A 72,089-nucleotide genomic window follows, 5' to 3' on the forward strand; every position below is an offset into this window, starting at 1 on the left:
AAATTTTTTCTATGGTATTTAAAACATTGCGTTAATTAAATAGCTCTACCATTTTATTTATTTCCCTTTTGTTGAACATTTGTGTTGTTTCACATCTTTATTATGAATAGTGCTATACTGAACATCATTTCAATAAATCTGTATCTAAAATCTTATCGTTTCCTTGAAATAGATTCTTAAGGTCAATGGATATAAACATGTCCACATGTCCACATCCATCTGATTTTAAAATCAGCTTTACTTCCATAGATTTATGTTTTATTGGTTCTGGGATTTCAGCATGAACCAAACCTGTTAATGAGAAGAAGTTACTTTACTGCTAATGAGAAGGAAAGAGAACTACCCATTCAATACTGTACTCCCTGGCCTCAGAAGTGACTTGGTTTAACCTCATTTGACTTGTTTTAATTGCCAGAATAACAACTCAAGACAGGATTCCATGAAGACCCTTGTATAAAATTGTATTTACTTTTTTTTTTAATGACATTTTAAAAACCATACACTTTTTCTTGAAAACATCGAGAGAAAATAAGACCAGTTAAATATCGAGAGAAAATTACGACCTGGAAACATAAAGGCCTATTCTGTCTTGTTACATAATGTACATACTCTTTGAAGGAAAAAAAAAAAAAACAAACATATACGAGAAATACTTGCCAAATTACTTGTGGTGATGAGTACAAATGTACACTACACACTAATTTTGGCTGCAGGGAACCCTGGAACATCAGTCCTATAGACAATATGGCCTATTGGTTTGGCTAAAAAGTCTGTTTGGAATTGTTCTGTTGCTGAAAACATCTTTTCTTAATAGAGTAACACTTCACTTACTGAGCGCTGTTAGGAAAAACAGCTTCCAAAGGAATCAAGGTTTTGCCTTTGAGTGCCAGCACATTTTGAAGGCTTCCTCAAATACAGCAATGTTAATGTCACTGCCTCCTTAACCAAATGATACAGATTGTAAAGTACTTTTATTGATGATCCGAGGTCATTTTTTTAAGCCACAATTACTATTCAGTTATTCCTCAGAGTCCGTGTGTCCCTACTTTAAATGTTACCAGATTAGGGTTTTTAAATTCTTTTTTTCCATTGATACCACGTTTTCTATTATTTCTTGTTACTATAAACATGCTTGCTTTTTACCAGTGTTCTCTATCTCTCGTCTGTTATTTTTCATCTGTTGGTGAAAGTTCATTAGAAATCTATTCAAAATAAAGCAGCCCCTAATGGGAACTCAAAGAACTACGCCATGGGTAGAGCTTTGGTGCATGAAATCTATGAAAATTGGTTTGAATTTCTCAAGGCTTTGCTGGCCTTGGCCATTTCAGATAGTGATGCCAGTAATGTACCACAAACCTAAAAGAAATCATAAGAATCGTGGCTTGTATCTACTGATTATTTGCTGTAGCCTTTGAACTGGTTTTCTTGCTCTCATAACTCTTCACACATTATCACTGTGATCCTTTAAAAGAATGTAAGTTTGATGTCATTTCTCTGTTTAAAACCTTCCGGTGGTTTCCTCATCCTTAGAATAAATTCGGGTATCTTTTCACCCTGGCCTGCAAGGGCCGGCCCCGGATCCCCTTATCTCACTGCCTCATTTCCCACCTCTCTTGCTCGCTCTGATTTCTTGCTGTTCTTTGAACAGGTGATGGTCGCTCACCTGAGACCTTGGGCACTTGCCATTTTCTTATCCTGGCACCCCTTCTCTGCTTGGCTCTCTCCCTCTTTTCATTCAGATCTCTTCAAATTTCAGCTCCTCAGAGAGGATTTCCAGGAGCATGTAATTCAATACAGCGTCCCTTGTCACTCTCCATTCCCTTAGCCTGTTTTATTTCCTTCAGCGTACTTCTCACATCTGAAATGATCTTACAACATGTGTTTATTGTCTATCACCCCTCCAAGAATGTAAACTCCATGAAAGCCAGGGGTTTTGTTTTATTCATGAACACATCTCTGAGTACAGAAGAAGAATGCCTGTAGGGGCTCAAGAGATAATTTTTGAAAGAATGATGTTATTTAATTCCCATTACAGTCCTAACAGGTTGACATTACTGAATGCCCATTTCATAGGTTGAGCAAACTGAAACTCAGAGAAGTTAAATAAACCTGTCCGTACCCCACAGCCGCTAAGTACTGAAGGTGGGGGAGCTGGGAACAGGGGAGTGGGTCATGCCTTGTGTTCGCTTGGAGGGATGTATTTTAGATACGATCACTGAAGCCACTTGGATACACTAAATACACAAGTAGCAAACCTGACTTGAGAACAAGTTGCACGGGAGAGAAAAGAAAAATGTTAGTGTGGAAGTTCTTGTTTTCTCAAAGGGGGACACTCAGGGATGAACGTTAATGTAGCTAAATGCGACCCAGTTGTCGTGAACTTTGGGCCCTGAGGCTGCTGGGGGGTGGGAACAGAAGCACCAGGGTTCAGGTAAGTCTCCTGGCAGCCACAGGGCAGCAGGGACTAGATAGAGTCTGAGGCTGCCACAGCAGCTTGGCCAGCAGGCCTGCGTCTCTGAGGGGAGGTGAAGCTCCCTGAGGCAGCACTAAGTGTACACCCACTGATGAGAAGGTGAATGCCAGCTGCCCTTAATGTGCTCTGTGCCAAATATCCTTAAAAGCAGGGAAAACAAAAGAAGGGAAACTATAAAGAAAAAAGACAGAGAGATGGGAGCGGTTGTGATACCCACTGGGGTAGCCACCGGCTCCTCCTTTGAGGATGGCCCTGTGGCCTCACTGTGGTGAGTCAGGTCCGCAGGCTGCCTCAGCTCTCAGTTCCTTCAGGGTCCGCCCTGGGTGCAGAGCTGCCAGGCCTGAGGTCGTGCCCTCCCCTGAGGCCACATCCACTGTCTGAGAGGTGGAGGTCAAAGGCCTGACTACTCTGGCCCTGCCTAGGACATCCTGAAAGACAAAATGCTCCAGAGATCTCCTCAGGGTTGGCCGAGGCTGGCAGGCCTGGCTTACAGTTGTTTCCTCTGCTATTCCTGCTTCTTCACCATTTCCTTTCACAGGCGTGGATCCCTAATCACTATCTTGTATTGATACTTCTAACCCTTTTCGACATCTGTTTCTGCAGAACCCAACCTGTGATGTTAGGTTTGATCGCTGGCTAACAAGATGTCTCTTGGTACACTGGAACCCAGAGGCAGCCTCTGGCTATCCAATGATGAGCAGAACAGCCACAGTCTCTGACCTCATGGGGGGTTATCACTTAGTGGCGGTGGCAGATGTTAAATGAAAAAAGAAAAAAAAAATTGTACTAAGTGCCATTAGGGTCTGTAGAGAAGAAGAAAACCCTATAATATTGACAACCGTTAGTTAGCGTAGGTGTGTTGTGTTTTCATGTTAAAATTATGACAATGTGGGCACCTACTCAGAATTCGCTATCAAAATAACACCATAACAAAATTGCTGGTAGAACAAAATCTTGTTAACTTTATTTCATCCTTTCAAATCTGCAGTCTCAGACGACCATTTACTTATAATGTCCTTATCAAAGTAGATCACTGGTAAAATAAAGACTCCGGGATATAGAAGGCAAAGGGAGATTCTAGTTGGGATCTACTGCTTTCCCCTTTCTGGTGGCCACCATTCTCCTAAGAACACCTGTGGTGAACTGCTTCCTGTCCTGCTTTAGGTGCATGGGGTGTTCGTGAGGGTATGTCACCCACATTTGAATGATCGGGAGCAGTACTTCTCCATCCTGGTTTAGGAATGTGCACATAATCTCAGGCTGACCAATAGCTGTGAGCTCCTGGACTTTGCCAGAACTATTAGGCAAGAAGCTCTCAGGCCAGTGGGATCAGAAAGCTGGTAAAACGGAAGTCTTGAGCTTCTGGTGGCCGTCGTTTGGCCTGAGAACGAAGCTGACTGAATCCTTTAAAAGCTGGCTTCAGAGAAAAACTTAAAATTACAATTGACACATCAGATCTGAAAGTTTAAAACAACAGGTCTTACTATTGTCATTTTATGATGTTATGGTGTCATTTCTGAAAATAAATGCCCACTCATCTCAGAGTCACCACAATCTTTTATTTTTAGAGTCTAACCTCTTTCCAGGAAGTAGCAGAATGAAGGAGCATTCTTAGTGGTCATTTGATAAAAACTATCCATTATTCTTTTTTTTTTTTTTTTTTTTTTTTGCGGTATGCGGGCCTCTCACTGTTGTGGCCTCTTCCGTTGTGGACCACAGGCTCCGGACACGCAGGCTCAGCGGCCACAGCTCACGGGCCCAGCCGCTCCACGGCACGTGGGATCCTCCCGGACCAGGGCACGAACCCGCGTCCCCTGCATCAGCAGGCAGACTCCCAACCACTGTGCCACCAGGGAAGCCCTATCCATTATTCTTGACATTAAAAATTAAATGCAATGATTAAAAAAAATAATATGTTACCATTTATATCATATGTTTAGAATCATGCGGTTTCCAGTGTGAGCAGAATTTAGTCGTGCCTGGAAAGGAACAGAGTGACAGTGGCTGAGAAGCACATGTCCTCATAAGACATACCTAAATAGTATGCTTAGGATGATTCATGCTAAGGATTTAGACAAAATACAGTTCTCCTCAGAGGAAACAATTTTAGCTTCTAAAGGGCATTCACTTCTGTCATCTCGATTCCTGATTTCAGTGGTTGCAGGCTGTGGACCTCTGTGCCGCACTTAGGACAAGCAAAGGACGCATCAAATAAGAAGCTACTCTTCACACAGTAGTAACAGAAAACATGCTCGCAGCCTATGGTGTGAGGCATGGTGGGCCACTCCCCACACAGAGAACACTGTCTGCCGCTGGTGGCCAGCGTGCTGTCACCGCTTGGAGCTCTGCTCAGAGGGATACACCATGAAGAGAGCTTGGCTTTCAACTTCTGGATACTGACAAGTGGTAAGAGGAAAATCAGAAACTCGGCAAAGCTGTGCCAGAGGAGTTCTCTATTCATGTACTCAAAGCCTACTTCTCGGACATTTTGGGGCCTGCAAAACACAGAACGGATGCCCAGCAGACGCTCGGTCAAAGTTGCGAACTTGCCCCTTTGGAGGAAAATCAAGAAATTAATCAACCTGCCCAGCTTCAAAAGTCCAACCACGAGATTCATGCACTGCTTGGCTTTCCTGAAGGATGCTACGTGACGGTTTCGAAACAAATCGTAGCATCGTTCTTCTAACCACTTCCCACCGATTGTACAGACGGCATACCACAGCTTTTGATTTTCGCTCAGTGGCTGGTATCTCAGGTTTGGGGAAAAATCGTTCTTGTACTGAATATTCAAAACTGACTGTCCCACGGTGGCATTTTTAGAGTAGATGGTGAATCTCCATAAGAAAAGCCACAAGAATGCTTTCACCTCTGGTTCAAAGCGGGCTAACAGCCCTGGCTTAAATCCATGAAAGCACTGAGTAAACTGGGACCAAACGAGTTGCTCCAGGGCCTTGTTTAGTTCAAGTGCATCCAACTGGCTTATTCTTAGCACTCTGTCTGTCCGCTTCATATTCTCATCTCTGGAAGCCATCCCTTCTCTAAAGGTCTCTAGGAAAAAGTACAATTAGAAACCATCATCAAACAGTTGCAATCTTGTACTATCTTCTCGACTTACACTTGGAAAACTGTGACACACAAATGACACAGGACACAGAGGAGATGGGCTTTCAGTAGCATCAAAGCAGCACAGTAAACTTAGTCACTTCTTACTTAGAACTTCTTCCTCTTTCTTCTCTCTCTCTCCTCCCTCTCTTCTTTCCTTTCTTCTCCTATCTTTTCTTTCCATTCTTTTTTTCTGGCCCTCCTAATCAAAGGAATAACAAGTTTTAGCACGTTGCATCTTTTTTCCACAAACTTTCCCCTAGGTAGTCCTCCTGGGTCAGATATTTTAAAGGGAGATGATAAAATCCTGAGGCTAACAGCCATGAGGCTGAATAATAACATGACCTATTAAATACACGAACTTAATAAATACAATGAACTATGTGGAACGTTGCAATGGATGGTAACTCAAGACCTCAGTTTAATTTCCAGCACTTCTACTGACTCCGAAGGAATATTTTCAACAAGTCATTTAATGTGTCTCAAGAACATTTTACATTTGTAAAGGAAGTTAGGAGAAAACAAAGTTAACCAGTAAGTATTTATTATTCTAGCACACACTCATAGAAAATAAATAGTAGCACAAAGCAACATGAATGCAGCAATGTCATTATTAAGGTGCACATACAGTTTTCTACGAAAAAGAAACTATGATGTAAAAATAGACACTGAGATCATTTCATAAAAACACTAAGGAAACAAATAGGTGCTATAGGGATAAAAATCTTTTAAAATGCAATAGAAACAAGCTGATTAATGGTTAGCTGGGTATGACTGACTCATTCAAAATGCATTTATTAAATGCCTATTTTGTGCAAATCAATGAGATTAAACCACCCAGCAGCTACTGTTGTTAAGGAGTTTAGAGATTCTACATTTTACTTTAGGTATTTTACATTTTATTAATGAACTGGAAAATCCAATATATGACAAGAAATCTCTTTAAATTTAGTTTCTAAAACAGGCCCTCAACACACAGAGCTGGATCATGATCTCTGGGCCGTCAAAAGGCCTTTGCAAGGCCCGAGGCACTAAGGGAACACTGAGCTACAGATGGAGGCAGGGATCCCCGTGAAGTTCACTCTCACCAACTGTGCAGCAATTGTGACCTTGGTCAAGTCATTTCACCATGCCTCTGCTTTGGTTTCTTCACTTACAAAACTAAGGACCGGAGACAAAATGACCTCTAAAGTTCTTTCAAATTCTATTATAATTTTTTACAAAATTATACAAAAACAAACAAAAATAACTACTAAATAATAGGTGGTTTAGTGCTGTTTTCTTCTCAAACCAGATCCATGACAGGAATGCTTCTCACTGATAAATAGGGTGGGTGATCTCAACTTTTTCCCCCTTCCTGCAGCTCCCTCAAGACTTGACTTGGCAGCCTATAAGCTACAACAGTGCGGATTTTGGCTGCAAGTTCTGTGCAATCCTTGCCTCACACTAGCCAGGAGCTACAGGAAAGAAAGAAGGGGATTAGGACAGAGTGCCCTTTCTTCTCTGTTTTTCTAATCCATTCAAGACTCTATCCCCTCCCAGCCTTTTCCTCATTCTGGCTGCTCTCAGCTCCCCGCTGGATGACATCTAATTGGTCTATCTTACCTTTTGCGTCCTTCAGTGCATTTCCCACACGGCAATCCTTCTAAAACACAAGCCTCCCTAAACCTACCCCCAGGCTGCTTTCCTTCCTAATGCTTCAACCTCTAGTCACAAAGTGGCCCCCTCTCTTGTTCGCTAGTGGACATTTGCTGTCTGTTCCCGTCACCTGGAACAGTCTGTTCCCATTCTTTAACTGAAAAACTCACATGAGACTAAGTTTTTAAGTACTAGCTTAGGGACCACTTCTTTCTGACCCTCCAAATATGAGTTACCTGCCTCTCTAGCTGTTCCTTTAGCACCCTGTCCTTCCTCTTTCTTGGCCTTTATGTATTTACTGTTCGTAAACTACTTTTTTTTTTTTTTTTCCTGTACGTGGGTCTCTCACTGTTGTGGCCTCTCCCGTTGTGGAGCACAGGCTCCGGATGCACAGGCTCAGTGGCCATTGGCTCACGGCCCAGCCGCTCCGTGGCATGTGGGATCTTCCCGGACCGGGGCATGAACCTGTGTCCCCTGCATCGGCAGGCGGACTCTCAACCACTGCACCACCAGGGAAGCCCCGTAAACTACTTTTGAACTATTTCCTCCACTAGAGGATAAGCCCTGTTGCGAAGATTCAGTCTTGTCACAGCTGAATCTTAGCAACTAGCGCAGTGCCTGATACACAGACCGCCTCCTGCAAATACTAGATGAGTGGAGTAGTGAACACAAAAGTCTAGGGTGGGTGAAGGGTAGAAAATACAAATTCCCATCCAAAAACCTTTAAAACTATTTCAAGTTACCATATCCAGACTGTTGATTACTACTTCTTTCAACATGTTTCTTGTGCATCTGCTGTTTCCCAATGAATGTGTCAGAGCCAGTGATAAAATGGGAGAACAGACAGTCTCAACCCTTGCAGAGATTATAATCTAGTGAGTGGGAGGAGGGGGAAAGGAAGAGTGTGCTGCACAAAATAACACTCAGGCAATTACAATAAGGTGTGATAGGTGATGTGCAAGGGGAACTTCAGAACATTTTGCTTGCACCTAGACCTCAGAAGGCCCAAGAAGGCTTTGGGGGGAGGCAAGATCTCTGCAGCTACCTGAAGGATCAGCAGTGTCAGGCAGATACAAGAAGATAAGAAAACCACTCCAACAGAGGGAACGCTAGATGCCAAGGACAGGAGGGGTCAGGACAAAAGATCAGGCTGGAAAGGAAAGCAAAAGACGGACGCTAAAGGCTCTAAAAGCCGGGTTGAGAAGGCTGCATTTTATCAAGAAGGTAATGGGGGAGCCACTGAATGGCTGTAAGCAAAGAACTAATCATTGCATTTTAGACAGCTTGTTCTGGCCACATGGAGAATGGATCAGAGGCTGAAAGACTGGAGGCAGAGAGACCAATTAAGATGACTGTTAACATGATTTAGTGAGAAACTAATGATGGTCTAAATTAGAAAGGTATCAATGGGGATGGAGAAAAGCAGGTACCTTTGAAAGCTTGGAGGTGGAAGAATGGACATGACTTAGTGAGAAGTAAGCCAAGAATAACTGACTTGAGTAATGAAGTGGATGGTAGTCCAATTCTCTGAAATGGGAAACACATGCAGAGATATAGATTTGAAGGGAAAGATAATAAATCTGTGGAGTTTTAGAGATCTGAGGCTCCTGTGAGACAGCTAAGTGGAAAAGCTCAGTAGGCAGTTATGGGGATATGACAGAGAAAATCTGGGTGGAGATTTTGAGTGTGAGCCCCCTCTCCTGGGACCGATCTATTTTAAATTTACTTGATCTATTTAAATGCTACGATCAGGAAGGCAGTGGTCTAAAGATAGGTAGATCTTGTCCATTTACAGCACATTCGACTTTCTTTGTAACAACATCATCTTATTCTCATGATTTCCTACTCCAGCTACTGTGGCATTTCATGGGTTATGTTCACTGCTAACACAAACCTTTGGCCTTTCAATCTTTCTCTGCTGGGGTCTTCGCATCACACTCCTGTAGTCTCTCTCTGTGCTTCTAGTCTAGCGCTCTTCAAACCTCGGCACTCATGTGGAGGCCTTGTTAGATTGCGTCCCTCAGTTCCAGATTTTCTGATTCAGTAGGCCTGGAGTGGGAGCCAAGAATTTGCATTTCTAGCAAGTTCCCAGGTGATGTTGCAAATTACTGGGCTAGTCCATTTCCAAGCTGAATTCATAATTTTGTGGTCATATCTATCACCCATACAGCTCAATGCTGCATGCTGGTCTTCCCACTCATTTCTGCTTGGTTTTCATTCCTAGATCTACAGAGGTTCTTACAAATCTTCACTGATTCAGGCTTTCTCTTTCTGCTATTAAGTAGTCCTTGTGAGACTGAGACCATTCACAGATTCCACAATTTCTATGAACATCAATACATCCTAGCCCTGCCAGATGCCTGGGATGCAAAGATAAAGTCTTGTCCTGGCTCTCACTTTAAAGACTCCTACCAAGGTCTGCACAAGGGAAGCAGGCAAGGTGATGGACAAGTCAGGCATTAGCGAAGGTAGATGGTATTGCAAGGTTCTCAAAGACACTCCATAAATCTTAAAACTATCTCAATAGAAAAGAATCCCAAAATTTATGTAAAAAATCATCAGTGATTATTTTTCTCACTTTCTTCTGCAGTTTACAAATCTTCTCTAATTAACATAACATTTATGTAATTAAGAAAAGAAAAAACTAAAACATTATTTGAAAAACCTCATAAGCAAACCAAACTCTATAAAGTTATTTATTCTTATTTACCAAATCATGTCTTTTTTACCTCATTATAGCCCCTGGGATAAAGTACAAACTTCTTAGACCTAACCTAGCTCAATTCTGTCTCCATCTCTGTAACCATATAACCCATTATTCACCAAAGAACCTTTAATTGCAGACTATCCTTCGGTCCTGCCTTTGTACCTTTTCTCATGTACCTAAAACACTTACCTTCCCCAGCAACTCCTCCTACCGCCCTCAACCATCTGCCCTTCACATTCCAACCCAGTTACAACATTTTCCACGAAACCTTCATAATTACCTCCAACTCCCATTGTCAGCATTTTTAACTCTGACAACAATTGTCCGTGTCACATGCTTGAGCCCTCAACTCTTTGTACTGTGATTTCAGTAGTGTGAATACATCTTCTTTCCTTAACTTGACCATAAACTAGTTAAGGGAAAGTGCCTCATACTTGCTTCTCAAAGTGCTTGCCACCCACAAAGTGACTTTGATACCTAACTCAGTTTTCCTCATGCAAAATTCTATAAATCCTTCAGGATAGGCGGGAATACGGTATATGCAACTCTTCTACTGTAACAGTATCAACAACTCGGCGTCTTCCCCAGGTTTCGTATTCTGTGGTCAGCAAGATAGGGGAAACTCTCTTATTTGTAAAAGTACTCCTGAAAAAGCTCGGATCATACTGGACATCGACATCAAGTCCAACACTACCAGTCCCCTCCCCTCACCCCTTCCCTGCCCCCAACTTAAACTGGATGGATTGCTATTCTTCTCAGTTGAGGGTCAGATGAGAAGGATGGCTTGTGTTAGAGCACCAGTTGTGCCAATTTATGTATCTTCAGATATTAGAGTCACAATCAGTTCTTAGTAATCTTATAGAATTTACCACAAAGACAGGCACACAGTAGTTGCTTAGTAAAGATTTGCTGATCCCATATGCAGTGGAATGAGTAGTTTGGTAGTGAATCTGTACTGACTGAACATTGCTGAGAGCATCTAGATGAACTGGAGGTTGAGGGGACCTATCTCTTCTCAGGTCCCTTACTTGTATGTAGGGAGAAACTGCTCAGAGAGAGTGGCTTCTCAGAGGAATCATCTATTTCAACTCCCTCATTTCTGGAGGAATCATACTGACGGACATTTAGTAAAGACAGGAATTTTTAATGGCTGCCAGAAAAGAAGACTTAACACACTCTCTAACCAATCCAGTATTTAACAATCCTTATTATCAAAAAATTCTTTCTTATCCCTTCTGTTACAGTTTAACATTTTTTTTTCTTTCCTTTTCTTCGCCCCAGGCCTGGCCTCAGGGTAGATTAAGAACATCTGGGCTCTATCTCCTCCCTACAGAAGACTCTTTACTGGAGCAGAAGACTATTATTAACTACTCTTTGGCCTTTGCTCTTCCAGATAAATAATTTGTTTCTGTTTTTTTTTTGTTTTAGATTTTGGTTTCCAACATTTTAGTCATTTTTGTGACTTCTTTTAGTTGTAAACATAGAACAGACACTGTCCATTATGCACCATAGTTTGTTAAAGTAGAATAGCCTTCCTATTGCTCTATATTCTTATCTGGCAACTGTGACAGAGTAGAAAGACCAGATTTAAAATCAGATGGACTTGGACTCAAGTTCCAGCTTGGTCATTTAGTTGCTATGTAATCTTAAAAAAGTCATTAGCATCAGATTCTTCTAGAAGTTGGAAATGAACCACCACCTGACAATGTTGGTGAGATTAAAGCAGATAATGTTATGAAAGTGGTTTGGAAACAGGAAAGCAGTATTGTTACTGTACTATTGCTACTCTGGTTAGGGATGAGCATAAGAAGAAAAAGACTCGGTGGATTTTACCAAATCTTATTTGAAAAGACTGAAATCTTCATTATTACTCATCTAATACCTCAGTCGACCTGTGGTAAAAGAATGTTTTTTTCCCCAGGAAATACTGACTACACCATTAAAACATAATTGGGGCAGCTACACAGTGAACCTGATGGCACCTTGATGTGGGCATGTGTGGGGGCCGGACGGGAAGGGGAGAGACATGGTCCAGTGGAACTCATCACACCCTTCACTTGCATCTTATCTGAGAGGAGATGTTGGGGTGGGAATCCCGAGAGAACGGGGGTGGGTGCCAGCATGACCTGCTCTCTGGGCTGTTTCACCCACATCCACGTGGCTGTGCCTTTTGATCCGGAAGCAGAGAAACCTCCAGAATGCACACCGATAGCACCTGACTCTACGGTGCTTCGCTGAACAGGGCCTGATACAGGCAGTCCAAGACGGGCATCCAACCTTGGTTCCTCACCAACACACCCCATTCAGTTCCTCCCCCCCCGCCCCCCGCTGCCTTCTGGCAGGTCAGTTATTCTAGAATACTGGCTTTAGAGAAGGGCAGTGCTCAAGAGCAGAAGAAACTGATGAAATCGAAATAACTAGAAGTTCCATTCATCTGATTATAGAAATTCTTCCTTCCACTGTCCATACAATAATATTTGCCCATAATGGGTATAGAGCACAGAAAAATGCCATAAGTGCCGTAAAATCACATAAAGTTATTCTCAGTCTAATGTAAGAAGTTGGTGTTTCAGTGAATTCGAATTCTCTGACAAATGGCTACTCAATTTAACCAATATTTATGGAGTGCCGACAAAATGCTGGGCATTCTCCTAGGTACCAGAGATTCGGTCCAAATAGTTAAGTCTCAGTTAACTTCTTTTTAGTCAAGCATTTCTAAAGAAATAGGATGCTATGGTAATCAAGACTAGCCATTGATCTCTGAAGCAAAGAATGGATCTCAAAATAGGAAAACACTATAAAGGGTCACAAAACTCCCCGGGGCAGAAAAGAGAAAAATTGCATATGGTGTTGTGCAAACTCCAGAAATATGCAAGCACTGACACTGGCCATGGTCTATCTGGGAAACACAGGGATGGGTTCCAACAGGAGCTGCGTCCTTCGTTATTTAATTCCCATCAATGTCTTTGCACTTGTTAGGAAATAAAGAAAAAAGTCGCCTGCTGTGACCAGAGCTTAAGGGCTTGGCAGGAGAGACTGGCTGAAGAGTCAACACCCTGCAAAAAGACCCTGTTTTAAGGAAATTGCATTGATTTTGTAGCCATGAGTAATCACTGAAGAGAAGAGACATAACAGGATATAAATTTTAAAAGATTAATCTGATGGTGGAGTTCAAGAAGTTGAAGAAAAGGAAAACTGCAATTCTGGAAGACCAGTTACAGGACTTTTTTTTTTTTTTTTTTTTCTTTTTGTGCGGTACACGGGCCTCTCACTGTTGTGGCCCCTCCCGTTGCGGAGCGCAGGCTCAGCGGCCATGGCTCATGGGCTCAGCCACTCCGCGGCATGTGGGATCTTCCCGGACCGGGGCACGAACCCGTGTTCCCTGCATCGGCAGGCGGACTCTCAACCACTGCGCCACCAGGGAAGCCCCAGTTACAGGACTTCTGCAACCTTTCAAGGGCCTTAACTAAGGTGCTTATTAATAACTTTCTGAACAAGTCACAGTAATTTAACTTGCTTCACTGACAACTATGAAAATAAAAAAGATTACAGTGTCCTCACATTTTTGAATGAAAAATCCCCAACTCTTCTGGTAAACCAATGCTTTCCTGACTCTGTTACATTGATTGCTAACCCCACCCAACTATTGGTCAGTCTACTTCTACCTTCAAGAGTTTAAGTATTAAAAATCCCATATTATTGGTTCTTGTAGGTTAGCATCTAATTTCACAAAAGTAGGCTCAAACTTGAATAGTTAAAAAAAATACAAGCTAATCTTTTTTCAAAAAAGTTGGGATTGTTTTGAATTGAAACAAACACCATCAGATTTAATTCAAATTGATTTTTCCAGAAGGCCAAAATCAGGTGATGCTTTTTCCTACTCTGCCGTGAAATCTCATTCTTTTAATACACAATCCTATCAACCTCTTCCTCCCCACTCCCCATTTCCCAAACTATACTAAGTTAAGATTCTAAAAAGTTAACCCAGGGGGAAACATGTACGGCCATGCAAAGAGACTTATACAATAATTAATTAGCATAATTGGCACTAAATAAATTAGTGTTTAGTGAAGGATGCTATGTTAAGGGTATGTGAAAAAGAGGCTTAAGGCAAAAATCAAGACCAGATAAAAAGTATAGCACCTACGAGGGTTAGTGTCATTAACTTGTCACACAAATATGTTTAAGACAAAATGATCTAGCGCTAAAAACTATTAAAAAGGTCTCCTGCTGGTATTTTATCACTAGACAGGTCACACTGCTTTTCTTTCACAGAGAAAAAAACAACTGAAAATTCGTTTACTAAGAGCAGCGATATATAACCTTATCCCTTAAATAACTCAGGCTTTCTTTTTAAGCTTTTCATTCCCCAAATAAAACTCTGTCATCTATATTGCATTCCAAAACCAAAACAAATGACTGTATCTCACTAAAGAGGGAAGCAGCATTTTTCAGGATGTATTCCAGAGCTTTTATTGAGTATAGTACAAATTATGAATGAATATATTTTATTTAAAAATATGCTATTGACAGAAATCTATCAATAATAATGTGGGTATTGTCAAGGGCCTGTCAATATTAATGTAATTATGATTAAGGGGATAACATGGATTTTTACCTATAATACCAAGTAACATCTCCTACATTACTGCTATCAATATACACATTATTATTGACCTGTTCCGAGATGCTCAGTACTAGATGTATTACCATTAGGCATGTTTGTCAATGCATACTGCCGACAAAAATTTTACACTTAAATTTACAGTCCTGTAAACTTTGTCAGCAGAAACATGTGATTCCCACGTAATCGCTAAGGTTTCAAACCCATCCATATGCACCCCCGCTCCCTGCCAGACTATCCTTTTCTAGATCCACAATAATCAACTAATTTTTAGTATAACAATGTTGCTACCACACTATCCTAAAGGTTCTAGTAATCAAAATGGAAGAGACCGTTTTTGCCTTTTAGGTTTTAAAAAAAAATTTTAATCAGCATTTCATATTAGGAGGTTATATGAAAAAAGTTCTATAACCCGAGATCTTAAGCTTTGAACCTATACCCTACTATTTTATTTCCTTTGTGTAGTCAGATAGATTTACTGTCCATTGTATTGAAATCAATACTAATAAATGGGACATGCATCAAAGAGAGATTTAACAGGACACTGATTCCCAGAACACATTTCAAACATGAGCAAAAGAGAAAAAGCTATGGCTGGGACCCATTAGAACACAGTGACCTCTGGCACTGTGAACAGGCCTAGAAATCAACAACTGTAAGTTCAAATCCCACTTCTGCCACAGGCTTGCTAAGTGACTTGTCACTGCTCTTTTGTTCCTCTCTTTCATCAAATATGAACTAAGTCTCAATAGTTTACAGATATCTGATGATACAAATCCCAATTGTTCTCATTTGGATACAGACAAGACATGCAGAATTTCAAAATTCCCTTATGGACACTAGATCTCTGAATTACTCTTAACTTAAATGCAACCCTCATCAATTTCCAAATATAATTTTTCTTTTTGGGGGTGCTAGTGAGTACGCAACAAAATGTCTTTAAAATATATCTGGAAGGATAAAGTTCCAAATAGTATACATTTCTCAAAAAGACGAACAATGGTAAGTAACTTGCCCTAGCAGAGGGGAAATACTCTTTTTATTTGGAGACAGTTGGGAATTCAACTCAAAGACTACAGTCTTCAAGACTATAATTAGTCTTACACAATTGAGCACCTTACCTATTTCACTTATGGTTATTTACTCAAGTATCTACAAGTAACACAAAATACTTTTTTTAAAACCTGAGAACAGAATTGCCCATTACTTCGGCCTCACTTCACAAATACATTTTTAAGAAGACAGCACGGCACTCATCATCTTTTCTTTCAGAAAGTTGATACTTCTGAGTCTTTGAGAAAGAAAGCACATTGTGGAAATAAAGAGCAGATGTCTGAGTGAACGTGGGGGAGGGGAGTTAAACTGCTTCTGATTAGTTCTGTATTCTAGCCCAGGTTTACCAACAGGCTGTGTGACTCTGGGCAAGTCATTTTACCACACTGTGCTCGTCAGCAGTTAAAAAAAAAAAAAAAAAAAGCACTGTAAAAAGTCTACCTATCTAGAATCCTTATAGGATTTTAGGAAACCTTGGAAGAGGAAGAGAAAAAAATAAAAGAACAGTCATATCCAACTGCAGAAATGGTTCATGTCGAACATGAGTTTGGAAAAGGCTAGAGAAAGCGGAGAAATCAGAACGGTGGTACCCATGAGACAGACTCAATACTCGTGGAAAAAAGTAGCGAAGCCTGATGGAAGAGAAACCCAACCAATCTGTGAGTTTACAACTGCAGTAAACCTGTACCACTTACTTTCTGGTTATGAAGTGCTAATAAGCAACGACCACAGCTAAGTGTCCTTTGCAAAATTAAATATTAAATCATTTAATCCTTACAATATTATGAAAGAGGTTCTTTCAGTATTTGTGTTTTAAATCAAGGAAACTGAGGCACAGAGAGATGAGCTGGCTTGTATGAAAATCACACAGGCAGAAGTGGTGGGGCCATGCTCTGTACCAGCATCCTCTATGGACAAGGTGATGATGGACCTAAAAGATGAACATAAACACTTCAGTATGGCACTGCAGGACATGCAGATGGGGCTATTTTAAGTGGCTAAGTACTAAGAGATGAAGATTGCAGGCATGAACTACAGCAAAAATTGCAATCAAAGGATGAACAAAGAGCAACTACATGAAACTTACAGACCAAATAGATCTTTAAGTACTCTATAAATCTGAAAAAAAACCTGAGGATATAATTGCCTAAGAAGAGAATTCTGACTTTAAGATTATTGGAACACAGGTTTAATTGCACATTTTATGGCACTTGAGAGAATGTGAGAAGAGCCATGAAGGAACAGAGGTATTAGCAATGGAAAAGGAGGAAGTACCATGGGATACATACTGTGTATGAGGCACCAGACATTTTCTTTACAGTTCTTTACCTCATTTAATCCTCATAACACGGTAAATATTAAGCCCATTTTAAGAAGTAAAAAATTAAGAGAAGACTGACAACCTGTTTAAGGTCAAGCTGGTGCTTAGTAAATCTCTGGTAAACACTAGAGAAATGGTGGAACACACAAAAGGAAGTTAGTAGTATGAGTATTTGGTAAGCCTGGATCAAATTCAATCCCACAGAGCTCAAAACAGAATTTTTCCCTCATGACCTTTCTGAACACCAGCCTGCCAGTCAAGCTCTCAGGACCGTAGACAGGAAGAAATTCAAGGAATCTGGTAAAGCTGCCCGAGTTGCCTGGGATGCACCTCATCTCCTTTCCCTGTCTTTCTGTGTGGTCAGAGAACCATTCAAAGAGACTCAATATCAAATCTGAACCAAAGGAATACGGGGGTGAAAAAAGGAGGTGCAAACATTCATTTAACTATTATGAACATACACCATACACAAGGTAGAGGCAATGCCAACTCACCTGCCTGACACGGGAAAGGAATGGATATACATAATCAAAACAGAATTACTCCAGAGCTCTTGGTTTTCATGTTTTTATAATAAGAAGAAAGAAAAGAAAACTGGGATGAAATTTTATCTCACCTTATTGACAGGCAGGTAAGAAGGAAGAGCTCTGGAAAATAAAATGAAACAAGATAAAAAGCAATGTAGAAAAGGGCATTTTGATTCCAAGGTGGGAAAAGGTTGGGAAGTTAACAGCCCACAATGGGAAGTACAGAGGGTGCTAGACATCCTCTTCCCTGCTTCCATGTCCACATCCAGAAATCACAGCGATGGCACTTGCAGTGCCAGGATTACAGATGTGGGGCAAGTGCGGGCAGTTTGGGGCTTTCCTCCTGAGGTTTCTTCCACCTTCCAAAGGAACTGAGGAGGAACATGGAATGTTTAGAAACTGTTGTCATTTCACAGTGAAGAGAAAAAAGGGAAAGTCCAATTTGCTTCTACGTTGTCCAACCCAGATAATCAAGGGAGGGGAAAAAAAAAAAAAAGAGGCAGTGATTCAGAGCAGAACTTTTGTCCAGAAATAAAGATTGTGCATACTGCATACCTTTTCCTGTGCTAGAGGAACCGGAGCATGGTGGAGTGCAAGAGGCAAAGAAACTTAAAATATACTTGATGCTGTGAGGAAAACATGGGGCCAGGCCTTGGAAATTGACTAGTAACGTGACGTTAGGTAACACTGCTAACATCTTTATGGTTCAGCTACCAAAAATGGAAAATGGAAAACATCTGCCTTCCCTATTGCAAAGACTACTATGAGCTTCAAATATAAGCAAAAATTTTATGGCTAAAATTTTAAAAAGTAGGGGGAAAAGAGAAAAGGAAGTACGACTCTGATCAAAAAGAAAGAAACTTAAAATTTGTATCTATTAAATAAGGTTGAATATAGACAGGTTTGTGGCTTTTGGTAATGAATTAACTGTGAACATATACACTTTATTGTTTAAAAAACTGTAATAATCAAAGGAATGCACCTTGAACACAAATGAAAAATTAACCAAAGAAACAAAATTTTAATGCTAGAAGGAAACAGATCATCTAGTCTAAAATATGAATTTAATCTTCCTAACGGGATCCTGTTTTTCAAGCAGAACAGAAAAAATAGCTGTTCTTATAAAATACTGCTGAGGGTCTGCTTGTTTCATCTCTCCTCTGCATGGCTCCAGTAAATTTCTACAGAAGTCCTCCTATGGAACAGTTTTAAAACCACAGATTGAGGTGCTACTCCTAATTTCTAAAAATGAGGAGAATAAGGCTAAGAGGTAGACCTGGTCAGGAGTTGAACTCAATTCTCCTGATTTAGTCTAGCATGTTCTCTACTATGTCCTGTTACTTCTATTTTCTTTGCTTTTTTTTTTTCTAAGGAAAAAAATAAGGGGTTCTCCTTTTAACTTGTAAATAATTCCTAATTCCACTCTTTCTTTTCTTCCAAATCTCTTTATGGCCCAAAACCATTCAACTCTAATCTTTCTGGATACAAGTAATGGATAATATGGGCAAGATCAGGGAGAAGATAAAGTGAAAAAGAAAAAGGAAGCGTCAGCCATCCCAAGATTATTCTGTTCAGGCTTAACTAAAGGTAACTCATCATGGGAAGGTATTTAGACGACAAACTGTGGTGTGGATGGAACCTCAGCCTCCCTGTAATTGCTTGAAACTGTCCAGGTATATAGTGTTCCAGGGACATCATAGAATACAGACGTGTTGTGAACGGTCAACAACTTGGTCTGATTCTGTGAACAGCCCTTTCACTAAATGTAGTATTTTTGGAAAATGGGACCTAAAGAAATAAGTAAACAAACAATGAGTTTTAATTAAAGGCCTCAGAAGAACAATGATTTTTACATTCTATCTCTTACCAGAAATCAATGTTAAACATAACACGCTCATCGCAAGCAATTTTCTAAGAAAATTCTCAATAACTTTTTCTCCCCAAGAAAATTAAAACTGCTTTTGAGTTCATAGTCTTTCAGAAATGTTGGAAACTTAAGCATACTCAACTTTTTTGGTACCAAACATAACATTTTACATGAACCATCAGATATTAAAGTTTTGACCCTGAATAATTCTTAAGCCGTTCGTAACAGTTAAATCTCACCACCGCCAAGTGCGGGGAAAAGATTTCCAAGTGCGTGTCTAGAAAGTCACTTCGCAGAATGCAAAGGAGCTCAAGTCTAGCTGTGTTTCTTTTTTTCTTTTTAATGGTGCGATCCTAAGACTATTTTTAGGAGTTTACGTTTGTCTCACTGCCTTTCCCCAAATCAGATTGTGACTGCCTCTTCCAGGAAGACAATACAACAGGGAAACAAGTAAAAGGCGACAATTACAAGGTCGTGAAACTCCACGCCCTCCCAGCTGTAAGCAAGACCTCAGGTCCGCACTCCGGCTCTCTCGGGCGACACTGACCTTAGGAGTCTGCGAAACGCCCCGCTCCAAGTAACTGTTCCTGAAACATTCTTTGGGAAGCTTGGCTTTTCCTAGCAGAACCTGGGCTCTCCAAGCTTCCGGAACTCGCGGGTTTACGTAGTGACGCAGCACCCGGAAGTGCCTGAAAAAAAGGGGAAACTAAACCAACGAGAACCACGCTTTAGCGCGCCGCGGAACAGCGAATGTCCATGTGCCGAAGGCCGAAGGGCCGAAGAGCCGAAGAGCCGAAGAGCCGAAGGGCCGAAGAGGACACCCGCGCGCGGTGATTGGTCGGCTGGCAGTGGAGGAAATCCGTATCTGATTGGCAGGAGAGTGGCGAACGCGGGGGGGCCGCGCGTGGAGAGGCCTCGGTGTCAGGGGTCGCTGGGAAGCAGGGGCTCTCGATAGCAAGGCTTTCCCTGCCCTCGGGCGCCGGCAGCTGACCTCCGGACAAGCGCCGCCGAGTGGCGGCGGGGCGCCTCCGCGTCTCGGGGGTCTTCGCTTGCCCCGGGTGGAGGGCCTACCGCGGGATAGCTCCATTGGGAAGGGAGACTCCGGCTAGCGCGGCAGCGTCCGAGCTGGGGCAGTTTTGCGGCGCGGCGCTGCCTTAGGGGTAGGGGTGGGGGTGGGGGGCGGGGCTTGTTGGCCTCTGCAGGCTCAGGGAGGCAGGTGGCCCCGTCTAGTCGGCCATCCACCCTGCAAAACCGCGGCTCGGGAGGCCCAACCGGGCGAGCTGGACGCGCTCGCAGCACTGGGGGCCGTGAGCTCCCGGCCGCAGGGTCGGTGTGAATCACCCCAGAGCTCTTAGAAACACCGACAGCCAGGTTGCCCAGTTCTGGGGAAGTGAGGGGGGATTTCTAGGACTGGGGCCCGACGGAAGGTATTTTTTGAGCGTTCACCAGGCAATTATGTGTAGTCGGCGTTGAGAATCGCCACTGCCTGCTCATGGATGGCACTGTCGGGCTGGTTTGAAGTCAGGTGCGTAAAGTTTCCTGCACACAGTAGGTCTTAAAAACGTTTGAGCTCGTCTCCCCTGGCCCCGCCTTCTCGCCAGGAGCAATCAGTCCTACAATAGCTGTATTGATAGACATTGGAGAGCTCATCCTGTAGAAGCAGTGATGCAAGAAAGCTTCGGGTTTTTTTTTTTTTTAATTATCCCGTGGAACACTTGTTATTCAGAATTTAAAACATTATAGATAAGATAAAAGAACATTTCTCAGTGAAGTCTAATACTGTTCAAATTCATTTTTACCTGAAAGATACACAGTTAACACCACAGATAGCTGGAATTTTCTTGTCTTCCATACATTAAGGAGTTCTCAGGTCAGGCCTAGGAGGATGATGGTGATGGTTTCTCCAAATAATGAAATTCCCACTATGGGAACCAAGAGTACAAGTGATATAGAGTAGGAGCTCCAAGCTGAAAGGGTGTGTTGTTCCCTTAGGTACAGAAGGAGAGGTTTCTGCAGAGCTCGAGTCGGCCAGCTAGTAGCCACTAGCCACCTGAAGTGTGGGTAGGCCAGATTGAGATCTGCTCTAAGTGTAAAATGCACACTGGATTACTAAAATAAGGTATGAAAAGCAAAGAATGGGAACTGTTCATTTGTTATATTGGTTACATATCAACATGAGAATGTTTTGGAAATTTTAAAATTACATATGTGACTCCCGTTACACCTATATTGGATAGGGCTGTTCTAGCTCTTTGAAGAAGACCAAGTCTTTCATGTAGCAGTTGTGAAGGAAGGCAACCATATTGTACTTCTCAGGTGGACCTACATCTGTACTGTGCTTCACTTAATTTTTATGAAAGGGAGAAAAAGGGACCAAAAAAAAGACTAACATAGGGGACATTTTTAGAAAGCAGTTTCTAATTCATGGAGCCTTATGTATGTCACGTGAACGTCACGATATCCATTGATAATAAAAACGATACCAAGCTGTTGAGAAATTTGAATTATGTTTAAGGAATCTGATTAAGAGGGCAAAACGTGTAGAACATTTAAAATTTCTATTGAAAATGTTTCACATAGGTTCTGGGTTTTGCCATTTAATCTCTAGATATAGTGAACGTTTTTAGTTTTCCAATGAGCTAGTAAGCTGAGGTTTCAGGGAAACTTTGTTTCCAGTTTTGTATATTTGCTTTAAAAATATTTTTTTTTCATTCATTTATTTAATAAAAGCCTGCCGGGGGCCAGGGGTATTGCTAAGCAGTGTTGATGTAAAGGTTAGCACTCAGACACGGCCCTTACTCTCTTGGAGCTATAGTGGTTATCAATTCAGAGACAGTGAAAAAGTACATAATAACCAAGGCATAGTGTATTTTGCCATTGAGTAAGTGCTTTACCTCTGTAAATTCAACACATTGTTTTAAACCCAGAATTTATATATTCCTGCTGACATTTTAATGAAGAGTCTTATTAGGACTTGACTATGGGCTTAAAGTATATTAGTAAAAAAATCAAAGTATACTTAATTCATCTGTTAATTATGAGAACTCAAGAAAAAATTAAATTAGACTATTCACCTTTAAAAAGAAAGAAAAGATGAAAAAATTACAATAGTATCTTGTTTATGATACCTTCTTTTAGCCTTTCAGCAACTTTTAGGTTCTAAGGAATTTAATACTAGAAATGGAAAGGCAACATTGATTTATGCCCCAACATAGTTTAAAATTGCTGACTTTAAAAACTTAAATTTATTTTAGCATATTACAGAGTTCTTAAATCAATATATTTGAGTCTTTTAGGAAAAAGGTAAACATAAATCTTATGTTAGTTTACTACTGCTGCTGTAACAAATTACCACAAAGTTAGTGGCTCAAAACAACACCAGCACGTTATCTTACATTTCTGTAGTTGCAAGTCCAGCTCGGGTCTCCCTGGGCTAAAATCAAGGTGTCTCCGGGTCTGTGTCCCTTTCTAGAGGGTCTAGGGAAGGATCAGGTTTTTTGTTTATTCAGATTGTTGACCAGATTCAGTTCCTTGCTATGGTAGTATTGAAGTCCCTGGTTCCTTGCCAGCTGTCGGCTGAGAGATGTTCTCAGCTTCTAGAAGCCACTCACATTCCTTAGGTTGTGGCCCTCTTCAAAGCCAACAATGGTAGGTTGAGATCCTCTCATCCTTTTGATTTCTCTTACCTTTTCATCTGTTGTTTCATCTCTCTAATTTCAGTTTTTTAAGACTCTGGTTAAGTTGAGCCTACCTAGATAATCCAGGATAATCTCTCCACGTCAAGATCCGTAAACTTAATCACATCCTTCAAGTCCCTTTTGCCGTAGTGAAGTAACATATTCATGGGTTCCAGGGATTAGTGCATGGACATTTTTAGGGGAGGTTATTCTACCTACCACAGATCATACTTGGGTCCATGCAGTATATCCATCATTTCTTATCAGTACTCTCAGTACTTTAGGATGGAATAATAATGTTTATAATAACAGGTAAATTTTATCATATGTATAATATGTTCCAGGCACTATTCTAACCCCTTTTTCTGCATTTACTCTTAGTCCTTAGAAATGCCCTAGGAGACAAGTACTGTTTTTATCCCCACTTACAGAGAGGGAAACAGGTGCAGAGTGGGGAAGTAACTTCTCACAGCTATTAAGTGGTAGAATGAGGATTTGAATCTACATGGTCTGATTCCAGGGCCTCTGCACGCTCTGAACCACAACATTGTAGAAATTTGTGAACGTCTGGATTTACTAAACATGCTTTAGTGATATAGTGACTATGAGTTTAGGCTCTGGCATCACAATGTGTGGATTTATATTCTACCTTTTACCAGTTACTGGACGACCTGGACAAGTTACCTAACCTCCCTGGTTAGGTAACTGAATTATTAACTGAATTCATGACAACACTTGAGGATTCAATGAGGCACTATATGTGAAGTACTAGAAAAGGGCCTCCACGTGAGCTGTTGCTAGCTATAATTATTGGTGACAATTCAACTTTTAAAAACAGTTTATCGTGAAAAAGGAATGTTTCCTTTTGTAAATTCAGTCTCTTTATGAAATAAAAACTGAAAGTTAAATTTTTCCTTTTTATAAAATTTTATTTATTTATTTTATTTATTTTATTTTTGGCTGTGTTGGGTCTTCGCTGCTGCACGTGAGCTTTTCTCTAGTTGCGGCGAGTGGGGGCTACTCTTTGTTGCGGTGCGTGGACTTCTCATTGCAGTGGCTTCTGTTGTTGTGGAGCATGGGCTCTAGGTGCGTGGGCTTCAGTAGTTGTGGCACGTGGGCTCAGTAGTTGTGGCTCGTGGGCTCTAGAGTGCAGGCTCAGTAGTTGTGGCACATGGGCTTAGTTGCTCTGTGGCATGTGGGATCTTCCGGGACAAAGGCTCAAACCCGTGTCCCCTGCACTGGCAGGGAGATTCTTAACCACTGTGCCACCAGGGAAGCCCTAAATTTTCCCTTTTAAAACACCACAATGCTGTCTCCTTTCCCAGCTTCTAATTTCTCTCCACTGCAGCCTCTCCTCTGTCTTTCTGGTGGTGTTACTTTCTAGTGCTACCTGATCGAACACTTTAAATACTTTGTCCAGACTCTAGTTGCCCCAGGGTAACATCCAAATTCCTTAGAAAGGCACCAGGACACAAGCTCCAAATACCCTCTGCTGCCATTCCTCTGCCTAGTATTTACACATCCACCATTTCTAACTTCTCACTGTTCTCTTTTGCTATTATTATTCTTGGAGGGAAACATGGCAGATGCTGGGTCTCTGGCCATAACGCCTTCTAATACTACTCCAAACCTTACCCTCTTCTAATAATCTTTGCTGCCATTGCCTTAATTCAAACCCTCATGTTCTCTGCATTTTATTTCCTAACAAATTTGTGGCCTCCTTATCACCCTTCAAGCTTACTCTCCTCCCTGTTCGCCAGAATAATCTTTCTAAAGTACAAAACTTCACACATTGTTACTCTTCTTCAAACCCTTCATTGTCTCCCCCTGACACCAGTTCCTGCAAATATTATTCCTTTCCTTATGTCTCTTAACACCAGTTAGGTGCTTCCACTGTTGCATTCAAGGTATGCTTATTTAAGCACTCGTCTTTCCTTCTAAATCATGACTCATTGATAGGGAATAAGAGATGCTTTTGCTTGCATGAATTTATTATACTATCTCATCATTGCCTATTTACATCTCTGTCTCTTGTCACTGAGCTGTGGACGCTTTAAGGGGAAGCTTGTTGTTTTATTTCTCTTTTCTTCTGTGCCCAAGAAATAGGAGGTGCTTAGTAATTGTTGAATGAATGAATAGGGAAAAATAACCCCAAATACATACAATGGAAAAAACGCTGCTTAAATCCCCAAATGTATCCAAAGCAATTTATTGGGAATATATAAGGTTCTGATTTTAGAAGAAGCATAACCGGTAGTTAAGAGCATGGACTCTGGAGACAGAGTGTTTGGCTTTGAATTTTGGCTCTGCCACTTACTACCTGTGCACTCTGAACCTTGAGTCTGTTCTTTGTCTTTAAAACAGGGATGATAATAGTAACTATCACTTAGGGTTAATAGAGCCAAGTGAGCTTGTGTTTATGAAGTGTCTATAGTAGTGTCTACCACATAGCAAATATTCTATAAGTGTTGGTTAAGTTAAAACACAATAGTTTATGTTCTTATTACTTTTGATAATAGCTAATGTCCTTATAATACAGTGATAAAAACAATAAATAGCCCAGTGTTTTGTAATTGTTATATCTAACTAGCGATTTTTTAGCTTTCAATGATGTTTAATATCTTGTTATAGAATGATATATTCATTAAACATTTAGAGAGTATTTGTGTATGATCCCTCTCCTGAGTAACTGACATATTTTCTCTATGTATTATTTTTCTGTTACCTGCTAAATGTAACATATTACTACAAACATATGGCTTGAAACAACATGAGTGTATCATCTCACGGTTCTATTGATCAGTAGTCTATCATTGATTTGACCAAGGTAAGGTTAAGTTGTCAGCAGAGCTGTATTCCTTTCAGGAGACACTAGGGCAGAATCCATTTTCTTGTCTTTTCTAGATTCTAAGAGGTGTCCACACTCTCTGGCTCATGGACGCCTTTCTCCATCTTCAAAGCCAGCAATGTTGTAGCTCTCTAACTAATCTGCAGTGATACCTCTTTCTCTGACTACAGACAGGGAAGGTTCTCTGATTTTAAGTATTCTTGTGATAAAATTAGATCCACCTCCATAATCTAGGACAATCTCCCATCTCAAGATCCTTAATTACATCTTTGAAGTACCTTTTGCCATGTAACTTATTCACAGGTTCTGGGGGTTCGGGTAAGGGCATCTTTGTGGGACCATTATTCTGCCTACCACACTCTTGTACTGTGAATGAATCCCTGGGACTACCCTGGTGGTGCAGTGATTGGGAATCCACCTGCCAATGCAGGGGACATGGGTTCGATCCCTGGTCCAGGAAGAGCAACTAAGCCTATGTGCCACAACTACTGAGCCTGCACTCTAGAGTCCACGAGCCACAACTACTGAAGCCTGTGTGCCCTAGAGCTGCAACTACTGAGCCCACATGCTGCAACTACTGAAGCCCACATGCTCTAGGGCCCACATGCCGCAACTACTGAGCCCGTGTGCTGCAGCTACTGAAGCCCACGCGCCTAGAGCCCGTGCTCCTCAACAAAAGAAGCCACTGCAATGAGAAGCCTGCACACTGCAACAAAGAGTAGCCCTCGCTCACCGCAACTAGAGAAAAACCGCATACAGCAACGAAGACCCAATGCAGCCAAAAAAAAAAAAAAATCCCTGATGAATGAGAGGTATGTGGGCTATACTTTCTGAAAATGGAGACAATATTAACTAAATTGTGAACAGTTTTGTCAGTATCATTTATCATCTATTCTTCCAGTGGTTGGTAAGAGCCATGTCTTCTTCACAGGGTGCTAAGGTACTGCAGGGGTCACTGAGCAATGTCCTTGTTTTCAAGAACTTTTACTCTAGTGAGGAAGGGAGAATCAAGTTGAATAGCTGCTATGGGCTAAGCACTCTACAATGGATTTCAGATACATTAACCCCATTTAATTCCCACAATAACTTTATAAGGAGTGGTAGGCAGCCTAGAGAGGCCCTCAGTGACCCCCACCACATAGTATTCATGCCCTTGTATAATCTTGTCCCTTTGAGTGTGGGCTGGATCTGGTGACACTCCCAAGGAATGCAGTAGGACACTAGTGATAGGATATCATCTCGGAATTAGGTTATAGAAGACCTGTGACTTCCCTCTTGCTCACGCTATCTCTGTTTCACTTTTTCTAGCTTGTTTTGATGAATAAAATTGTGATATGTTATATTGCCCTGTACAGAGGCCAAGGAACTGAGGGCAGCTTCCAGCCAACAGCCAGAAAGGAACCAAGACCCTCAGTCCAGTAGCTTGTTAGGAACTGAGTCCTACCAAGGACCAGAACATGAACTTAGAAGTGGACCCTTCTCTAGTTGAGCCTTGAGATGCCTTCAGCCCCAGTGAACACCTTGACTGCAGCCTTCTGAGAGATCCTGAGCCAGAGGACACTGTTAAACCTCACCCAGATTCCTGATCCATAGAATTATGAGGTAATAAATATTTTTTAAAGCCATTAAGTTTGGGGGTAATTTATTATGCAGCAATAGATAGCTAATACTGTTTTCAGTACAGATGACGAACAAAAAAAACACTTGGAATGTTAAGGCAAGTTTGTAGTTCTCTCACTTATTAGTGAAAGCTCTTTCCACGGCAAACAATGATAATATAATAAGAATACTGGTAGTAGCTTAATTTAGTGAGCACTTACTAGGCTGTGAGGCACCTTTCAAATTATTTTACATATACATTATCTTAGATTATTACAACAACTCTATAAGATAGGTATTATAATTATCTCCATTTTATAAGTAATAGAATTGGAGCTAAGAGAGGTTAAATAAAGGACATGCCCAAGATCTCCAGTTGACTAACAACATACTGGCAAGATTTGAACCCAGTTTGTGTGACTCTAGAGTTTTTCCTCTTAACAACTATAGTAAATTGTTCCCTAAGGATCCATGTTATAAGGCAAAGGTGATGGGTGCAGCTGGAAGAAAGGGTAGGGCTCCAAGAGTTCACAGCTAGATGAAATTAATCCTGATCTGGGGTACTAGGAAATGCCAGGGTGCCAGGAAGGCATCCGATCTGACTCTCGGAGGCTGGGTAGGATTTAGGTGCATGGCTCTTAGAGGAAGGAATCTGAGCAAAAGAGGTGGAAAAGCATGAGACACAGATGAGAAAACACTACGTCACACCGTCTAGAGCTGGGCAGGATGAGGAATAGTGGGAGATAAAATTAGAAAGGTAATTTGGAGCCTGGTTATAGTTATGTAAAAAGATTATGAATATTTTTTAAGAAAAAAATCGATTCTTGAGTGTTTTGATAGTAGTTTCAATCACCTGCCTCTTAGTTTAAACTATAGAATGGAACTGTTAGAGAGGTAATATTCCAGTGAATCTGAAACAGAATCTGATTGTATGGATTGTGTGGAAATACAAAATTTAGTTCCAGTGAAGTGCAAAAGAAAAATAGAACTACACGAAGAACATTTTGTGTGGTTAAATTTCATAACACATTCAAAGACGTGTTCAGTTTATATTTAGGTTCGGTAAAACTGCAAGAGTATCAAAATTTGTAGGCCTTTTTATTTCCTTGTAAAAACAATACTATTAGTGGTTATACTCAAAGCACATTAAGTATTTCACTAAAAATAGAGCCTATAGAAATAAAGAACAAAAAAACATTATGATTGTGTTTTCAGTTACCTGGGAGTGGACCTTAAAAACAGTACTATGGAAGGGAGTCATATGAAGCAGGGCTTAAAATATTATCCTCTATTTTTCTCAAAACATCATTCAAGTGCACTAGATGGAAATTTAATTTTGTAAGATGTCTGTACTGTTCAAATTTGTTTATGGTGTGAGCTTTCAATTTAGACAATTTATCATTACTTGGAGAGGAACTTTTTCTCTTAAGCCAGACTGAATTTCCTTTCCAGGGAATAGATGAATCCAGGAAAAATGTTTCCACAGCTCATACCTAGCCAAAAACAATGGCCATGGAGGAATGGAGAGCTCATTGAATAATGACAAAAGGAAAATATGTAATCCCCTTTCCTGTAGCCTTTCTCATGTCCTTGACATGTCTCAAAACTCTCCAGTCCATAGATTCAAGCAGCGTACATTTTGATTCTCAAATGTAGGGGTTGAACTTCTGTTTCACAACAGTATTAAGCAAGCAATTACAAATATGAAATACCTACCGAGGCCTGACTCTGGTTTGCCTGACAGTTGTGTGACCTTTGGAAGGTCTCTTAACTGTCATGAGCCTCGGTTTCTTATTCTCTCAACTGTTTGACATGTCCTCAAAGATTCCTTGATTCCTTTTGGTTTTAATGGATTTGGATTCTGAAGGCCAAGTTTTCATGACTGCAGTTTCAACTCAATGCTATACTTAAACACTTGGGTCTCCATATATATTTTTCAAGCCACCTTTTCTATGTCTGCAGGTTTTCTGCAGTAACATAATTACATCCATAAGGGAGGCTAAATTTGGCTCTTCTTCTGGTTAATTCTGGTCTCATAATTTAGGAGCTGATACTCCCTCCACCTCTAGTGCAGATAGATTCTATACCAGTGCTAGAGGAGTAAGCTTGAAGTCATTTCCTTGTAAAATCTCTCTCCTTTCTGCATGTATTTAAGTATTTGTGCTATATATCTTACTGCCATAACAGAGGTAGTCAGTGAGGAAAAGAGAAAAAATATATGGCAGTAATTTACCCTGGCACCTTTAACCTTATCATCCTCAGCGTCCATCCCGAGCCCACAACTCTCAACCTGAGAGCACTGCTGTCAGTCTTAGAGGCAGAAAATTTCTTCAGAAAGAAGCCTCTGAAACCATGACAAGCTGTTCCGAACAAGAGCTATTTACTCATTACATCAGAAGTTTGGGACTGGTCTGCAGCCAGTATTCTCGTATCCCTCAGAAGTGTAGGGAGTAGAGTAAAGGTGTATATAGGTGCACTGGAATTTCACATAATTTCTCAACAGCCTGGAAAGCATCCAGAAGTCCCCATTCTTCCTGAGTTTCCTGATTAGTGCGTTGCTCCTGCTGCGACTCATTTTAGAAGGATCTAGTAAGAAATATTGCTGCTGATTATCTCTGGGTCATGGAAATTCACTGAAAGTTGGATAAAGGTGATGCTGTAAACTTACAAGACCTGAGCTTAGCATTAAGGAGACTTGATCACTTATGTCCACCATATATATTGAGTTGAGTGCTCCTAGACAAATGGCAGAATTCTTGAGGGCCTCAGTAGGTCATGTGACTTTGAAGAGTATGGCTTAGATAAATTTTGAGAACTCTTTTAGTTCTAAATTTCTACAGTTCTATGAGTAAATTGCCACATGCCTGTAGATACTTTGGATTAGACCCAAACACCAGGGCAAATGAATATCAAAGGTTAGTGCTGCTTAGCTGGGCTTCAACATTATCCAGAATTGTAGAGGCTTCGGTTTACCCACTTTGATTCCAAGAACTTCTGAAGAGAAAAGTAGCCCAGAATGAATGTAAGGCTTGCTCTTGCTATACCATCTCTAAGTGCTTTGTTTTATAATAGTCAACTTAGATTTAATAATTTCAAGGTGTTCTTTTCAGCCATCATAACAGAAAGACAATATAAAATCTATGATTTCTATATTTACTCCTTTCAAATTCCATCATTTTAAAAGTATTCTTATCGTTAGTAAAATCCTACTAAGTTTCACTAATCCAACGACAATGACAGATTTTTACTGCATATGTGATGGTATATTACATATATTACACTTCGGAAGGATACAAACACTTATGAGAAAGCACTTGCCCTTAGGCATCTTGAGTACTAGGAGACGAGAAAAACCATAAAGAAGCAAAAATATGAACAGGAGTGAAAGAGTCAAAAACCCCAGGAAATTTTGCAGAATAGAATTAACTAAAAAGGAAAAATGTATGCTTTGGTTTTCTAATAAAATAATTTTGTGAATACTTTGTTAAAGATTATTATACTTAGAAGCAGGTTGAAATCTTTCTTTTCCCAACATGCAAAGCTTTCTTTAAAGATAAACGTTGCAGTGGTATTTTTAATTATTGAGGTTGGGTACTTATTTCCTTCTTACAGTCATGTGCTTCCAAAGGGATTTGGAACACAGAAGCGTTTCATAGCTGTTTAGAGAAATGAGAACTTAGGTCTTTTTAATTACAAGCATTACTTCCCAGTTCTATCTAAGTTCAGACTCTATCCTCTGTAGTATTGAAACTTCCAAGTTGTGTTACACCAGTATAATGTATGATCTGTGTGCCTGGATCTTCCAAACATTGCTGAGTCTCTAGGATACATTAAGGCAAATTTGTTTCAGCTAGCTTTGTCCTGAGTAACTTTTTTCTGTGTGGCTTGTGAATTACCAAATAAACATGTAATTTAGGAAATACAATTTTATAACATCCTCCTCATTCCCAAGTAATTGTAGCTCAAACACAATATAGCAATAATGTACCTATTATTGCTGTCTGGCTATCTATCAGCTGATTACCTGAAGCAGTGTCTGAGCATGTTAATCATAAGCTTAAGATGACCAGAAAGTGCTCATTTGGGGGGTAATCATGATGGATCCTTGCTCACTTATCAAAATCTTATACTATATCCAAGTATGTTTAAGTAGTGTTTGGTGAAGGCAAATATTTCTGTGTTGTCTTACAGAATTTTTTAAAATAATGCTAATCTTTAATAAAGTGTAGGTGGCTTTTATTTCAGATTAAGGTTAGACTATTTCCCTCTATTTGATGAAATAATATTAATGGCTAATATTTATATAGTACCAACTATTTGCCAGACACTATTCTAAGTGTTTTACAGGTATTGGTTCACTTCATGTCCACAACAACACCATGTAGTAGGCATTATGATGATCACAATCGCATTTTACAGATGAAGAAGATGAGGCATAGAGTGATTAAGTAAATAGTCCCAGATCATAAAGGTGACAGTTCAGAATTTGCACTTAGGCACGCTGACTCCCGACTCTGGCATCGGTGCTCTTAATTACTGTGATATGCTTTCTCTCCACAAATCAGCCTGCACCTCAGCTCCCCTGAATTTTGAGGCCTGGAGCCACAGTCTGGGACTTGAGCAACTGTAGCCAAATTCTGCTTTTCACTTAATCACTCAACAATAAATGAGTGAGATGGGAAGAACTAGGTTGTGGCCAGCGCTGGCTACATAATTTGCAGAACTCAGTCCAAAGTGAAAACGTGGGGCCTTTTGTTCAAAAAGTAGGATTAATGATAGTAAAATATAAAGACTTTTCCCTTCCTTTATGGTCACCCTCTTGTCACGAAATTTTTCATTAGCCATTGAATGTCGTTCTAAGAAAAATTCAAAATTGAAATTATTAGCATGAATTTTGCCACTCATCTTTGTATTGTGCGATGTCTATTTTCAGTGCAAATAGAAGAGCTTTTAACTTTTATGTGGAATCACCAAAGTTGCACGATGCTTTTTTTGTAACTTGTACCTGAATATCTTTTTTTTTTTTTTTCTTACCAGAACAGTGGAAACTGTGCATAAAACTAACTCAGTTGTTTTTATTCTACTTCTTGACATGCACTTTTTACCAACACTTTCTCCTTCTGGCTTACTGATGAGTAAGCAAGGACTGAAAAGAAACGGGAATGTGAGTTGTCCTGTTTTTTTTCCATTCTTTCTATCTCATAATTTTCAATGTAAAGTAGTTCATTAATAACCGGAACTAGTGTAAGAAAGGATATGATAAAGTTCCTTTGTTGTTCATGTTTCTTGTAACACCATTGTTTTTCTGTCTTTTGGAAGCAGTTCTGGTTCAAACAGGAAGCATAGCCTCGTGGGGTTCAGTTGTAGAAGCAACACACTTACTGTGTACTTGATTTGCATCGCTCTTAACTTTCACTTATCCTGGGTCTCCTGGAATCCAGTGCACATGGACACACAAAGCAGTACATGTGAATTGGGAGGTAAGGAACAGTGCAGGCTGACATGCATTTGCTTATATCTCCTCTGCTCATGTGTGTGTTCCATTGTCCAATCCCATCGAACTTCACTTAAAAAAAAAAAAACAACACAAGTTCAAATATGAGATTATGGAGAATTTCATGATGGCAATAGCAGAGTCCTTTTGAAGGCAGGGCCCTGCACAGGTCACATGGCTGTGAAGTAAGCCAGCTTTGGGCCATTAGATGAGATGGAAGCTGGATTGGACTGAAACCACTTTTCCAAGTCAACCCCAAACATCCCAAATATCATATTAAAGATATAAGGGGTTTGGCCTGGGAGAGTTAGGTGTGGTCACAGGTGATCAAAACAGGCCACCATGCCTACACATAGAGGATAAGAGTGCTAGGAACATCTTTTGTTCTAATATTTGGTCTTTGACCTCAGTTCCTGACACAGGGCTCCTGAAACTCTTGGAATTTCCTGGGTGGTAGGAGTATCTTTTGTTCTAATGAGCCTCCTGGATGGGGGCTGGTCACCAGAGAAGCCAAGCCATGATTAAATTTGGAATTTTCAGCCCCACTCCCATTCTCTAGAGAGGAGAGAGGGGCTGGAAATGGAGTTAATAATTGTTCATGCCTATGTGAGGAAACCTCCATAAAACCCCAATAGTATGGGGTTTAGGGAGCTTCCAGGTGCGTAAACACATCTACATATTGGGAGAGTGAGTCATGCCAACTCCATGGAGACAGAAGCTCCTGTGCTCAGGACCTTCCCAGACCTTGCTCTGGATATCTTTTCATCTGGTTGTTCATCTGTATCCTTTGTCATAGCCTTTAACACACTGGTAAACATAAGTAAGTGTTTCTGAGTTCAGTGAGCTGTTCAAGGAAGAAAAAAATCAAAACAAAAAACAGGCTACTGTGCCTACAAAGACAGTGGAGTTGGCTGGCTACTGCTATTGGGTTGGCCAAAAAGTTCGTTTGGGTTTTTCCATAACATCTTATGGAAAAGCCCAAACGAACTTTTTGGCCAACCCAATATATTGAAATGAGGCCCTGCTGAGGAATGATGAAAGATGGCCTGCCATTAACAAATGGATAACTGCTGAGTGTAAAAACTAGAGAGCCTGGGTGGTTTTAGCATATTTAAAGGGCAGGTATAGTCAAATGGCAGAGAGTAGAATTAATTGGGAGAGTTGCTGAGATGTTTGAACCCTCATCCAAGGCAGATCTGTTATGTGAAGGTCAGAGTCCTAGTAGGAAAAACTAGGAGTTCAGAGAAGTGGGAGAGGGCTCTCTGGGTGTTCCTGAGGATATTGACTCTACAACCCTTCTGAACCCTCTAGATGTGCAGAGGTGGCCTCCCTTCCCTTCTGTAGAAAGAGCTGGCACTTCAGCTGTGCTGAAGATGCTGCAGAAGCCTCTCCCCATGGGGCAATTGGTGCCTTGGTCAGATTCAGCCCTCACTGCCTCTCTTGGCTGCCAGACCAATAACTACAGATTGTATTTTTAAGAGTGCTTGGTCAATGGACCAGAATGAAAACCTGAATAAGCAAGAATTTATTAACTTGGGGGCACTTTCTTGGGAAATAAGGATTAACACCCTAGCAAAGACTCTAGACATGGGGCCTGTGTGCTACTGTGGTGACTTTTAGAGACCTACAAAAACAATGGGCAACTCTCAGTAAGTTAGAAATGCCTGAGTTGGCCTGGAAGATGGTGGATGAAGGGAAAAAGTATGCTTTAGAGAAGTGGGCACGTTGGAGTGGATATATTATGAAAAACCACAAAACCCACCATGAGATTATGTCCCATGAGAGAGCCAAGAGACGACATGAAAGCCACCAGGAATGTGCTGGAGAGCAACGTAGACCGGCGATGATGACCGTAATCAGCCTCCATTTCAAGGTAGTAGGAGAATGAATATGGTTGGTTGGGCACCTGGGTTCTAGCCCTCATTCTAAAATAATTGGGTGATTCAGGAAATATATGAAAGAATATCTAGGCAAATCACTTCAAAAATGTCATTTCTGAGAAGAGAAGTCTTTATGGCTTCCTCAGTCCATAAAAGTCTATGCCTTACTGCCCTCAGCTCTTCACGCATTTTTTTTTTCAAATTGACTTATTTTCCCCAAATGTCTGAAGAGGTAGATAATATTATTCACTTTTTAGAGATTAGGAAACAGAAGCTAAGAGAGTCTAGATGAGTTACCATGTTTTAAAGTTGACAAGAGAGAGAATAACTTAGTATTGCAAACTATGAAGCCAAGTGGCCTATGTTTGAATCATGGCTCTGTAATTTACTAACTCTATGACCTTGGGCAGTGACCTAAGTCTTGAGACTCAGTTACTTTAACTGCAAAATGTGGTTAAGGCTAACATTTGAATTATGGATTATTTGGAACCTTACCTGTGATAATCCAGGTAAAATGCATTAATACTCCTCTGAATGTAGCATGTATTTAATAAGTATTAACTCATAATAAAATACATTTCTTTTGCTGTTAGTGGTGGACTTGTCACTTACATCTCAGACATATATCATTTGCCTGTCTGGTCTTTCAGACCTCGTTTTTATTTTGGAATTCTAGTTCACTGAAAGATATGACAAACTATAACTGTTTGTTTTTATTTTTAAGGAACAAATTAGTATACAAGTATGAGGAATTTTATCACTTTCTATCAATTTCCAATATCAAAATTGACAAATCGATGCAGCCCAAATTTGAAAATGTGCAGAAAGGAAGATTACCACTAGATCACTTCATTTATTTTCTCTTTCAAAAATATATTTTTTAAAACAGCAGGATAAAAAAGGAAAATCATGTTCGAGAAAGGGCTGTTACCGTACTACATTTACTCACTGATTGATTGCATTTTCTCCCAGGACTTGAAGAATAGAAGAGAACATGAGGGTTGATTGCATCAAAAGTGTGACATGAAGAAAGGAATCAAGAAATCACATATATGTCTGCACAGAAGTCAACTAATAAATCAAAAGCATGTTCTTAGCTAAGTCAGATGTTTCTTTGAAACAGCATATGGTGCAATTCTAACATACTCTATATTCAGCTACCTAATAGGCTGTTGCTTTCAACTAGTGAAAAATCTAGCAGCACAAATGTTTATAAGGCTGGTAAAACATTTTAACTTTATTTTATGCCCTGATTAGCTTTTTTTTTATTTTTGAATTTTATTTTATTTATTTATACAGCAGGTTCTTATCTGATTAGCTATTACTGGCCTGATGATTACATTATAAAACCTAAAATCATAAATGGAGAAAATAACCTGTTGGCAAGAGTGAACCCTAATTGTTACAACATCCTATATTATGTGTTCATAGTTTCTTTTTAGCAGTTACTTTGATATAAAATTTAACAAGTTTTCTTTCATCCCATATTAAGTCTGTATTTTTTTAAAAATTGTGGATTTAAATTTCTGCATCACTTTTAGAATTGAGAGTCATAAAATTAACATATGTCATAATCATTTTAACCAAATCAAATCCTTATGAGAGTATCATGTCCTAATCAGGAAAGAATAAAGATTATAACCTTTAAAAATGTTAAGATGACTGTATCTTACTACAAAAAAGTAAGTCAATCCCATTATAATTGAAGAAAACTAGTTCACATGGAGTTTTAAACTTTCAATACTAAAAAGTCCCTGACTGTGTGAAGGTTGCTGTGGGTGTATATAACTTTGTAGCAAAGGAGAAACTTGTTAGACTATAATTAATTGACAAGTGTAGGAGGAATTTGTCTCAGTCGATCATTATTCTATTTTTCACAATTATATTTAATTGCCATTGTATTGTAATGTCAATGTTAGTCAATGTCAAATCTGAAAACTATATTCTATCCCCATCCATCCCTTGACCAAAAAATGCAACCACGCATGTTTGTTGGTTACCGATACCAAGGAAAGCCAGTCTTCCAGAGGAAATTATCGAGCACTGTATTTTATCATATTTAAAAGGAAAGGAGGGCCAGAGGATATTAGTGAAAAATTGGGGAATAGAAAACTGAAAAAGAAGTCACTGGTTTAATTTTCTAACCAGTAATCAGCAAGTTATTCTGAATGAAAACCAAAGTCTCTCATTTCCAGTGACCACACTCGGCAGCATCCAGGGAGTTCATGAGAAGGAATAGTGGACTCCTTCATACATGTGGAGATACTTAAGTGCTCGGAGAGGGCCCTGGAGCTACTTTGCCAGGATTCTGAAATCCAGGTTCTCTTGCTTATTTATTCCTTTCATTAAGTCTACTCATTATTTTCCAAGGCCACTAATTCTGTATGTAGTGTCTGTTCACAGCACTTAATATTTCATAAGAGCCTGGTGCTATCAGTAACAGCCAAACAAATAATGGAAAAGCTATGCTACAAAGCCAAGTGGTCAAATGTGAGGGAAATAGCTATACAGTGCAGAAGTACAGTGGCTGTTTCAGTTGTGTGATTTTTTCCCCATCTGGCTCCCAAGTAAAATAATTGAAGAAAATAAAAAAGGAAATGGCACTAGTGAAATGTTCTCTCCCTGATAGACACTTGGCACACACACTGTCTTCATCATTTTTCCACTGGTCCAGGCCCAAGACCAATTCTGTTCATAGCTGAGAAATATTAACGAGCCTTGAGACAGTAACTTGCTGACTCAGTGTCAAGCCATCCCATATGGAAGACCTTGCCCCTTGCTTGTGCCCCAGTTGCAATAAGGGGTGTTGTCAAGCCTTTGAACAAAAATGTGACCTTTCCCTGTCTCCTTCCTGCTTAATTTCTCTATGACTTGTTCTTCTCCCTGAATCTTGCCCAATTCTACCTAATACCAGACTTCTGGATGCCTTTGCATCCTTTCCCATTTGCTTACTTATTCAGACTTCTTATTGCCTGCATGTGCTTCCCACTAATAATTATGTCCCACCTTTAGCTGCTGGGATCTTCCTGCCTTGAATTGCCTGATTGCTTAGATTTCTCTATTTGCCATAATTCCCTAACACGCCAAGTGTGGAATCAGAATTGTTCCCTTTTCATACTTTGGGATCTATCTTTAGTTGCCTCCTCTTTTCATTCAGGTTTTTTCAGCCTGGTTTTACTGTCTGATGTTCCCTGTGTGCTCTGGTTCTTTGATTATGGGAAAGAGGAAGAAAACTGTGGGCAGAGGGCCTGGAAACGTGGCAGCAGTGAGAAATCTGAACTTCAGAGTTGTCTCTGCTTTGGAGCTGTCCTGGATAGATTCTTCCATCCTTTGTTGCTTTCTAACTGTAAGGAGAAGGGATTTGTGAAGTCTTGATTAATTTGAAGCTAGTGTGTGTGACAGCTCACAGATAGTGATTTCGACAGCTATTTTGAGTCTATCCACATGTCAGTAGCTGTAATTGCAAGCTTCTTTTCTTGTTAATTCCTGGAGTTGCCTCTCTCCTTCCCCTGCTGTGAAATTTTGTCCCTTTCCAAAAGAGAACACATTTTTTTTTTCCTGATGCGCAGAGCACACTCATTAATTTCTCACTTAGTGATGATTCATTAATCATGGAAGGGCATGTGAGCTGCAGTTAAAGCAACTCCTTTAATTTAATTTAACAAACATTTATTGAGAGTTTAATGCGCAGAGCGAAGCGCTAAGCACAAGACCCAAAGAGACCCAGTTTGGATGATATGTAAATTATTTTTTTCATCAGGATAAGTGTTTAATAAACTTTTCTGAATCAAATCTAATTGGTATGGACTTTATTGTGGTTTTATGTTTAGATAAAAGTTTTAACATAAACTTTAGTTATAAACATAAAGAAATGTACTTGGATTGTTTCTATAGAGAATCAATACGTTTTATTTAGATAACTTACCTACAGTTCATATTTTCATGAAAACAGTGCCAAGTCAAAAATTAAACCCTGCAAAATACCACAGCTTACACTTTCCTTTTGTACACCCTTTCTTCTCTGTTGATACCATTATGTAGGAGTAATACAGAGAGAGATTCGGGAAATGGTTAGAAAAGGAGAGATCTTTGAGCAAAATTAGGATATTTTGGGAAATAGTCATTTTAACTTAATTATATCTTATATAATTTAATTATATTGTAGAATCAGGAATGATAGATAAGACCTAAGGTCAAGTTCATTTCCATCATTTTACAGGTAAGGAGTCTCAGACCAAGGGAGAAGACATGATTTGCCCAAGATTGCCCAACTAGTTGGAATTAGAAACCAGCTCTTTGGATCCAAGTCTGGAGTATTAGTGATGACGCTCTGAATGGTGAGAACCAAAAAACAATTCTAACTGACTTGGAAAGTTGTTGGTCATGCCTTTGAGAAGTGAATGGATTGCACTTATGGCTTGATCTAAGGGTACCAACTGTCTTAGTTTCATTCAATTCTCTTTCCACTTTCTCCATCTCCAGAATCAGCTTCCATCTTTGGTGGCCTCAGTTCCTCCTAGTGGTGACAGGCTTTATCCATGCTGCTGGTAAAGATGTTCTTAAGTAGCCACAGAATCATGAGTTCCTTGCTTACTGACTTAATGGAAAACATGAAATGAAACTCATTCCTATCATTTGAACATCAGTCAGGATACTGATTGCCTCTGCTTGGATCACATGGGCACCACCATGAAAGTCACCAATGCCCAAAACGTGAGGAATCATGATTGGCCAGACATGGCTCACATGTCCATTCTCTTTGTCCAGAGAAACCCATCTGCTACTAAGGGCAATGTTGGGAGAATGTACTGGACAGACAAAAATGATGGCTTCATAGCTCACTGCATTAGAAAAAAATCTTAGAAGATTTAAAATGACAAGTAAATAAAAGAAAACAGATATTGTTGAAACCTAATTTTATACTTTTGGAATATTGAAAAAAGTTGGAGATATTGATTAAGCTATTGTTTGCTCTATTAGGTCTTATTGCAAATAATGAATAATTGTTATCAGCATAGTTCACTCCTTTTTCCATAAGCCTCCCTCATGCCCACCATGATCCAAACCTATCCACTAATAATTAGCAAACCTCACCTTTACATTCTCTCTTTATCCCTCTTATTTTCAACTGTAAAACTCCAGGTAAGCATCAGAGAAAATTCTTATTAAAAAAACATTTAGGGGTTCTTATTGTTCATATTCTTTCAATTCTTTGATATTGCTTATGTTTATTACATTATACTAATGAGTTAATGAAGAATGAGTAATTTGCTTAGAACATTGCTACACACAGAGAAAGTGCTATATGTTTTTTTTTAGACAAATTAAAGCTTTTTGAAAGTTTATCCTTCTGAATATAATTATTTCTGTGCCTGTGCATTATCAAATTCAGTCCTTGTAGTTCAGTGTGTTCAGACTCATACAACACACATATTCATTGAACACTTAGGAAGTTCTTTCTAGAATGAGTTAGCCAATAAATGAGTATATATAAACATAAACCCATACACACATTCATAAACAAATACCTGACTTTGGGGCAAAGGGAGTTAACAACACTCAATCACTTCTAGACTTTACTGTTAATCTGTAATTCTGTCTCTGTGAGGTAGATGTTATTCGTATCTAAATGATTAAGTAATTAGCCCCCTATAATATTAAGAGTAGCAGATTTATCAGCTTGTATGGGGTTTAGTTCCAGCTCTGCTTCTTACTAGTTTACTTACCTTTGCTAAGTCTTAGTTTCCTCATCAGAAAGATGATGATAATAATAGGATCTAAACGTGCTTGGCAAATAACAAACAATTGGGTTTGTCTGATTCAAGTTTTTCTGAGGAAACGTTAAAGAATTTAGTAAATAATTTCTGTGTTAAAAATCAAAAGAAACATAGATAAACTATGGCTTCCCAGTTCCCTTTTACCTCGATTCCTCCCATTAAGTTGGGTGTTCTAAACTAGATCTTAGACTTTCATTCAATTCCTTGAGCTCCTTATTTCCAGTTACTTTCACTCCTGCTTCCTCGTGGTCATCCCACGCCACAGATATTCTCTGAGCCTGGAAGAATTTTGAATTCCTCTACCTCTGAAAGACTACCTAATAATATCTCATTCTCACCACCGTCTCTCAGTTTACTAACTCACTCATTGAAAACTCCGGGTCTAGAAATCTCTTCACTCTCCCTATTAGTTTCCTTCTCTACCACCTATGCTTTAGGCTTATTTTCTCTGAGAGTAGACACCGTCAATATCCCCAATTCTCTTCTCCTATTATCTGTTACTCTCTGTGCGCCGTGACCTTCAATCTCTCTCCGTCTCCCCAAACTCTATGCTCCAGCAGAACTGAAAGTACTGGAAGTTCCTTGAATGTGCCCTGCTGTTATGGGTTTTTGTTCCTTTGCTTGTGCCACTCTCTACTTGAAATACCTGTCATACAAAGATACATTTAATTTTAAAGTCTTTCTGGGAAAAATCTCTATGAAGACTTTCATGATCACCCGTCTAGGTTAAATCTATTACTCACCCATTTGGTGCCCCACAGTGTTCTGTATCCATTACAGCAAGGCACATGTTCTATTCATTTCCACTTATTTGATTTTTATATCCACCTTCCATGACTGCTTAATTTCTGTATGCTCAGCATCAGTGTAGTGCCTCACATGTAGTAGGCTATTAATAAGCATTTATTGGATGAATTTATTAAATGACTTAAGCAAGGGGAAATACTGTCTCCCTGGAAAAATTAAAGTTTTTATTTTTCCAATACTAAGGCACATACAACTCTACCCACCTTTCTCTGCAGCTACTTGGAAGTACAGGGTCAAGTGTGAGAAATTATCCGCTTTGTTAACCCTCATTTTTGGAGGATTTGAATTCTTTCTTTTACTTTATGTAGAGTTTCACATTCATAACTTTAGATTATGTGATCTAAAAAAGTAAGGTGTGTGTGTATGTGTGTGTGTAGAAAGATAAGTAAGTATTGATAATTTCAACAAGTACTATTTCAGAAAATAACAATATCTTTCTTGACACGTTTTGATACTTATAGGTGTACCAGATTATCAAAGTTTTTCAACATGTTGTAAAATAAGTAAGTTGAACATTTCACATGAAGAAAATTTTCACATGAAGAAAATCGTATTCCAGCACTGAGAGTAAATCTCTCCCTTTTTGAAATTTATAATTATATTCAGTGCATAGAAAGGTGAATATCTTGAATAAATCTAACATTTAAATCTGTAAATTTTAAATAATTTTCTTGACACAAACATTTTCTATGGCTCCTGAAAATACTTAGTCAAACATTTAGATCAAATACATAAATGGTATTGTGCTAAACACTGAAGTCTAAGGTCTGTGGTCTAGATTTTTGAGAAAGTTAGGGAAAAACATTGAGATATACAAATTCATTATCATATAGAAGAAGAATAACTAGAAAAATACAAGCCAAACCACTTACGTAAGTCCTCAAGTTTGGTAAATTGATTTTCACACCAAAGACTTAGCTAATTATGTCAAATATTGGAATGTGTTTCAAAGTTTTATAAACAATAATGAAACAGATAAATGGCATAATTTATTGTAATAAAGATATGTATCGTTGTGGTAGAATTTGCAATCAGTATCTTTAATAACATGTGCACATGTTAACTTGGGGGAACTCTTGGAATGAGTGAATTCATGGTTTATTATACAATTGATTTATCAAACAGAACATAATTCATACTTATTTTTATGTTTTGTATAATTATCAGAGATCTGCTGGTATATGTTTAGTAACTGTTCTTTGGGGGGAAAAAAAGTCCTGATTTGCAATGTTTGCCTATTGCCATGGTGTAAATTCTCCTACCACAGGCAATTTAAAGCTACCAACGTGGGGTTACCCAACACAGTTAGGAAGAAAAGCACACATTTGGCTCTTGTGAACTCTACAAGCCAGCTCTATCTAGCACACCACTGCCAAACTCTTATGCTTCTGTAGATTTTCAGTAGAAGCTCACTGTTTTGTTGCAGCTACATCTTTAATTAAATGATAAAAGAAGCCATACATGTGAGGCAGATTACTTCGAAGAGCTGTACTCAAGGATTCCTTTTATTTCTCTGAATTCCCTCAAACAATTAAAGGCAACGGAGTTCAAGTTGTGCTTTTGTTTATTTCTAATTAAGCCTGGGATGATAATTTTCTAAGAATTGTATTGAAATTTTCAAATCCAGGAAAGCTTTACCCATCCATTCTGTTATCTGGGCTGCTTGAACATTGCTCTTAAATTGGGGCCCATAGGTCTCAGAAAATGAGAAAATATCAGCTTCCCAGCAGTTTCTGTTTGAATGTACATCTATAATTGATGAGATGTATTCACATATTAGCGTTTGCTTTTTTTTCTTCAGCTTTTGAAACTTTTCCAGATGCCATTATGGGTTAGTTCCTAAAGATTAGGTCTCTGAATAGATGCACAAAGGCTTTGCTTAGAAAGAATATGACATTTCTTCATCTGTAAGTTGGAGACAGCACTATATTACGGAGGAAAACAACTTAGATTTTTATGGTCACTGTCTATTGTATAGAAAATACCCCTGCTTAAATAAGCAATATTTTAGGTAATATAAGTAAAACTCGTGCAAGGTCACTAGTTACTGAAACTAAAGCTTGTTTGAATGTTTGTTTTTAATATTCAGATGGTTGCAGCTTTATCTTTTACATATATTTAGTGTCTTTGGGATTTTTTAGAGTGATGTACAAGCAAAGGTATGAGCATGAAAAATGTTTGAATCAAATAAAACCAAATGTCTTTCTGAGCATTGAAGTTTATACATTTTTATTGTATTTTTAAAAATTAATTAATTTATTTATTTTTGGCTGCATTGGGTCTTTGTTGCTGCGCGTGGGCTTTCTCCAGTTGCTGTGAGCAGGGGCTACTCATTGCAGTGGCTTCTCTTGTTGCAGAGCACGGGCTCTAGGCATGCAGGCTCAGTAGTTGTGGCTTGCTGGCTCTAGAGTGCAGGCTCAGTAGTTGTGGCTGATGGGCTTAGTTGCTCCACAGCATGTGGTATCTTCCCAGACCAGGGCTTGAACCTGTGCCCCCTGCATTGGCAGGCAGATTCCCAACCACTGCACCACCAGGGAAGTCCCTTTATTGTACTTTTATGAGTTTTCTAGAGGGGATTGTCTTCCAGAACACCCTAGTTTCATCAATCCTGAAAATATTTCTGCAATAATAACCTTACTCTTCAGGTTTCTTTAGACCTGTTTCCCGAATTGTGTACCAGAGCACACAAGTACCTTGATGGTCCTTGAAAGAAAAGGGGAGATTATACAGCCAAGTATGAAAATGGTTATATACACTGGCCCCTATTAAAGAGTCAAGATGCACATAAGAATATTAAAGACTCTGAGAAGTCCTGCAGAAAAAGAAATTGTTAATATTTGCTTTAAAGCTTCTCCCAGTAATATTGACCCAGGACCATCTTTTTATGTTATCCTATTAACATCCATAAAGCATACTTTTAGGAATATCTTCTTTACAAAATCTTATAGAAAAAATATTGAACTTATCCTTTTCTTGTCCATATTATATGACACACAGCTAACTTAAAATTCAGAAACAAGTTTCTAAGTTTTCTAAAAATTGAAAATAACAAAAATTGACTCAAGAGATATAGATATACTAAACAAAACAATGATCATGGAAGGAACTCATTACATTGTTAAATTAGGGTCTTGGCTATAAAAATACCAAACAATTTCATGGATGAATGTTTTCAAACCTTCTAAGAACAGGTAATTCCTACGCAATTTAAATTGTTTCAGGCATAGAAAATAAAGCATTCCAATTCGTAAAAAAAAACCCAAACTACTATGACACTGACTCCAAAATCTGACAAAGACACCACAGAAAAGAAAATGATAAACCATCTCACTTATGAATATTAATGAAAGACAGTAAATAAAATCCAGAGAACAAAATGCAGCGCTACATTAAAAGAATAATATGTCATGATCAACTGGGGTTTATTTCAGGAATGCAAGACTGTTTAGCAATATGAAATCTCCTAGTACAATTGACTACAGGTCAAAGAAGAAAAACCCTTCATAAAATAGGAAGAGAAGAATACTTGTTTAAATAAAATGATAAGCATATCTCAAACCAGTTTCTAGCATTGTTCTTGGTGATGAAACACTTGCAAGCACACCCCCTGAAGTCAGAAATAAGTCAGGTGTGTGTTGTTTTCCTATTATTATTTACTATTTTTCTGGAAATGTTATAGACAGTGAAATTAGACAAAGGGGTGAAATAATGATGATAAACATCGGAAAAGAAGGGGCAAGATTATCACTATTTAAAGATAATATGATTATATATTTGAAAAACTCAGAGAATCAATAAGAAAAAGTACTATTAGAAAGAATAGAGGAATCCAATAATGTGGTCACAAAATATATACAATGGCTTTGTTAAAAAAATAAATGGGAAAATGATGTAGGGAAAATATTCCAATTATAATTCCAACAATAAAAAAAGTAGTAACAAGGCAAATACCTCAGAATAAGTGTAACAAGAAATATATAGTTGCGAAATGAAGAATGAGATTTGAATAAATGGATACATACACCTTTTTTTCTGGATAACAATATGCAATATTAAAACTATGAAAAAAATCTAATTCACATATATAGCCATTGTAATTCTAATTAAAATCCCAGCAGAGTAACTCTGAAATTCACCTAGAATAATAAATATGTAAGAGTAGGCAATATATTTCAGTATTTTTCAAGTTTCTACCATGAATAATATGATGTAAAATAACATTAGCCAAGTAACAGAATATTCCTAAGATCTCACTGGCTTAATATAATAGAAATGTGTATGTCGTTTAAGTCACAGTTGGTGAGGGTTTGCCTTGCTAGAGGTGCCTCTTTGTGATTGTTCAAGGATCCAGGCTTCTGTTATCTTGTGGCTCCACCTTTGTTTAAGTCCTCCGAGTTCTACCCGTTAAAGTTGCTTCTTAATGTCTTTGCCCATAAACACATATCACTCCCAGCCCAGATCTTAGACACACAGTCTTAACCTTTTGTGGAGCTAGGAAATTAGATCTAGCTGTGTATACTGGAAGATAATAAAATGTATTTTGACAAAACAGAGCAATCTGGCAACACTTTTATAATCAGAAACCAAAAAGCAGATTCTAAAATACATAATATGCATCAACTGTATCTGTCTTAAATATCGACAATCCAATTAACTAAGGGTATCAGTTCTTTTTAAAATACAGACTTCCCCTCTTAGGTTGAATAATACTATCTTACAAAGAGAAACCAATTGTTTGTAGCCTTATGGTGTGTAGAAACATGCCTTAGCATTTGTGCACAGTTGGGCTAATTGGAGGAGCTAAGTGGGTAGATTTTCTAGTAGTTCTCAGTGCTTTCAAACTTCACTGAAATTTGTGTGGCCTTGGTGCTTTCTCCTACATCTGGAACATAGAATGAACAAAGCACATGGAACTCAATCTGGCAAATGTGTTATACTGATGACATCTTGAGAACATGGGTGTCTTTCAACAATTATTACAGTCTGTGAACACAGATTTTATGTTGTATGAGCTATGAGCTTGGGAAATTATATGAGGATGTTTCCTAAACATATATTCTAAGTGTAGCCACTTCATAGTATTTTTGTGAGAATCAATTGCAATCATGTGTGCAAAATTACTGTTTTGCATAAGAAATGTACAATTTGGCAGATCTTTTAGATCTTTATTCTTTCCTCAAGTATAAATTGAGCACTTAGAGCACCAGACACTGTTCAAGGCACTGGGCATAGTGCCGTGAATGAAAAGGGACACACTTCCTGCTTTCAAAGAGCTTCCGGTTGGGGGTGCATGGCATACAGGGGACATAAGTGAATATATAAACAAGTAGAAAAGATAATTTGATAAGTATTATGAGTGACATTAAACAGCCTAATGCTCTAGAGACTGGAGGGGAGCAGGGCTGACTATAGAGCTAGGTAGGCATGGTATGTTCCAGAAGGCAGAGCTTGTGATGACACCTGTATCATGAGAGGTGCAAGTTTAACAAAAAACTCTCAATAAATATTTGCTGAATGAATGAGTTTACTTATTTATTTTTGATTCACCTTTAAATTCATTTTACATCATGAAGTAAAAGGTAAAAGGTTTTCAACAGCTGAAATAACTGTAAATAAGCATACAAATGATTTTCCTGATCTAAATGAAGTTATATGTTTGGACATCAGGCAGAATGACAGCTCAATCTGTCAGCTTTTTAAATGAACTAGAACTTTTAAAAAGAAATATAATTTTGTAATGAATGCAGCACTTAAAATTAGCCACACATGTAAATGTTATGGCTTCTACTTCTGGCTACTCTCCCTGGGTCTCTGCTTTTGTGCTCACCCTGCTCTCTTCCTTTACAACACTGTTAGTGTCATCATTCTTGGTGACTTTATCCATGTAGCTCCTCCATCCTAGCAATTAAACAACTATACCTGTTTTCTCATCTATAAATTTGGACTTATAATTCCTTCCTAGTCACTCAGAGGACTGATGTAAGAATCAATTGTCATGATTTATGTGAAAATACTAAGTTATATAGCATTATTTTATATTTTTCTAGGCTTGTAGACCATTCTAATGCACCAATGCTGTAATTTATTAAATGAGTATGTTGCTGACTTTCTCCACAATTACCTTCATAGGAAAAGAAAAACGTACTTCTGGTTAATTAAATGCATATCTAAACTTTAAATAAAAACCATTTCCTATGCTGGGCTTCAAGATGGCGGAGGAGTAAGACGTGGAGATCACCTTCCTCCCCACAAATACGTCAGAAATACATCTACATGTGGAACAACTCCTACAGAACACCTACTGAATGCTGGCAGAAGACCTCAGACTTCCCAAAATACATATACTTTTTTTTTCCCTTTTTCTCTTTTTGTGAGTGAGTATGTGTATGCTTCTTTGTGTGGTTTTGTCTGTATAGCTTTGCTTTTACTGTTTGTCCTAGGGTTCTGTCTGTCCCTTTTTTTGTTTTTTTTTTGTTTGTTTTTTTAGTATAGTTTTTAATGCTTGTTAGCATTGGTGGATTTCTTTTTTGATTTGGTTGCTCTCTTATTTCCTTTTTTTCTTTTTATTTATTTTTATTTTTTAATAATTATTTTTTATTTTAATAAATATTTTATTTTCTTTCTCTCTTTATTTCTCTCTCTCTTTCTTTCTCTCTCTCTTTCTCTCTCTCTTTCCTTCTTCCTTCCTTCCTTCCTTCCTTCCTTCCTTCCTTTCCTTTCTTCCTTCCTTCCTTCCTTTCTTTCCTTCTTTCTTTCTTTCTTTCTTTCTTTCTTTCTTTCTTTCTTTCTTTCTTTCTTTCTTTCTTTCTTTCTTTCTTTCCTTCTTTCTTTCTTTCTCCCTTTTCTTCTGAGCCATGTGGCTGACAGGGTCATGGTGCTCCAGCCAGGTGTCAGGCCACTGCCTCGGAGGTGGGAGAGCCGAGTTCAGGACATTGGTTCACCAGAGACCTCCCAGCTCCACATAATATCAAACAACGAAAGCTCTTCCAGAGATCCCCATCTCAATGCTAAGACTCAGCTCCACTCAACGACCAGCAAGCTACAGTGCTGGAAACCCTATGCCAAACAAATAGCAAGATAGCAACACAAACCCACCCATTAGCAGAGTGGCTGCCTAAAATCATAAGGTCACAGACACCACAAAACAACCACCAGATGTCCTGTCCACCAGAAAAATAAGATCGAGCTTCATGCACCAGAACACAGGCACTAGTCCCCTCCACCAGGAAGCCTATACAACTTGCTGAACCAAACTTAGCCATTGGGGGTAGACACCAAAAACAATGGGAACTACAAACCTGCAGCCTGTGAAAAGGAGACCCCAAACACAGTAAGTGAAGCAAAATCAGAAGACAGAGAAACAAACAGCACATGAAGGAGCAAGGTAAAAACCCACCAGACCAAACAAATGAAGAGGAAATAGGCAGTCTACCTGAAAAAGAATTCAGAATAATGATAGTAAACATGATCCAAAATCTTGGAAATAGAATGGAGAAAATACATGAAACCTTTAACAAGGCCCTGGAAGAACTAAAGAGCAAACAAACAATGATGAACAACACAATAAATGAATTTTAAAATTCTCTGGAAGGAATCAGTAGTAGAATAACTGAGGCAGAAGAATGGATAAGTGACCTGGAAGATAAAATAGTGGAAATAACTACAGCAGAGCAAAATAAAGAAAAAAGAATGAAAAGAATCGAGGGCAGTCTTAGAGACCTCTGGGACAACATTAAATGCACTAACATTCAAATTATAGTGCTCCTAGAAGAAGAAGAGAAAAAGAAAGAGACTGAGAAAATATCTGAAGAGATTATAGTTGAAAACTTTCCTAATATGGGAAAGGAAATAGTCAATCAACTCCAGGAAGCGCAGAGAGTCCCAAACAGGATAAATCCAAAGAGAAATATGCCAAAACACATATTAATCAAATATCAAAAATTAAATACAAAGAAAAAATAGTAAAAGCAGCACGGGAAAAACAACAAATAACATACAAGGGAATTCCCGTAAGGTTAACAGCTGATCTTTCAGCAGAAACTCTGCAAGCCAGAAGGGAGTGGCAGGACATATTTAAAGTGATGAAAGGGAAAACCTATAACCAAGATTACCTTACCCGGCAAGGATCTCATTCAGATTCAACGGAGAAATTAAAACCTTTACAGACAAGCAAAAGCTAGGAGAATTCAGCACCACCAAACCAGCTTTACAACAAATGCTAAAGGAACTTCTCTAGGAAGGACACACAAGAGAAGGGAAAGACCTACAATAACAAACCCAAAACAATTAAGAAAATGGTAATAGGAACTTACATATTGATAATTACCTTATATGTAAATGGATTTAAATGCTCCAACCAAAAGACATAGACTGGCTGAATGGATACAAAAATAAGACCCATATATATGCTGTCTACAAGAGACCCACTTCAGACCTAGGGACACATACAGACTGAAAGTGAGGGGATGAAAAAAGATATTCCATGCAAATGGAAATCAAAAGAAAGCTGGCTTAGCAATTCTTATATCAGACAAAATAGACGTTAAAATAAAGACTATTACAAGAAACAAAGAAAGACCCTACATAATGATCAAGGGATCCATCCAAGAAAAAGATATAACAATAATAAATATTTATGCACCTAACATAGGAGCACCTCAGTACATAAGGCAAATGCTAACAGCCATAAAAGGGGAAATCAACAATAACACAATAATAGTAGGGGACTTTAACACCCCACTTTCACCAAGGGACATCCAAAATGAAAATTAATAGGAGACATGAGCTTTAAATGACACATTAAACAAGATGTACTGAATTGATATTTATAGGACATTCAATCCAAAAACAACAGAATATACTATCCTCTCAAGTGCTCATGGAACATTCTCCAGGATAGATCATATCTTGGGTCACAAATCAAGCCTTATTTAAGAAAATTGAAATTGTATTTAAGAAAATTGAATTTAAGAAAATTCAAGAAAAATTTAAGAAAATTCAAGAAAAATTTAAGAAAATTCAAATTCAAATTCAAACATTCAAGAAAAAATTCAAAAATTCAAGAATTCAAGAAAAAATTCAAATTCAAAAATTTAAGAAAATTCAAGAAAAATTTAAGAAAATTTAAGAAAATTGAAATTGTATCAAGTATCTTTTCCAACCACAATGCTATGAGACTAGATTAATTAATTCCAGGAAAAATTCTGTAAAAAATACAAGCACATGGAGGCTAAACAATGCAATAATTAATAACCAAGAGATCACTGAAGAAATCAAAGAGGAAATAAAAAAATCCCTAGAAACAAATGACAATGAAAACATGACAACCCAAAACCTATGGGATGCAAGAAAAGCAGTTCTAAGAGAGAAGTTTATAGCAATACAATCCTACCTCAATTAACAAGAAACATCTCAAATAAACAACCTACCCTTACACCTAAAGCAATTAGAGAAAGGAGAACAAAAATACCCCAAAGTTATCAGAAGAAAAGAAATCATAAAGATCCGACCAGAAGTAAATGGAAAAGAAATGAAGGAAACAATAGCAAAATCAATAAAACTAAAAGCTGGTTCTTTGAGAAGATAAACAAAATTGATAAACCATTAACCAGACTCATCAAGAAAAAAAGGGAGTAGACTCAAATCAATAGAATTGAAATGATAAAGGAGAAGTAACAACTGACACTGCAGAAATACAAAGGATCACGAGAGATTACTACAAGCAACTCTATGCCAATAAAATGGACACCCTGGAAGAAATGGACAAATTCCTTGAAAAGCACAGCCTTCCAAGACTGAACCAGGAAGAAATAGAATATGTAAACAGACCAATCAGAAGCACTGAAATTGAGACTGTGATTAAAAATCTTCCAACAACAATAGTCCAGAAAGAGATGGCTTCACAGGCGAATTCTATCAAATACTTAGAGAAGAACTAACACCTATCCTTCTCAAACTCTTACAAAATTTAGCAGAGGGAGGAACACTCACAAACTCATTCTACGAGACCACCATCACCCTGATACCACAACCAGAAAAGGATGTCACAGAGAAAGAAAACTACAGGCCAATATCACTGATGAACATCGATGTAAAAATCCTCAAAAAAATACTTGCAAACAGAATCCAACAGCACATTAAAAGGATCATACACCAGGATCAAGTGTGGTTTATCCTAGGAATTCAAAGATTCTTCAACATATGCAAATCAATCAATGTGATACACCATATTAACAAACTGGCAGATTAAAACCATATGATCATCTCAAAAGATGCAGAAAAACCTTTTGACAAAATAAACACTTATTTATGATAAAAACGCTCCAGAAAGTAGGCATAGAGAGAATTTACCTCAACATAATAAAGGCCATATATGACAAACCGACATCCAGCATCATTCTCAATGGTGAAAAACCGAAACCGTTTCCACTAAGATCAGGAACAAGACAAGGTTATCCACTCTCACCACTATTATTCAACATAGTTTTGGACGTTTTAGCCACAGCAATCAGAGAAGAAAAAGAAATAAAAGGAATCCAAATCAGAAAAGAAGAAGTAAAGCCGTCACTGTTTGCAGATGACATGATACTATACGTAGAGAATCCTAAAGATGCTCAGAAAACTACTAGAGCTAATCAACGAATTTGGTAAAGTAGCAGGATACAAAATTAATGCACAGAAATCTCTTGCATTCCTATACACTAATGATGAAAACTCTGAAAGAGAAATTAAGGAAACACTCCCATTTACCACTGCAACTAAAAGAATAAAATACCTAGGAATAAATCTACCTAAAGAGACAAGAGACCTGTATGCAGAAAACTGTAAGACACTGATAAAAGAAATTAAGGATGATACAAACAGATGGACAGATATACCATGTTCTTGGATTGGAAGAATCAGCATTGTGAAAATGACTATACTACTCAAAACAGTCTACAGAGTCAGTGCAATCCCTATCAAACTACCAATGGCATCTTTCACAGAACTAGAACACAAAATTTCACAATTTGTATGGAAACACAAAGGACCCTGAAAAGCCAAAGCAATCTTGAGAAAGAAAAACCGAGCTGAAGGAATCAGGCTCCTTGACTTCAGACTATACTACAAAGCTACAGTAATCAAGACAGTATGATACTGGCACAAGAATTGAAATATAGATCAATGGAACAGGATGGAAAGCACAGAGATAAACCCACACACATATGGTCACCTTATATTTGATAAAGGAGGCAAGAATATACAATGGAGAAAAGACAGCCTCTTCAATAAGTGGTGCTGGGAAAAGTAGACAGCTACATGTAAAAGAACGAAATTAGAACACTCCCTAACACCCTACACAAAAATAAGCTCAAAGTGGATAAAAGACCTGTATGTAAGGCCAGACACTATAAAACTCTTAGAGGAAAACATAGGCGGAACACTCTATGACATAAATCACAGCAAGATCATTTTTGACCTACCTCCTAGAGAAATGGAAATAAAAACAAAATAAACAAATGGGACCTAATGAAAGTTTAAAAAGTTTTGCACAGCGAAGGAAACCATAAACAAGACGAAAAGGCAACCCTCAGAACGGGAGAAAATATTTGCAAATGAAGCAACTGACAAAGGACTAACTTCCAAAATGTACAGGCAGCTCATGCAACTCAATATCAAAAAACAAACAACCAAATCCAACAATGGGCAGAAGACCTAAATAGACATTTTTCTAAAGAAGATATACAGCTTGCCAAAAAACACATCAAAGAATGCTCAACATCACTAATCATTAGAGAAATGCAAATCAAAACTACAATGATGTATCACCTCACACCAGTCAGAATGGCCATCATCAAAAAAATCTATAAACAATAAATGCTGGAGAGAGTGTGGAGTAAAGGGATCCCTCTTGCACTGTTGTTGGGAATATAAATTGATACAGCCCCTATGGAGAACAGTATGGAGGTTCCCTAAAAAACTAAAAATAGAACAACCATACGACCCTGCAATCCCACTACTGGGCATTTACCCTGAGAAAACCATCATTGAAAAAGAGTCATGTACCATAATGTTCATTGCAGCTCTATTTACAATAGCCAGGACATGGAAGCAACCTAAGTGTCCATCGACACATGAATGGATAAAGAAGATGTGGCACATATATACTATGGAATATTACTCAGCCATAAAAAAGAAAGGAAACTGAGTTATTTGTAATGAGGTGGATGGACCTACAGTCTGTGATACAGAGTGAAGTAAGTCAGAAAGAGAAAAACAATTATCATATGCTAACCCATATATATGGAATCAAAAACAATGGCTATGAAGAACTTAGGGGCAGGACAGGAATAAAGATGCAGACGTAGAGAATGGACTTGAGGACATGGGGAGGGGGAAGGGTAAGCTGGGATGAAGTGAGAGAGTGGCATGGACATATATACACTATCAAATGTAAAATTGATAGCTAGTGGGAAGCAGCTGAATGGCACAGGGAGATCAGCTTGGTTCTTTTTGACCACCTAGAGGTGTGGGTTAGGAAGGGTGGGAGGGAGACACAAGAGGGAAGAGATATGGGTATATATGTATATGTATAGCTGATTCACTTTGTTACAAAGCAGAAACTAGCATACCATTTTAAAGCAATTATACTCCAATAAAGATGTTAAAAAAAAATTTCATAGCACTGCTTTAAAACAGTGTGTGAGTGAATACGAATGATGATTCTCGGATTTTTGTCCCCTCAGCTGCTTGTCATCTTTGTGTTTTCATGGAAGTGGTTTTGGAAATTTTTTTGATGATCATCCACTTCATGAATATGAATTCTTGGGGTTGAAAAGATCACAAAGCAAATAAAAACAAATAGAAAAAAAAAACAACAGAGCCTATCTTTGTGTTATGAATTCTCTGATAGGAGTGGATAAGCTGATCAAAGAGCGCCCTGAAATACTGTTCCATAAATAGCTTACAAATAGCTTGATTTTAGAGATAGTGCATTCTAGAAGCTGAGTGATAAGGACCTTGGCTATCTTCAATATGCCTTTTAAATGTTATAGGTTTAGAGTTTAATATACTGTACAGGGCAATTTAGTCAGGTAACATGAAGTTACTTTTGGTAAAGTGTTTTTGGCAGAGTTAATGGCAACTTTGTTAGGAAAAACTAGGTAATTTCTCAATTCCACTCTCAATTATTCCAGAAATAGCTGTGATTTTCCACCAAAAGCTTTTTAAAGAACCATTGGTGAAAGATTCTAGCACGGATGGAGAACTCTTACTCAAAATTAAGCCCTATATCAAACATTAATATAGATATTTTTTAACCAAGGCTCCTTATTTCCTAGGAAATGGGGCTGTGCTCATTTCCATTCTTTCCAAGTGGGTGTCAATTTTGGACCTGTAAGCATAAATTGAGGCCAATTCCTGGATGTGCTGTTGGTAAAGTACCTATGTGTCAACAACCCTCTGGAATAGTGTGGTTCAATTTCCCCCAGAAGAAGCATTCTTTTTAGGGAGAAAATTTATGTTGATGATTTTCAAATTATTGGAACTCCTCAGGCAATTTTCCAGCTGGCCAACCCCTATATACTGACTTGAGAAGAAGTGCCAATTTTGGATTTTTGGCAGTTGCTAGCATGACCTGGTCAACTTCAAGAGGCAGCTCAGGGAGAGATTTCAGCATCACATTTTAACACAATTACTAGTTTGCTTCTGGATGGAATCCAGCACTTTATTTTTTAATATATGAAGTTCAATATCTGTTTAAAATCACTTTCTCTTTATGTTCTATTTGTGAGAAACTGAAGAGTCTCTAAGTTAGGAAAAATCTAAAACAAAATATTCTTTCATTTATGTATTTTAAAACTAATTTCTCTGATACTTCCATTCATTATATGATCATTTTGTATTTTTAGTGAAATTATTTATTTGTAGTTGCAGAGTAATAATAATGATTATCTTTAAACTCTTGAGCAGTCTATAAATACTATTACAAAGGAATGAGACTGTGTGCTTCTGAAAGAGAACTGTGTTTCCTCTACATTATAGCACTACAGGGCACCACAGTGCCTAGCTTTGAAACACACACACAGACACACACACACACACACACACACACGCACGTACACAAAGAGGACCAAATTTTCACAATACATATCCAACCTCTGGGAGCAGCAAACATTTATTACTAACAATGATAGAATGTAGGTGGGATTGAAAAATTCTAAATTGATGGGGAATAGCTTACTGATGCCAAAGAAAAGAGAGACATAAATAACTTTTGAAAGCGTGACCATGAATAGATTCCTGAAGTTAACCAAGACTTAGTTTTTACACCTGCAAGATGAGGATAATAATACTCAACTTATATGATAATTATGAATATTAATAAAACACCGTGCCTAGTACCTAGTAAATATTTAACAAATGGTAACACTTCTGAGAATCAGTATGGGCTTTGACGTCAAATTGTCCTGGGTTTGAATTTTGGCTCAATCGTTTACTAGCTGTATTATGATAGGGCAAATTAATGAACTGGGCCTCATTTTCCATCTAGTGTTAGATGAATAAATGAAAAGTACATAAAGTCAAGTATATAAAGTGTGCAGCCCAGATGTCAATAAATGTTGTTTTTATGATTAATAAAACATGATCAGTTTGAAGATGCCCCAGTGGTAAAATTGGGTGGCACCAGCTGGCTCAGTGCTTTTCAATTTGCCTCCCATGGTGCTTGATTACTGGATGGATATTCTCTCCACGCTGTTTATGTAAAGTGTAAAATATATTGTTTTTCCACATGAATTTTCATTTGAAGAGAGAGTTGTGTCACTAAGAGAAGCTTAAAAAACATCCTTTTAGTCCAAAGGCATTAATTAACAGATGCGGTGGTTGAAACTCAGGAAAGTTAATAATGAAGCAGTCAGGACTGGAATTCAGGTCAGCAGAATTCTGACTCGAAGTTATATGATATTTCCACTATTTCATTCTCAGTGGTAGTTTAGTTTTCACTTTAATTATATGGCTTCAGGAATCGAGACAATATCTGCAATTTTTTCTTGAACTATGTGCTAATTAAAAGAACCATGTGCTAATTAAAAAGAAGTGTTTCTAAAATTTGTTTTAAAGAATTACTGAAAAAGAAATGAAAATAGTATTATTAGGTGTATTAGTCTAGATTTTCCAGAGAAACAGAATCAATAGGAGATACACAGTTCTATCTATCTGTCTATCTATCATCTATCTATCTATCTATCTGGAGAGATCTATTATAAGGAATTGGTTTATATGCTTATAGAGGCAAAGAAGTCTCAAGACCTACATTCAGCATAGCTGGAATCCCAGGGGAGCCAATGGTATAATCTGAGTCTGAGTCTGGGGGCCTGAGAACCAAGAGAGTCTATGATGTTAACTTTAAGTCCAAGTTTGAGTCCAAAGGCAAGAGAAGACTCAGGTCTCAGCTCGAAGACTATCAGGCAGAGAGAGCAATTCTCTCTTGCTTTGTGTTTTGCTCTATTCAGGCCTTCAGTGGATTGGACACGGACCACCCATATCGAGGAAGGCAATCTGCTTTATACAATCTACCAATTCAAAAGTTAATCCCATCTGGAAATGCGTTCACAGACACACCCAGAATAACCTTTAATTTAACATCTGAGCACCCCATGGCTCAGTTAAGGTGACACATAAAATTAACCATTACACTAGGTAAAATGCATTTTTATCACTGATTCCAAGTACAAGGATGCCTAGTTTTACTTCATTTCACTTTATCATGCTTTGCAGATGTTTCATTTCTTACAAATTGAAGGTTGTGGCAACCCTCCATGGAGTAAGTCTACCGGCATCATTCTTCCAACAGCATTTGCTCACTTCATGTCTCTGTGTCACATTTTGGTAACTCTCAAAATATTTCAAACCCTCCACTGGCAAAATGATGATGACTTGCTGACGGCTCAGATGATGGTTAGCATATTTTAGCAATAAATTATTTTTTGAATTAAGGTATGTACCTTAATTTTTTTTAGACATAATGCTATTGAACACGTAGATTATATTATAGTGTAAACGTAGTTTTTATATGCACTGGGAAAGCAAAAAATTCATGTGACTCACTTTACTGTGATATTTGCTTCATTACAGTGGTCTGGAACTGACCCCACAATATCTCCAATGTATATTTGTATAGATTTTTAAGATGTGCATATATTCTCCAATATCAATATTCACTCATTCTCAATACATGAAAGTTTAGTTTTTCATATGGCTAAAATAAATTTTCTACATATTCTAATGTGTTCATTCCCCAGTATATTACTTATTTAACATTGTCTGAGTCTGTTTTATGATAATTTATTGCTTAAATAACATCTATCAATTTGGTCAATATTATTTTATTATGTTTAGAATTCTTGTTATTCTGATATTGGTTCAGGGTATTTGATAGTAGTTTCCTTAAGTCTTGAGTTTCCCTTAAGTTTTCTTGGTATACACAAATATTCTGAAGTAAGGAGATCAAATAACCCAAATGGGTTTATTTTGAGTCCAGAAGAAAAATAATGTCATGACATTTATAAGAAATAAAATAATGGCAAGGATTTTCTGTGGTCATTCATACATAGCAAAACAGAAAAGTGTGAATTAATCAGATCATCTGTGCATACTAACCGACTCCTTAAGATTATTTTACCGTCCCTTGGCAGAGAGAGGGGGAAAAACAATACTTTCTTTCCTCTCTTCTTCAATATTTGACACTTTATGGAATTATAAAAACAATTAGGAAAGATTTCATTCAATTTTTACCTTGATGGTATTTGATAGCATATTTCATCCCATAGTTGATATATTCTGACACCTATTTATTAAGATGTATATAAAATTTTCCAAAAAATTGAAAGGTAGCATGTTAATAGATGCATTTCAACCTTTAAAATACCAGTTTTAGTAACTGTCTAAATATTGAAAGTGTTACTCAATTAAAACTCCTCTGAAGTTATGTTATATTTCTATTTGAGCAAATCATTATTAATTTCTACTTCACCCAATTCAGCATTTTTGAGTATTTGACCAGGACTTGGATGAGGTTCACAAAAGTTTTGTGAATATCAAAAATTGCATCATGATAGAAATTTAATAGAACAAACTTGGAATAGTTTGGAAGTACTTTTCTATATACAATACTTTTGTTTAGAAAGGTGATCACTAGGCTATCTTCCTTCATTTCCTTAAGTCTTTAACGCTAACACCCTCTTTCTTTTCTTTTTTTATTTAACATCTTTATTGGAGTATAATTGCTTTACAATGGTGTGTTGGTTTCTGCTGTTTAACAAAGTGAATCAGCTGTACATATACATATGTCCCCATATCCTCTCCCTCTTGCGTCTCCCTCCCACCCTCCCTATCCCACCCTCTAGGTGGTCACAAAGCACCGAGCTGATCTCCCTCTCCTGCTTTAAACATTCAACTCTTCCGGATTCTATGACACTACATTGCTATCTGGGAACATCAAAAATCCACTCTTGCCTCTCAGTGGGAATGCACACAACCAAGCCTCAAGACCTCTTATGGCATCTCGCCTCCACTGGTTTACATCCTTTATTATTGCAATTTGATCACATAGTAATTGACTTCTACATTGCTCTCAGAAGCTTTGTTATGAGCTGCCCCAGGTGCCTGATATTTAGCAGACAGGTCCTTCTCCCCTCATGCCCTAGCTCCAGAGGGTCCAATATAATACATTTCCTCTGGTTTTATTCCTTGCTTTGGTGCTCTGCTGTCTCCACTGGCTTTACTTCTTGTTTCATAAGCTTGCCTAATGCACTTATTTATTTTTCTCCTTTATCACACCACCATGGCTCACAGCCTCAGGTGCCTCCTTGCAGCTGAATCCATATCAGCTTCGGTCTCTCTCTTGGGCTTCCACCCACATTTTTTTTTAATAACTATATATTTTATTTATTTATTTATTTATTTATTTATTTATTTATTTATTTATTTATTGGCTGCATTGGGTCTTGTTTGCTGCATGCAGGCTTTCTCTAGTTGCGGCGAGCAGGGGCTACTCTTTGTTGCAATGCATTGGCTTCTCATTGAGGTGGCTTCTCTTGTTGCGGAGCACGAGCTCTAAGCACGTGGGCTTCAGTAGTTGTGGCTCGAGGGCTTAGCTGCTCTGTGGCATGCGGGATCTTCCCGGACCAGGGCTTGAACCCGTGTCCCCTGCATTAGCAGGCAGATTCTCAACCACTGCACCACCAGAGAAGCCCTTCACCCGCGTTTAAAACCACCTGCCAGACATTTTTGGGGTGTTTTGCTCTCACCTCAAATTAACAGGTTTCTCCTACTTCCATTCTTCTATATCACTACCCATGACAACAATACTATCTTTGTAATCTCTCTAAGTTGTCCTCTTTCTTGTTCTGCATTTAAGGCTTTTACTAGATTGTTCTTTTTCTAAATTCTCTTAGATATGATGTTCTTTAACAGTTCTTGCTTATTTGACCTAATCTATTGACTGTTAATTCTAATTCATCAACAATTTGCCAAATGAAGTCTCTCATCTTATCTCTTCCAGGTACTTCAGCTAGATTATTCCTCCTAAAGCATCGCTCTATGCATATAACTGTCTAGATCAAAACCATCAGTGATTATATCTCTGCTCAGTTAATTGGAGTCCACATTCCTTATGCATTATTTAAGATCTCAAATATTCTGGCCCCATCCCACCTTTTCCACATATCACACATGACTCCTTCTTTCCAAACACAATTTATTTGTAATGCCCCAATATGCCTCACATATTATTCTCTTCACCTTTGCACACAGGATTTGCTTCACCTAGAATGGTCACCCTCATCATAATTGCTCTGAATTTTGGTCATTTTAAGTCATTCTTTGGTCCAACTAAAGTTCTACCTCTTTCATAAAATTTCTGAGAGGTAATTTTTTTTTTTGAACTTCTAAAGAACTCCTTTCACTCATTTGGCAAAATTGTCAACACAATATTAATACACACTATCTTAGCGGCATATATTTTTTCTTCTCAAAAATAATGTATGTTCCTTAGGAGTTTCATTTTCCCATTTCTATATTAATTTGTACATAATTTGTTTTGATATAACAGATAAATCTGCTGTTGTATTTTAGTCTCTTATCAGCTTCATATCCTATTTTAGATCTAGATTTTATCCTAAAAATCATTATTTTTCAATAATTTGATTTCTCTTTTTTGCAGTACTGCACAGTGGTTCAGGATTGGGTGCTGAAGTGTCCAGGTAGGGAAAGGTCAACTGGTGAAACATCTGCCCTTCCCCTATTTCTTATTTTAAAAATCTATATTGGGAGTTTTTATTCTATGGTTTTACCAGCACAAAACTCTATATTGGAAAGGTGAAACTCAAAGTCACATGGACATTTAGTATTGTTTATTTTAACATTATCTTTATTAAATAGGATTAGTATTTTAGATATATTTTACCTAATAAACAAAACTTTACAAAATAAATTGAGGGAGTTTTGTCAACTGAGAGCTCAAAAGATTAACTGTGTGATGTATCTAACAAAAAGTGAAAGCATGATTTTTATTGCATTGTAAGAAATTTAGAACAATTCTGTCAGGATAAACACTTTTCCAGTATGAGACACATCACTTGTAGGAACACTGACAGAACCTGATAGATTTAGAGGTTAGTACATGGAATGTTGAGGGAAGTCAAAAACCATAACTTTGAGAAATGACAATGTATTGGGGATAGTATTTAGCTCAAAAAGAGAAATACTCATAGAAATATGGTACATATTTTGAAGGGCTATCTTATGGTTGAAATGTCAACTTGTTTTGTGTGATTTCCAAAGGCAGAACCAGAAACAATGAGAGTTTAGAGGCATATTTTAGCCCAATATCAAAAATCATGTTCTATTGGAGGGTCTGAAACATGAGATGGACTGCTACATAATGTATAGATACTTCCATGTTGTTGAAAATATTTAAAAAGAAATGTTTATTTCCTTATCTTTATTGATGTTTCCTGTGCACTTAAATTGTACTTTTATGACACTACTTTCTACCTTGCTTAATAGTTTAGTAAAATATTAAGAGTAACATACACGTAGGTGTGTATGTGTGTGTGTATCTTGAAGCTCTTTTTTTAACATTAGCTGGGGCTCCAGAGGTTAAAAAACATATAATCCTTGCCAAGTCCATAGAAGTTCTGGATGAGTTAAGAATCTGGGAAAGCAGTTCCACTAATGTTAGTAATCAGCCACTTTAATTTACTGTATGGGGTTAAAGGATTGACAGAGAACACCTTTAGAGAAAATTATTCTTTAGTAAGAAAGGGGAGTAAGATACTTTACTCTTACCTGAAGCCAGTGAGTAGAACTTTAAAGTTTATTTATATCCCTGAAGTTTAGGGAACTGGTGTCTGATTCTTGACAAGAGAATTCTAAAGGCAAAAAGAACATAGGCAAAGCACCTGTTTGGCAGCAAAGACAAAGGGAAAGAAGACTGCCTTGCAAGCCAACTGCACCTTCAGATTTGCAGAATGTTTGTATAAATTTTTCCTTAAGCCAAGTAGACCCATGGGAGAGAGACATTGAGGGGAATACTTTTTCATCCACAAAGATCACTGGGAAAATTCAAAGTTTCAGCTGCTGGAAGGAAAAGAGTCGTCTGCATCATGCAAATTGCAATTGGAGATATCTAATGGGGTAAACTCTGAGAAACCCAGTGAAGAGTCCAGAAGAGTCAACCCTGAGTATATGAAACCTAAAGTACATGGATGATTTTCGATGACAGTACCAATCACCCACACAAGCCTGGGGGGAGAGGGTCATTTCCCCTTGTCCCTCTCTCCCTGAGCCCCAGGAGGGACTGGATACTGTGACTTGAGAGTGGATCTCAGTAAAGTCACTAGCTAAGGGAAGACCTCCTCCTCTGCTAACTTTCCAAATTGTGGTAGCACTAAGCTAGATGAGAGAAGACCTCAACTGTTGACAGTTCAGAATTTTGATTACTACACTGGATTGGACATTTTAATTACCAAACTGAGACTGTTGCTATGAATACAATGAGGAGAGGACTATTAATTATTCAAGACCAAAAGTGATAGAACTTGCTTCAGGTGTCATCAGGGGCAAGAAAAGAATTAGCCCACAGAGTTATTTATTTATAATAAATAAATCTGAAATCTATGAATTTGTGAGGCATGTGTCCATGAAGAATGTCATATAAGCTATACAACCCTCTGGGGTAGGAAATGACAATATTTCATGATTTAAATACTCCCAGCTGTATATTTGAGACCTCTTCGATTATTCTAGGCCAGAGGTATATTTTCGATATAGGAAAGGACATGGAGAGGCATCCTAAATCTTCAGGGTACTCTCTGATTTATGTCTTGTGGTTTATCTCTTTTAAATTACTAGTAAAACTTGAGATGAGGTAAGATCTCTGATTAACGTGCATCTAATTTCACAATCAGCCTTTATGGGTTACTTAAAAACTGCATTTGCATCTTTATTCCTGTCCTGCCCCTAGGTTCATCAGAACTTTTTTTTTTTTTTTTGATCCCATATATATGTGTTAACATACTGTATTTGTTTTTCTCTTTCTGACTTACTTCACTCTGTATCACAGACTCTAGGTCCATCCATCTCACTACAAATAACTGAATTTCATTTCTTTTTCCATTGTATATATGTGCCACATCTTCTTTATCCAGTCATCTGTGATGGACACTTAGGTTGCCTCCAAGTCCTGGCTATTGTAAATGGATCTGCAATGAACATTGTGGTACATGACTCTTCTTGAATTATGGTTTTCTCAGGGTATATGCCCAGTAGTGGGATTGCTGGGACATATAGTAGTCTGATTTTTAGTTTTTTAAGGAACCTCCAAACTATTCTCCATAGTGACTGTATCGATTTACATTCCCACAAACAGTGCAAGAGGGTTCCCTTTTCTCCACACCCTCTGCAGCATTTATTGTTTGTAGATTTTTTGATGATGGCCATTCTGACCGGTGTGAGGTGATATCTAATTGTGGTTTTGGTTTGCATTTCTCTAATGATTAGTGATGTTGAGCACACTTTCATGTGTTTGTTGGAAATCTGTATATCTTCTTTGGAGAAATGTCTATTCAGGTCTTCTGCCGATTTTTGGATTGGGTTGTCTGGTTTTTCTTTGATATCAAGCTGCCTGAGCTGCTTGTATATTTTGGAGATTAATCCTTTGTCAGTTGCTTTGTTTGCCAATATTTTTTTTCCCATTCTGAGGGTTGTCTTTTAGCCTTGTTTAAGGTTTCCTTTGCTGTGCAAAACCCTTTAAGTTTCATTGGGTCCCATTTGTTTATTTTGTTTTTATTTCCATTTCTCTAGGAGGTAGGTCAAAAAGAATCTTGTTGTAATTTATGTCATAGAGTGTTCTGCCTATGTTTTCCTCAAAGAGTTTTATAGTGTCTGGCCTTACATTTAGATCTTTTACCCATTTTGAGTTTATTTTTGTGTATGGTGTTAAGGAGTGTTCTAATTTCATTCTCTTACATGTAGCTGTCCAGTTTTCCTAGCACCACTTATTGAAGAAGCTGTCTTTTCTCCATTGTATATTCTTTCCTCCTTTATCAAAGATAAGGTGACCATATGTTCGTGGGTTTATCTCTGGGCTTTCTATCCTGTTCCATTGATCTATATTTCCATTTTAATGCCAGCACCATACTGTCTTGATTACTGTAGCTTTGTAGTATAGTCTGAAGTCCGGGAGCCTGATTCCTCCAGCTCGGTTTTTCAAGATTGTTTTGGCTATTCGGTGTCTTTTGTGTTTCCATACAAGTTGTGAAAATTTTTGTTCTAATTTTGTGAAAAATGCCATTGGTAGTTTGCTAGGGATTGCACTGAATCTGTTGATTGCTTTGGGTAGTATAGTCATTTTCACAATGATGATTCCTCCAATCCAAGAACATGGTCTATCTCTCCATCTGTTTGTATCATCTTTAATTTCTTTCAACAGTGTCTTATAGTTTTCTGCATACAGGTATTTTGTCTCTTTAGATAGGTTTATTCCTAGACATTTTATTCTTTTCGTTGCAGTGGTAAATGGGAGTGTTTCCTTAATTTCTCTTTCAGAGTTTTCATCATTAGTGTATAGGAATGCAAGAGATTTCTGTGCATTAATTTTGTATCCTGCTACTTTACCAAATTCATTGATTAGCTCTAGTAGTTTTCTGGTAGCATCTTTAGGATTCTCTACGTATAGTATCATGTCATCTGCAAACAGTGACGGCTTTACTTCTTCTTTTCTGATTTGGATTCCTTTTATTTCTTTTTCTTCTCTGATTGCTGTGGCTAAAACTTCCAAAACTATGTTGAATAATAGTGGTGAGAGTGGACAACCTTGTATTGTTCCTGATCTTAGTGGAAACGGTTTCAGTTTTTCACCATTGAGAAAGATGTTGGCTGTGGGTTTGTCATATATGGCCTTTATTATGTTGAGGTAAGTTCCCTCTATGCCTACTTTCTAGAGTGTTTTTATCATAAATTGGTGTTGAATTTTGTTAAAAGATTTTTCTGCATCTATTGAGATGATTATATGGTTTTAATCCTTCATTTTTTTAATATGGTGTATCACATTGATTGATTTGAGTATATTGAAGAATCTTTGCATTCCTTGGATAAACTGCACTTGATCATGTTGTATGATCCTTTTAATGTGCAGTTGTATTCTGTTTACTAGTATTCTCTTGAAGTTTTTGCATCTATGTTCATCAGTGATGTTGGCCTCTAGTTTTCTTTCTTTGTGCCATCTTTGTCTGGTTTTGGTATCAGAGTGATGGTGGCCTCGTAGAATGAGTTTGGGAGTGTTCCTCTGCTAGATTTTAGAAGAGTTTGAGAAGGATCGGTGTTAGCTCTTTTCTAAATGTTTCATAGAATTCGCCTGTGAAGCCATCTGGGCTTGGTCTTTCGTTTGTTGGAAGATTTTTAATCAGAGTCCGGGGTGTGTGTGGCATTTGGATAGTGACCTGTGCTTGCACACAGGATTCTTGGTGGCTGCAGCAGCAGCATTAGTATTTCATGCCCATCTCTGGGGTCCAAGCTGATATCCACGGCTCATGCCCATCTCTGAAGCTTGTTTAGGTGGTGCTCTGAATCCCCTCTCCTCAGACACCCTGAAACAATGGTCTCTTGCCTCTTAGTTAGACTTTTTCCCAGACTCCTTCCCGGCTAGCTGTGGCACACTAGCCCCCTTCAGGCTGTGTTCACGTAGCCAACCCCAGTCCTCTCCCTCATATTTGACCTCCGAAGCTCAAGCTTCAGCTCCCAGCCCCCGCCCACCCCAGCGGGTGAGCAGACAAGCCTCTCAGGCTGGTGAGTGCTGGTCAGCACCGATCCTCTGTGCGGGAATCTCTTCGCTTGCCCTCCACACCCCTGTTGCTGCTCTCTCCTCCGTGGCTCCGAAGCTCCCCACTCCGCCACCCGCAATCTCTGCCCGCGAAGGGGCTTCCTAGTGTGTGGAAACCTTTCCTCCTTCACGGCTCCCTCCCAGAAGTGCAGGTCCCATCCTTATTCTTTTGTCTCTGTTTTTTCTTTTGCCCTACCGAGGTATGTGGGGAGTTTCTTGCCTTTTGGGAGGAAGTCTGATGTCTTCTGCCAGTGTTCAGTAGGTGTTCAGTAGGAGTTGTTCCACATGTAGATGCATTTCTGATGTATTTGTGGGGAGGAAGGTGATCTCCACATCTTATTCCTCTGCCATCTTGAAGGTCCCCCTTATGGTCTCACATTCTCACTTTCTATTATGTTAAGTTAAATATGAAAACTTTCAAGTGTTGTCTGAGGATGAGTATAAGTTTATTTTAACCTTTATAATTCACAATTCTATTAAATATTTTAAATATTCAATGTTTAACTATTCACAGTGTGGGCCTATCATTAAAAATTGCAATTTATGAAACACCATTCTTTTAAATGTGCTTTTTATAATGAAATATTTCAAAGGCCCAGAACTGACTTATTCAAGCAGTATTTTTTTTTTTTTTTTTTGTGGTACACAGGCCTCTCACTGCTGTGGCCTTTCCTGTTGCAGAGCACAGGCTCCGGATGCGCAGGTTCAGCGGCCATGGCTCACGGGCCCAGCTGCTCCGCGGCATGTGGGATCTTCCCAGACCGGGGCACGAACTTGTGTCCCCTGCATCAGCAGGCAGACTCTCAACCACTGTGCCACCAGGGAAGCCCAAGCAGTATTCTTTTTAAACACAATATCAGAGTAAGTATTTTGGTAACTCCATGAAATTAATTACTTATAACTGGATTTGAATTGTGTAGATGATTATATAGAAACATCATTGTATTGGGAATTGCTTGAATTCTGGTAGAAATAGAACTTATTGGTCTTGTGACCTATGAAAAATGTTCACTTTGACTAATTTTGTGGCTCCCTAAATCACTATGTCTTCATCTCAGTCTATAAAATTCGAGATATAGTGGTTGTTTTGCTGGCACTCCAGATAGTTATGCAATACATGCATTTAATACATATTTATCAAGTGTCTAATATGCAGCAGAATGGTAACACTTTGTCATGTCTGAAGATTTATTCCTAGTCCTTTCTTGTTCACTTTTCTTCGCTAACTTTTAAATTTGACTTTAAGTCCTATTTTACATACCAAAAATGTGCTCAATTTAAGTGTACAGTTTTTCTGTTTTTTAACAAATGTATACCTAGCATATATACACCAGTGACACAAACATCATGATCAAGTTACTAACATTTCTATCTCCCCCAAACGTTCCCTGCAACACTTTGTAGTTAATCCCATTGATTTCTGTCACTAGAGATGAGTTTTTCCTGCTCTAGAACTTCATATAAATGGGTTCATGAAGTGTGTACTCCTTTATACCCAACTTTTTTGCTCAGCATAGTATTTTGGAGATTCACTCATGTTGTTGCTTGTGTCAGTAGTCCTTTAATAACTGAGGAGCATTCCCTTGTATGAATACACCACAATTTGTTTATTCATTCACCTGTTTATGGACATATGGGTTATATTAGTTTTTGACTATTACGGATAAGAGTACCAACAACAGTTATGTACAAATATTTTGTCAACATTTATATTCATTTATTTATTTTTTTGTAATAGCTAGAAGTGGAATTTCTGGGTCATTTGGGAAACATATTCTCAACCTTATGTAAGAAACTATCAAACAGTTCTCCAAAAGGTTGTACCATTTGTTATTCCCCAAAATAATATGTGAGCATTCCTGCTGCTTCACATTCTTACCAATACTTTGTACTGTCAGTATTTTAAGTTTTTGCCGTTTTAATGGGTATGTATTGACACCTCATTTTGGTCTAAAGGCATTTTCTTCATAATTAAAATATTTAGCATCTTTTCATGTTCTTACTGACATTTCATATATCATCTTTGATGAAGTGTCTGTTAAAATGATTTGACCAATTTTTTCTTTTCACCTGGGTTGTCCTCTTAGTTCTGACTTGTAGATATTACATATATTTAGGATATCAGTGTTTTGTCAGATATATGTATTTTGAGTATTTTCTCCCAGTCTGTATCATGCTTTTTAACTTTATCATTCTTGAAGAGCAAACGTTTTTTATTAAAAAAATCCAAAATATTTTTTCTTTTATGGTTAGTGTTTTGAGTACCCTTGCCTACTCCATGGTTACAAATAATTTTCCTTACATTTTCTTTTAGAAATTTTATAGATTGAACCTTTACCTTCAGATATGTGGTACATTTTTTATGCGAATTTTTAGATATAGATGAGATACCTAGTCCAGTATCAATTATTTCATCATAGCTGAAAGCAGATGCCCTTTAGGCCTCTTCTTTGCTGTATTATGAATGATCAGTAGAGTTCAGCATCACCATGAATTTTCCCAATTTTCTGGGAGCATCTTGGTAGGAGAATACAGCTGTGTGTTTGTGTTTGCCTGTAAAAAGACATTGGTGAAAAGAACAGTTTGTTCTATTTCTCTGATGTGTTATGTAACTGACTCATACAGGATCTTACAAACTGGAATAAATGTCCCATGGTCAGACTTGAATTGCTGTACTATATATGTGTACTATTTAAATGAGCTATGTATATTGTTATATATGCATATACATGTAGTTATATATACAGTTTTATATATATATATATTTTTTTTTTCAAAGAACATTCATTTGTATAAAGTATATCAATTTGTCTTCACAATCTGTTCAGAGAAATAGGTTAGTCCAGGTGGGGACCATATTGTATTGATGAGGAAATCAATACACATTGAAGATTTATCCCTTGTTCATAGGTTCCTAGAGGCAGATGAAGTTAAAATTTAAGTCTTTACCCCAGTCCCAGTGTTTTTTCTACTTTAAAAGGCTAATGCCCATTGATGAAGAGAGAAATAATTTTTGGTTTAAAACATAATGTAGGAGAGAATGTACAGAAGTAGAGATCAGGAAGTGGAGTAATATAGTGGGAGATTGGTAATATAGTAATAAGTTGATAAGTAGAAGTATAGAGAGACCAACTTTTATTAACACCAAAATATAGAGGATACACAGACAGTGGCAACATATAACTTCTTGGACTAGTCACATCTGTTTTTTGGTTAAAAAAAAAAAAAAGCAATAAGATCACTAGGCTATTTTGTGTCCTCTGTGTTAACCACTTCTTTTACTCTTATGTAGATACCAGATGAAATTGGTGATGGGGAGAAGTCTGCTTCTTGGTTTATTTTTTAAATAGTTGTTAACAGTAATGCCAGTTAATTTTTATGTACTACCTACACAAAACGCTTTCAATTTTTTTCATATTTTAAAGAAATCTTGCAAGAATAATCGTTGGAATAATAACTCCAGGGTACATATATTTTAAAGATAGTTCTAGAACACAAAAAAATCACTGTGTAGTAATTGGGAATAATTCCAAAAACAATATAAAAACACATTACTTTCCCCTATATTTACAAGCACTAATATAGGAAAATATATTAAACTAAATCTTTGAGGACTTAAGTAATATTATTACTTAAGTGTCGTATACTTGATGTTGGAATACATGTTTACAGATTTTTCTGTTTTGGAATTTGATTTTTTCTTGCACATTTTGAAGCTTGCTTGATTGTGAAAGTGTATGTTAAGTTGGAAATTTGATTCATGCTTAACAGGGAGGTTTTATTTTTGATGGCCTTCCTTTTAGCTTTAGTGCAATAAATAATCCTCTGCTTCTAGTCTACATCACTTTACAAAGTCTGCTAACCTCAGGGTTGACAAGGGTTTTTATTTCTTCTGTACCAACCACATATACCTTACATATTGGCATTTTAATGAGGTAACATACTGTTATATTTTCAAGTGAAGGAAGGCAATTTCTTTTTTGGTGGACGGTTTTCTTTTAAAGATCTGATTTAGCTTTTTAACTTGATTCAGTTTTGAAAAGAAATATGACTCAACCTTTCTCATTTTATACATGAAGAATGATTCCTGGAAAATTCAGTAGCAAATGCAGTAATTTCTAACTTTAAACAAGGAAGATCTTTACTTCTTAGACTATTATATTTGAATACTACTTGTAGTTCAGGTTTTTTTAAAAAAAATCTTTCTTTAAATTAAGATGATACATCATTCTCTTTAATATCAATTTTACTACAAAATTTGAACTATTGAAGAATCATTCGATTTAAGTAGAGATGTATGCTCAGTTTTCTATTGTTTAAAATGTTAATCCTCTCTCAAAGACTGTGAGTAGGAGTGTTATTGTTACATGTTTTCACAGGACAGTTAGCCATATTGATGACAATTTTATTTATTTATTTTTTAATTTAGTTTTTTAAAGATTTTTTTTATGAGGACCATTTTAAAAGTCTTTATTGAATTTGTTACAATATTGCTTCTGTTTTATGTTTTTTGGATTTTTTGTGAATAATGAGGCATGTTGGATCCTAGCTCCCAGACCAGGGATCGAACCCGCACCCCCCTGCATTGGAAGACAAAGTCTTAACCACTGGACCACCAGGGAAGTCCCTTGATGACAATTTTAAAACTTTCATGCTCTATAATATAGCGATTCTAGAAAACCATCTAACAGAACGTTTGTTTAGGTATACAAAATTACTTATAAGTTAAATCCATTGCAACATTATATGAAATAGTTAAAAAATGTACACCACCTGCATAGAAGCTCCATGAGGGCAGGGACTTTATCTAGGGACTTTATCTGTTTGATCTGTCTTGTGTATAAGGGCCTAGGATACGTAGGAACTCACTAAATATTTATTTAATTTGTTAAATATATTCCCAAGGATTTTATTCTTTGTGATGCTATTATGATTGGAATTGTCCTCTCAATTTCATTTTCAGGTTATACCTTGCTCATATATAACATACAATTGATCTTTGTATATTAATCTTGAATGCTGATTTTCAGTATATCAGTAGATGCTATTTTCTGTATTCTTTTTTTTTTCTAGATCCTCTTCCCGTAAGATAAACTGTCATGAAATTTTTAAACAATTCATAAAAAATAATTCAATAATTATTTATTGTAAATAATACATGTCCTTTTAACAGAGTTACCAATACAGAAACGTGTAGGGAAAAACATAAAATTCAGCACCCATATTTAACCATGAGTCTAAACGTGTGTCTGTGGGTGTATGTGTACTGATGTGTGTTTGATCACAGAGAGATTTGTTTTACATAGATGGACATTCTCATTCTTTTGTGTAAATAAAATAGTTTTACATCATTAATTTTAATGACTGCCTGATATTCTATATACTATAATTTATTTAATAGAGTATAATTTATTTAATTATCAGTTAACGTTAAGTTAAAACTTACAGCCATTGTAAATAAGACTAACATGAACATTCTCCAATGCATAACTTTGAGATAAATTTGTGTGATATCTCTTTAGGAGAGAATTCCTGGAACGCTCTTGTTGTGCCCAGAAATGCTCACATACAACCCTAGGATCCAGTAGAACCTTTATAATAATTTACTTTCCCATCAACATTACATGAAAATCTCAATTCCCCACACACTGGCTGATGATTTTTTTTTTCCTTAAATTTTTAAACCATTCCAAATGTATTTTAATCATTTACAATGTATTCCTAGTTATCAAGGATACCCATTTACTCAATTTTTCTTAATTCCAAAAAGGAAAGGAAAAGAAAGAAAAGAAAGAAAGAAAAAAAAAGAAAAGAAAAAAACAGACAGGTAACAATTTTCTTACAGGTGTTATCTTTAAACCACAGGATTCAGAATTTTAAGGGACATTAGTGGTTCTTTTTCGACCTCAGCTCTTAATAAGAAACTATTTTCTGTAGCAATCCTGACAGACAGCTGTCATGTTTTTAATGACTACCTCAGTTGAAAGAGAACATGACTAACCTCAGCCAAATAAATAGACATTTTATATTATTAAAGGTTTCTTTTTTTGTCGTGGGTGAAAATCTACCCTTTTGAAATTCTACCAAATGGATCAGACTTGTTTCTGAGGCAATACAGCTTTTTTTCCACTGCTTCTTTCACATTAGAGGTTTTTATATATGAGAAGACATTTGTTGTGTCTTAGTGTCTTAGTTACTTGTTTCTAGAAATTTTCTAGCATAATTAAAAATGATAAGATTCAGTTTTTGTAGACTGCAGTCTGGTAAATCGCCTCAAACTCTGTTTAACAAGCTATTTTATTCCTTCACTCTGCGTTGCTGATAGGTTTTAGAA

The 72,089-nt window shown here is 37.9% G+C and overlaps 1 protein-coding gene and 1 long non-coding RNA gene across 6 annotated transcripts; one reads left to right on the top strand and one right to left on the bottom strand.

Annotated features, from left to right (window-relative positions):
• Positions 1-4,012: 4,012 nt before the first annotated feature.
• PEX2 (peroxisomal biogenesis factor 2) lies at positions 4,013-20,009 on the bottom strand. Of its 4 annotated transcripts, none has more exons than XM_049700441.1 (4): positions 19,860-19,987; positions 9,108-9,262; positions 5,684-5,777; positions 4,013-5,521 (listed from the first exon to the last, which is right to left on the bottom strand). In XM_049700441.1, the coding sequence occupies exons 2-4, from the start codon at positions 9,144-9,146 to the stop codon at positions 4,587-4,589; spliced, it is 1,068 nt and encodes a 355-aa protein (XP_049556398.1). In that variant the 5' UTR covers positions 9,147-9,262; positions 19,860-19,987; the 3' UTR covers positions 4,013-4,586. The 4 variants fall into 4 exon arrangements, with proteins under 4 accessions (XP_049556398.1, XP_049556399.1, XP_012392487.2 ...); XM_049700442.1 differs by lacking the exon at positions 9,108-9,262 and adding an exon at positions 17,535-17,565 and having other exon boundaries at positions 19,860-19,985; XM_012537033.3 differs by lacking the exon at positions 9,108-9,262 and having other exon boundaries at positions 19,860-20,009.
• A 49-nt stretch (positions 20,010-20,058) lies between these two features.
• LOC117196887 (uncharacterized) lies at positions 20,059-47,755 on the top strand. 2 transcript variants are annotated; one of them, XR_004477304.2, is made up of 4 exons: positions 20,059-21,431; positions 27,193-27,439; positions 39,030-39,147; positions 47,524-47,755. It is a non-coding gene; the product is annotated as an uncharacterized LOC117196887 (long non-coding RNA). The 2 variants fall into 2 exon arrangements; XR_007472624.1 differs by lacking the exon at positions 27,193-27,439.
• Positions 47,756-72,089: the final 24,334 nt, after the last annotated feature.

This window comes from Orcinus orca, chromosome 17 (assembly GCF_937001465.1).
Source record: "Orcinus orca chromosome 17, mOrcOrc1.1, whole genome shotgun sequence".
Classification (NCBI taxonomy): Eukaryota; Metazoa; Chordata; class Mammalia; order Artiodactyla; family Delphinidae; genus Orcinus; species Orcinus orca.

What these genes read in the sequence shown, in the direction of transcription:
- PEX2 (XM_049700441.1), bottom strand. Translation starts at nt 9,146, where the DNA reads ATGCGAAGACCCCAGCAGAGAAAGATTGAAAGGCCAAAG. An exon ending in GAAAGATTGAAAGGCCAAAG is followed by an intron (nt 5,778 to 9,107) that starts GTTTGTGTTAGC and finishes TCCTTTGATTAG; the next exon opens with GAGGGCCAGAAAAAAAGAAT. An exon ending in GAAAGAGGAAGAAGTTCTAA is followed by an intron (nt 5,522 to 5,683) that starts GTAAGAAGTGAC and finishes ACTTTTTCCTAG; the next exon opens with AGACCTTTAGAGAAGGGATG.